Raw genomic sequence first — 60948 nt, forward strand, 5'->3', positions numbered from 1 at the left:
TAATATTTTAGCGAAAGAAATCTATGCGTTATTGTGAAATTATTCCATGGTAAATTTGTGAATTCTTGTCCTTAATTTCTGCTAACACGCTTGGTCTGTATACCATTTTGTGCTTCTTTGTTGCATGTTTGTTTGTTTGTTTGTTATATAGTGATTAAGATTATAACACAATGTTGACTGCTGTACCCCTATGTTTGACATTTTTACCTATTACACTGTATATGTCTGTTTGTTTTGTTCACACATCGTTGTCAATATAATGGAATAAGGTGCGACTGTCATACAAGTGAGAGGTTAAGTTGGCTTTAATCCACCATTTTCTACATCGCTTGGACTCAATACCCCAAAAAATTTACACCTTATCTAATATGGCGGCAAAAGGTCCCAGACTAGAATTATTTGTACCATCGGTTACGATGTATTTTTGTAAAATTATTATAAAAATCAAATTAAAAACTTTGAACTGGTTTAACTTTGTTTAAACACGAAATAAATTTTACTGCTTATAGAGCAGCACAATCCATCTCTGCTTTTTCTTTAAGGAGCCGTGAAATCATGCCAATGGTAAGAGTTGAATCTTGAATCTTGAATAAATGCCAATTAAGGCAAACTTCTTCCCTTCTTTACTCTGGTCAAATCACTACTTTCACTTTCAACACTAAATATTGCTCACATGTTTTACTGATTTGAATTTTCGATACATGCAATTTATAGGACAACTAAAATAATCAACTTTTAAAGGAAATCAGTATATAAAAAAAGAAGAAACACCCATATATATAACTTTGGAACAAATTGGCCTAATGGCCAAGGGAAACAGCTTGTTTAAACAAAAAGTGTACTTACAGCGGCAATACTCAAAATGTGATTGGTAAATATTTTCTATATGGCACATTAGATTTCAAAGACGACCGCAACCATAAGTCCATTATTATGGGAAGTGTGCAACATGTGCTATAAACTAAGGCGATCACGAGTCCCCGTTATCAACTTGAACTTAAAGCGTCATAGGCGGACCTCATAATCTCTTGTATCAAAAAACAGATAACTACTGAATCTTGTTTACTTAAAACTTTATATTGTTACCGATAACATGTAAAACTCAAGGTAATAAAGAATTTAAGAATTAGAATATCCTTCATTTTTTTTTATTAATAATCAGTATGTGAAATAAATAAAGCCATGTCTGCTATACCGGTATTTGTCGGAGCCTTGAACGGCTGACCATTCGGCACGGTTTTTACTCATTGTTGACTTGGACCTTACGGACGTCGCGTACGGTGTTGGTGTTTGTTTTGGTAACGTAAGTTTGACGTTATTGTTCATGCATTGTATAAATAACGTCGTATCTATAATACTTAAATTACGAGGTCCAATTTGTCAGCCGTCATCACGTAAATACGACGAATCAAAATATTCAACTTTATATACAACTAATATAGTACAAAGGTGTAGATTAAAAATTACACCACTCCAGGCCCTTTTGTTTTCCATGTAATTAATATCGCCAATAATTAGGAAGTTCAGGGTCGAGTCCGATACCGATACCAATAGTATAATCACCTGTTACCTATTACCTTATCTGTATGTTCCGCATCTGACAGGCGCACCACCAAACGGTGTATTCAGGATTAATATGCTATATAAACGGGTCATAATCACAGGGTTGACACTACTAAATTGTCAAATTGTTACCTATTGTAGTATTTTAATCCGTAAGACTTTCTAAGATAACAATACGAATACTAAAAATCTGGACTAAAAATAAGTTTCAATTTGTTAGCGGGCATGACGTAAAACAGCGAATCAAAGAATTCAACTTTATTTATAACTTATATAGGACAATGCTGTTGATTAAAAAATACTCCATTCCAGGACCTTTTGTTTTCCAAATACTTAATATTACCAATAATTGATAAGTTCCAGTTCGACGGGTTCAAACAGCAGAGAAAATTGTGTATCTTATAATCGGCATGACTTTATCAGATGACAGTACTAATACTAAGATAAGGCTTGCGCATAGTTATATACTTTAATTCAGTCACGGACCCGCGATATCACGGGTGTGTTCTAGTTTTTTTTTTTTTTTTCATTTCGTGCAGCTCAATCATACAGCATAATTTATATGAGCGATTTGCTTGACATCCTACGGATAGAACCGAAATGCAAAAGCGGCACATATTTTTTTAAGTACCGTAACAGTTAAATTAAAACAGAAAAATAATATTCATTTAAATTGGTATCCCCTTGGAGCAAAGATATTTTTTCTTTCTTTTAATTGAAACAGATTATTTAAAAAAACGTTTAAACCACTCTTTTCTGCTGTTTTCCCCTCAAGTTTAGTTTAAACATATTTATTTATAGTGGATTGGGAAACAAGTTATTACAACTTATATTAATCCTTTTCCACTTATAGGGTGCGAGTGCTTCCTTGTAGCCTTAGTCTGCTCTTTTCGAAATCTAAAAGGATGACTTTTACGTGCAAGAGATATTGCTCTCTCTTAAAACGGGTCAGTCATTTATCACCCCCTTCCGACGGACTATCATTGTTTCACAAGAATATCATACTCGCAAATGCAAGGATGAACTTAAGGATGTTTCATTAATCCTTGTATGTGCCCATCGAAATTGATAAAGAAGCATGCCAGGATTTTGAGGAAGGGGAAGCATTTTTTATCCTTGCATGTTCCTATGTCCCTAGAAAACCCACTATCCATTCTTTCTGATTTGAAAATGTGCAATATAAATTGATCTTTTTTCTATTATAATCGTTCGTTCTAAGACACCAGGTCCCATGTAATGAATAGAGAACGTTCAAACTAGTCCCCAAAACTGCCTCAAATAATCGAGATAAAAAGGGGAGGGAGAGAGTTTCAGAAACATTAGACCTGTTAAGAAAGTTTGGAATAAGCATTCAATGACATATTTGTCGCTGGACGTCAGATAAACAATGAATAAATACACAAAAAAATGCGCCAATTTGGGTAACGCAATGTTTCAATCAATCTCATTATTATAATTAAATCATACTATTGGCAGAGAAATTCACAATTTGTTATATCAAATTGATAATCTGTTATATCAAATTGGCAATTTGTTATACCAAATTGATAATCTGTAATATAAAATTGATAATTTGTTATATCAAATTCATAATTTGTTATATCAAATTCATAATTTGTTATATCAAATTCATAATCTGTTATATCAAATTCATAATCTGTTATATCAAATTCATAATTCGTTATATCAAATTGGAAAAAGTTCATTAGCATGGCACGTAAAGGCTTCCGTAATTTGCAAAGTTAGCCACTACATGTCAAGTTTTACAGACGTAACGTCAAATCAAGCAAAAAAGCATAGTGTGACATTATGACTAGACAAAAGTAGTCTCTGACTGTGTCGTTAATACTTCCGACATGTGATCGAAAATGGGTTCAAAAAATCCCTGAACAGTAGATTTTAATGTTATATAGTATTTTGTGCTATTATAATTTCAAATTCCCCCTCCAAAACTGTATGATATGACTTATATATCTTGTAACAAAAATGTAAAAAAAACGGCGTTTTGTGACATTTTGACTAGACAAAAACAAAAAGATCGCGTTTATTTTTTTTTTCAATATTTTCTCTTAAAACTTCGACACAAATTTTTTTCATACACTAAAATAAGTTTTCACGTTTGAATAAAATTTCATATCGTACAAAAGACTGCAACTGCCTATTACTTTTCATAAGACACAAATACGCCAAAACGTCAGAAAACGGCGAGTGTGACATTTCAACGGATTTAATAAAATAAACAATTTAGGACATAATTTAAACAATATTTACTAATTGAAAACATAGAAAGTTGTATATTTATTGTATAATTTTGACACAGGAAGGGTGGATATGTAAATTGTGTTTTGTATCTGCAGCATTCGTTCGAATTTTGAAGAGCTCCAAAAAATATGCGAGATTTGGGTTTTGTGACAGAAATACAAATTTCAAAACATCATTAATTCTGTCACGATCTTTTGAAATGTTGTAACAAAACTTTTTTTTTCCTTATTATAAACGGAATAATATACAATTACTGTCTTTTGATGAGGTAAATATTATACAATTACTGTCTTTTGATGAGGTAAATATGCAGTTTTATTGACTTTTGAAAAATGATATTCACTGAGGCCGACGGCCGAAGTGAATATCAGTTTTTCAAAAGTCAATTAAACCCCATATTTACCGAAACAAAAGACAGTAATTGTTTTATTCCATATTCCGAGAGAAGAAAATGTATTTGATGACAACTTCATGTACCAAAACAAATTGTACATGAAAATGTTTACCATAACGTTGCATGTAAAAGCGCGTGACGTTTAGCGCGGTGAATAACGTTTTCTCAGGTGAATATGCTTTTTTATTCAAAATCCCATTCATATAGAAAAACCTACTAAAATTTAATCAATATTAATAGTCGGCCTCAGTGAATATCATTTTTCAAAAGTCAATAAAACTGCATATTTACCTCATCAAAAGACAGTAATTGTATAATATTTACCTCATCAAAAGACAGTAATTGTATATTATTCCATATTGATAAAACTTTAGTAGGTTTTTCTATATGAATGGGATTTTGAATAAATAAGCATATTCACCTGCTGAAAAGGGATATTCACCGCGCATAACGTCGCGTGCTTTTACCTGCACTATTTTGGTAAAAAAACGATTGATGTACAATTGGTTTTGGTTAATAATTGCTAATACATACATTTCTCTCGGAATATGGAATAAAACAATTACTGTCTTTTGTTTCGGTAAATATGTGGTTTAATTGACTTTTGAAAAACTGATATTCACTTCGGCCGTTGGCCTCAGTGAATATCAGTTTTTCAAAAGTCAACAAAACTACACATTTACCTCATCAAAAGACAGTAATTGTATAATATCATTTTCGGCATAATTTATTTGAATAACCTTTTAAAATCACTCTTACCTTCACCCGCTATCCATATTTTTTTTCTATTTTCGGCTTGACCACAAAACAAAGTGAACTTTTCGTCCTGGTCAGACGCGTCTAGTTAACGATGACGTCATAAATAAAACATACACCATTAACACCAAAGACTACTCTTGCTAGGAGTACAACTTTTTTATAATAAGTTTAAAATATGACAAGAATAACTTCAAAGCAACGCTGATCATATGTAGCGGTGTTACTTGTCTACACGCTCAAAATCAGTGTAATTAGGGATCATTCGAGTAACAAAATGAATAAAAGTATTGATTTTAAGGCATATTCCATTTCTACTTTTAATTAGGCAAATTTTGATATATACATTTATATAGTCATCAATTCCGAAACTTCTAACAAATGCAATAAAGGCGAACTGGAAAGCAAAACCCGTATTATCACCAACACCGTACGCGACGTCACGGCAGTCTGATTAAAACCGGCTCCAAACGCAAATAGAAAGGGGCTTGTTTTAATCACAAACGCAAGTGGATGGTGAGGGCTGGTTTTAATCACAAACGCAAGTGGATAGTGAGGGCTGGTTTTAATCACAAACGCAAGTGGATAATGAGGGTTGATTTTAATCACAAACGCAAGTGGATAGTGAGGGCTGGTTTTAATCACAAACGCAGGTGGAAAGGGGGTGGTTTTAATCACAAATGCAAGTGGATAGTGAGGGCTGGTTTTAATCACAAACGTGTGACGAAGTCAGTAATAGGATAAATATATTTTATTACGTAATTACAAAGTCAAGAAAGATTCTAAAGTTCAAATGTTCGAATGTTCACAAACTGTCTTTAAAGTTAAATTGTTCGAATGTTCAATATCTCACACGGGCACGTGATCGTATAGTGTAACTGTTCATTCCTGTTAGAGTATTTCGGATATTAAGCACATTAGTTCCAGCCTACCCACGATGGGGAAGACCTTGGCGGAATCTCCGGTACCAATCTCTTGTACCAAGCTCCCCCTTCAAGTCCAAAGCTGGATCTTATATAGTCCAGTTGTCCATAAACATTGGCCCATAGCTAATGGCCGGTTACGTATTCGTCTGGATGTTAAATAATTCTAGTCTATGGTTAATTGTCAAACTGCAATTAACCCCTGAAGGATACATGTTATTTCACAGTAGACATGGTCATTTATTGGCTGCAGGGTATACATGGTATGTCTATAATATTTGAACAGATCATTATTTAAAAGTGTCCAAAGTGTACATGATTGTTATTGAATTATTTAATTCCTTTTTAATAAATTTCCTAATTAATACTCCTTGATAATTAATGATATGAAACACAATTGTGTTACAAACGCAAGTAGATAGTGAAGGATGGTTTTAATCACAAACACAAGTGGATAGTGATGGTTGGTTTTAATCACAAAGGCAAGTAGAAAGGAGCTGGTTTCAATCACAAACGCAAGTGGATAGTGAGGGCTGTTTTTAATCACAAACGCAAGTGGAAAGTGAGGGCTGGTTATAATCACAAACGCAAGTAGAAAACGGGACTGGTTTTAATCACAAACGCAAGTGGATAATGAATGCTGATTTTAATCACAAACGCAAGTATAGAATACGGGACTGGTTTTAATCACAAACGCAAGTGGATAATGAGGGCTGATTTTAATCACAAACGCAAGTATAGAATACGGGACTGGTTTTAATCACAAACGCAAGTGGATAGTGAGGGCTGGTTTTAATCACAAACGCAAGTAGAAAGGGAGCTGGTTTTAATCACAAACGCAAGTGGATAGTGGGGGCTGGTTTTAATCACAAACGCAAGTGGATAGTGGGGCTGGTTTTAATCACAAACGCAAGTGGATAGTGGGGGCTATTTTTAATCACAAACGCAAGTGGAAAGGGGGTTGGTTTTAATCACAAACGCAAGTGTATAGTGGGAGCTGGTTTTAATCAGACTGACCTTACGATTGCCCAACGTTGCTCGAGTGTTTCTTGAGCTAAAATTCACTTCATTTGAACTTTGGTGGATTTTTGTCTCATTACCAATCATATACTGCATTTTCTTATTTTCATACTGTTATAAAGATTCAATAATTATTACACCGTGCAATACTTATCCAAACTGAAGACTACAGTAACTGAAAACACGAACTCACCGGCCAAACGGTTATCTTGCAGCTAGCATGATCTTGCTCATCATGTTGCTTTATATGTTTAATTTTGAGTGCATGACTTGATATATGTTTTGTTTTACTTGCTGTTATGTCGGTTTTAAAAGCTCTTCAGAGATTATGTTTGTACTTGCAATGCTTATACCGACTCTAAATAAAGCTTTATGTCTTTATGACTTATTATGTGGCTCCCGTCGTGTTGCTCATGTTATCAGTGGCCGCCCCGGATCCAGAAATTTTCATAAAGGGGCCACTGACTGACCTTAGGGTGATCCGCTCCAGTCATGCTTCAGTGATTCCCTATATAACCATCCATTTTTTTTCCTGGATCCGCCTACATGGTTAGTACAATCCAGGTGATAATTTTAATTCGGTAAGTTCGTGGGAAAGGGGACGGGATTGAGTAATTGCGACAATAGGAAGATATCCGCCGTCATCTCAGACACGGTGAAACATATATTTAATATAAAGGGAGCAACCATTTAACTTCAGGGTTAGTATTATATAAAAATTATTGATTTAATTTGTCTGAGTCAGTAAAAGTGAAAACATTATTTTTTTCAGTTTATCGACGCTATAAATAAAAAAAATCTATAAAATCTAACACTATATGGGCGTTTTTCAATAAAAGAGTAACTTTCAGACCTAATAAAATGGAAAATCAACTTGTCTAAAATTTAATTTCAAGAGTTATTTTGAATACCTCTATTATAGACCTAAATAAGGCCGTTAGTTTTCTCGTTTGAATTGTTTTACATTGTCTTATCGGGGCCTTTTATAGCTGACTATGCGGTATGGGCTTTGCTCATTGCTGAAGGACGTACGGTGACCTATAGTTGTTAATGTTTGTGTCATTTTGGTATTTTGTAGATAGTTGTCTCATTGGCAATCATACCACATCTTCTTTTTTATACTGTTTGTAAACAAAAAGTGCAATCTTAAATACTCTTTAAAGGATATTATTTTCATAATTTGTGTACTGTTTCGTAGGGGACAAAAAAATGCTTCTAAACACACATATTTTGCAATTTAAAATGTTTCCTAAAGACAGTTTGTTTACTTTATATACTAGAAAAATTTCATTTTTTCTGAATTGGAGAACCATTTTTTTTCGATAAAGATTAGACAGTGGTACAACTCGTGTTACGTAGTGGACATTTTGATGCGTTTTGTAGTTGACAAATCCGTTTCGTAGTGGACAAAAAGTTTCGTAGTTGACATCAACCCTATTCTATGTTGATACAAACATAATATATAAAAATTACATGAAACTAACCCTTGTTATTTGTTTTGCACGAATATAATTGAAAAAAGAGTAAAACTTCAAAGACTCTATGGTAGTGGTAGTGTCCACTACGAAACGTTTTTCTCCCATACCATCATACTTGTTTCGAAGGTGACCGTTTCGTAGTGGACATATTCACATGTTTTATTTTTTTCCCACAATCCCTATATTGCAATAGCAACAAGACTGGTTGTATTCATCAAAGCATGTATTAAGCTGTACACTGATATTTTTTTCATAATTTTAAAACCAAATACTGAAGGAGATTTGACCCGTTTCGTAGTGGACATTAACAAAAATACGGTATCACTCTGGTCTATTTGATGTGCTCATTTGTTCTTACCAATAATTTAATTGCCGTTATAAAAGCATCACTTCTTTTTTAAGACCCTAATGTTTATATCTCTTGCAATCAAAAATTATATTGATTTTATAAAACTGTTAGCAAATTTTAATGACTTCGTTTCGTAGTCACGGGACATTTTTGTCAGGGACGCACCTTCTGAAATTAAAAATCCTATGTAAAAAGCTGTTTATTAAAATATGTTGGCTCTAAACATACTTTTGAATTATTAAAGAATTTATATTAAGTAAAATAACATTTATTTCTACATTTTTTTACGATATTTTAGAGAATGAATGTTGAACAGGCGGTCTAGGGACATGCCATTTTGGTTGTTTTGGACCATTCAGGAATCAATATCTTATCAATCCCTTTAAAAAATTAACTGTTTCTTTGCTTACAAATGTTAAATCTAATTCAATGTACTGACTGCACAAAAAATTACTTTCAAATATCAAACACATTTTTTTAAAAGTGGTTAGGACAAGAAAGTACGTTTTTATTGAAAAACGCCCATATATGAGGCATTTTCCGGCTTGGCGGAAATCTGAATTCAGAATAATTTTTTAGTCATCTGCTTGACCACCATATTTTTTTTAATTAAATAAGGGATCAAATAGTTGTTAATATTATATATAATATTAACAACTATTTGATCCCTTATTTAATTATATGTCACATAGAAAAATAGAAAGATGATAGAAGAAATCCGGATATTATTTGATACCACTTCCGTTATGAGCAGTGTTTTAGTATTGGTAAATCCTATGACCAAACATCACAGATGATACAAAACAAGAAGCCAAGGTGAATAACTATAAAATATCAATTTAATATGTAAGAATGTCTAACCACAGGAGTTTGAAGTCTTATCAATGAGGGGGTAAAAATATACCAAAGTCGACTATCACAGTAGAGCTTAATCTATCAATGTATATTTACGAGTAAACAGCCTAATCTATGTACAAAAAAATGTATGAAAAACAAATATGTAACACATCAACAAACAACAACCACTGAATTATAAGCTCCTTACTTGGGACAGACACATACATACAGAATATGGCCTGGCGGAGTTAAACATGTTAGGGGTATTCCAACCCTCCCATAACCTTGGACAGTGGTGTAACAGTACAACATACTGTGTGATGTGTTTTAAGATTCATCACTCAACAACTTCCTGTTTACCGAATACTTGCATATTTTTACACTATTAAAATTATCCACTTGCGGCGGGGGTATCATCAGTGAGCAGTAGCTCACAGTTTCACTTGTTTTATCTAAAGAAACTTTATACCACAAAAAGAAGAATACATTCTTAATTATTTTTATTAAATTTGAGATTCTTTACCTTGACATGTTCAAAAATTCAATAAATGGTTAACTAATGAATTACGAAATCTAGATTATAGCTTGATAAAATATATGAAAACACCTTTAGAGGTTGCAATTTGTAAATACAACTGTTTCTGAAAACATGCCTCTTTTGTGGAGAAATTGAATATTCATAGAAAATTAATTTTGTTTACATTCTGGTTCCTAGTTATGCTCTCTGTGTTCCATATCGAAGAGACAGAACTTGGGAATGTTACCAGTAAATAAACACGTGTATATTGTTTATACTGAAATTTTTGGTAACCTTTCATTCAAGGTAGGGGTAGTTAAGAAAATTAGTGTAAGTTTAAAGTCTGAGAAGTTCAGGGCATATAAACGTTGAAAATATGCCGCACAGCCCTATATTTTGACCTTTGAAAAAAATTGTGGTGCAAATGAACTTTCAATTCTAGAATGACATTTTTTTCAAAACTTCATAGTAAAAGTGGTACAGTTTTAGCCGTAAAAGGAGTTCCTATGGGAAATTGCATTGTCAATATTTACAGAGATGCAACCTAGAGTTGTTTGTTATACTCTAAAGACCACTAAAAAATCAAGAATCAATACATTCTGATGAATAGAAGCGGTAAAATTATAATTTTGTATCAATTTATATTGATATTTCTGCCTTTTTTGCAAGAGTTATCTCCCTTTTCAATGCAAATCTCCATAGGAATTTTAAATGGTGATTTTTGTAGTCTTCCTCAAGTTAGATTTTATGGGACTTTTTTCTGTGTATATATATATATTTGGGGTATAATGCTAAAGATTAAAACTTTTAAATCTTCTGTGGCAATTACTTTTGGGTTAGGGTCAAATTTATGCTAGATTGACTGGATTATGAATTTAGCAGATTCTTCCTAGAAAAGTCATGAAAGTTGCTTGTTTATATATACACGCTATCTCTGGAGTAAATTTTACAAAGACACTTTGTAAAGTCCCCTTTATTGTGTTTTAACCACATAAATTCAAATTCAAATATGATACAAGAAGATACTTAAAATATTTGACAGACGTCATCAACCAGCAACATCTGAGTTACTCCATGTTTGTATATTTTTAATTAAGATTTAATTATTTAATCCTCCTTTTTGATTTGCAGTTTAGTGACTCATTGGATGTGAATATTTTATTTATTTTCAGAATGCCACTGAAACCTATAACCATGATATGATAACACTATGAACTAAAAAGTCTATTTAAATTTTATTTATTTTCAGAATGTCACTTAAAACTATATCAGCTGTGAACTCTATGAGTTATGAAGATTTCATTTCTACATTTGGTAATGTGATAGAGCACTGCTCCTTATGTGCTGCAGCAGTATGGAGAGATCGTCCCTTCTCTGACGTCAACAGTCTTCACAAGTCTTTCTGTCAGTTTGCTGATCAACTTCCTATTGGGGGTATGTGTTACCTGTAAAAGGAGGGCAAAAGATACCAGAGGGACATTCAAACTTATAGATCGAAAAATAAAATGACAATACCATGGATATTTAAAAAAAGGAAAAGAAAAACAGACAAATAATAGTACACAAGACAACATCATGAAGACTAAGCAACACGAACCCCACCAGAAACTGGGGTAATCTCAGGTGCTCCGGAAGGGTAAGCAGATCCTCTCCACATGTGGCACCTGTCATGTTGCTCATGTTATTATGTGGGAATATCAAGTGTCCAATTGGAGGGTATGTTAATCCTGTAAATCTCATGATCATTAATAAATATTTACCTGATTATCTCCTTTATTTACCTGATTATCTGCCTTTATTTACCTGATTATCTCCTTTATTTACCTGATTATCTCCTTTATTTACTAATAATGCCTGCTCTCCTCTCAGACTTGTTATGTCTACAGGGCGACTGAACAGGGTGATATAGGCATAGGGAAGGACAATGAAACTAGTTATCTCCCTTAGCATAATATAGCATTATACATGAATGCACCCAAACCAAAGATAATATTTGTTATCGCTATTTTGTGCATTTTTCCTTTGATCTTTTTTAGTATGATAATTTTTCATATCATGCTACTCGCTTGAGATGGAAAATTATCACTATAAACTAAGGAGGCATGTGGCCTTGCTAATGAAATTGACATGAAATTGACAAGGTCATCATAAGTAAAATAGCGATAAACAGATTATCATTGGTCATCTCAACTTGATTGCGTTTCTCGCTTTTGTCGTACCGGCTCAGTCAAGAAAATCAATCTTGTTCAGATGATCAACGATAATCTATAAATAAAAGTGATTTTTACTATGTTGTATTTTGTATACTGTTGTTTGTCTTATGGTCTTTTTCTTTTTTTTATGCCATGGCATTGCCAGTTTATTTTTCACATGAGTTTGAATGTCCTTTTGGTATCTTTAAAGACTGCAGGTGATTGTGTTTCACGAGACATCAAGGAATGTAGCCTAACCAAACAAGCTGCATACTTTTAATGCAAATATTTAGGCTAAATGATTCAGTATCTATACTATTAAAAAAGCAAGTTCTAATTTTGAGCAGAATGATGAAAAAACAATGAATTAACTTTATATGTAATCATGGTAATTATTAATAATCAATAGGACAATGGTGTTGTTTAAAAAAATACACCATGCTAAGCCCTTTTGTTTTCCACATAGTCGATATTACCAGAAGTCCATTTCTAGTCTAGTCTTGTAATGGACTTCTGATATTACCAATAATTAACAAGTTCCAGGTGGAATCTGATACCAATTTCATACATGTACATGATGCAGCAATAAGTTCTGTACAAACTGGTTATAAGGGCTTTAATACCATCTCATTTCTTCTCAGAATTAAGTGACAGATATTTCATTGCTATTTAACAATATCAAAGTTTTTAATTCTAAATATTTTTTTTCTTCAGGAAAAGAAGGCATTTTAAGACTACATCCTGACTTGGCAGGAAGACTGGCTATGTCGGGTGGACTGACCAATGAATCCACCAAGGAACAACGAAGTGCAGGTCTAAATACACTTACTGACCAAGAAAAACAAAACATGCATCATTTAAATCAACAATATAAACAAAAGTTTGGCTTCCCTTTTGTCATATGTGCTCGAGAGAACAAGAAGGAAGCCATTTTGACTGGGCTTGAGAGGAGATTGAATAATTCGGGAGAAACTGAGGCAGTAACAGGGGTCGAGGAAGTTAAAAAGATCTGTCGACTGAGACTATTAGATATTGTGGACTCTTCTTCAAAGCTGTGATATATATAATGTATTGAGACAAAGACGTGTTATAAGATAAGATAAGATAATTTTATTTACCAATCATGGTGCCCAAAATTTGAGCTATACAATCAAATGAATTACAAAATAAAGCACAGAAAATGATTAGAATGATTAAAGTACATTTAAACAAAAATAAAAACACATGAATACACATTTACACTAATTAACCTGATATAAACCAAGTAATTGACAACATAGTTGTTATGGGTGCCACTGTGACCTGGAGAAATTACATAAATCTTTATAGTTCTAGGTGTATGGGAGACAACTCCTGATCAATTTTATTTCCTATATATATATATCTATATATATTTTTCTTCTATTTTTTTTTTATTTCAAACAACAATATTTTCTATAATTTCTTTCGTTCTTCAAAAAGGGAGTGCAATAAATTAGATAAGTTTGAAGTAACAAACAAATCTTCAGATGAAAGAATCCAAACAAATTTCATTTCATCAGATAATCTTGAAAAATTTTGAATTTTGAATTTAAATTAGATAGATGTTGAGATCGAGTATCTTTTAGAACAGGACATTTTAAAAGAAAATGTAGTTCGTCTTCAACTGCGTTCTTACATAGCTTACACTTTCTGTCTTCAGCTTTAATTCCAATATACCTCCCTCTTTCGATTTCAAGATCATGACAGCTTGTTCTAAATCTTGTGATTATTTGCCTATCTTTTTTTGAATTCATTTTTAAATATGGTTCAAACATAAAAATATTTTTAAATTTTCTGTAAGTTCTTAATTTATTGCCAGATTGTAAATTAGTACACTTCCCAGAATTGTTTTCTAAACTAGCTAACCAGCTTTCTTTAAATTTAATAGTTAAAGATGTTTTTACTTTTTTTAGAATATGGTTTTGTTTAAAGTTTGACTGGTTAACAAATAGATATTCTAAGTCTAGAAATTTAAATATATGTTTAATGCTTCCTATCCAAGATTCCTGGTTATGTTTGTCCATAGAATGAGATAGATTTATGGCTTCCCTTAGAATAATATTTGAATGTTCAATATCTTTCATAAGATGGATCCAATATTTTACCATATTCATTATTACATAATACAGTGTAGGGAGTGAACCTAGTTCTCCTCTACATGCCATATTTGATGTTTTTATATTTACTCCAAGTGAAAATTTACAAAGCTTAGTATGAATTTTCTCTAGTACAAGATAATCAGTTTCTTTTGATATAAAGTTATCCAAATGTATTTGTTTCTTATGTGGTATATAACCCCAAATTTCAGATCCATACAACAAGATTGGTCGGATTGTATGGTTATAGATGTGTAATAAGTACTAGGTTTTGGGCTTTCCACTGAAAAGGTCTTCCTTAATTTGAAATATGCTTTCATTCCTTTGTTATAAAGTTCTTTCTTTGCTATTTGGAAACTCCCAGATGATGAAAAATTTATACCTAAGTATGTGTAGTTCTGTACACATTCTAAAGTCTGGTTTCCTAATGATATTTTAATATTTTTAAGTCTTCCTGATTTGTTAAATACAAGAACCTTGGTCTTTTTTGTGTTAACTGTCATTTTATAATCAACTGTAAATTTATTTAATTTGTTAACACAATTTTGAAGTCCTTGCTCTGATGATGATAAAAGAACTACATCATCAGCATACATTAAAATATTTAAGGGATGTGTATTTAATGGGATTGGGTCACATGTTTGGTCAAAATAGGTTGGCAAATCATTTAAATATATATTAAAGAGACAGGGACTGAGATTATCCCCTTGTCTTACTCCTATATTTGATTTAAAAAGGTTTGTCCTGTGTTGGTCTATTTTTACACAAGTTTCTGTGTTTTCATAGATATAGGAAGATGTGGTGTGAGTGCCAATGAGACAACTCTCCATACAAATAACAATTTAAAAAGTAAACCATTATAGGTTAAAGTACGGCCTTCAACACGGAGCCTTAGCTCACACCGAACAACAAGCTATAAAGGGCCCCAAAATTACTAGTGTAAAACCATTCAAACGGGAAAACCAACGGTCTAATCTATATAAACAAAACGAGAAACGAGAAACACGTATATATTACATAAACAAACGACAACTACTGTACATCAGATTCCTGACTTAGGACAGGTGCAAACATTTGCAGCGGGATTAAACGTTTTAATGGATCCAAACCTTCTCCCTTTTTCTGAAACAATAGCATAACATCACAACAAAGAAAAACATACGATAAAATATCAATTGGCAGACTTAACTCAATCAAAAAACGTATGATTAAACAATGAACGAATAAATTTGATCTGCGATATCTGAATACAAATGCACAGTTAATTAAATATTAGAGACAAACATTCATGACCAAAAAGCTAACAAACAAATTCAAAAACAGGACATGACTGAGAAATATTTAACCAATCAATGTTCACTTTAGAAAAAAACCGGTTTTTTTATAATCTTGAAGTTTATACAAATGTTGTAAGAATAAGTGAAAAATTGAAGATATTACAAATAATCAAAGCTGGTGTACAGACAAGATCCATATAAATAAAAATAACAAAAAAGCATTATAAACAGTATCAACAGGTCGAATTAACAAGAAAATACATACATTTTATAATGTCATAAAATTTTGTTCCAACACCTATACATTTAAGTTTATAAAAAAGGTGGAGATGTGAAACTGAATCAAATGCACGCTTAAAATCTACAAAGCATGCATACAGAGGCTTCGAATTATTTTTCACAAATTTTTGAATGATGGTATTTAACACATACATATGGTCTGTTGTGCGACATCCTTTAGTAAAACCAATTTGCTCACTTCTAATTATATTTCTAGTTTTTAAAAATTTTGTCAACCTGTTATTTAGAATTGAATTAAATAACTTGCCTATGTTATCTGCAATAGTAATGCCCCTGTAGTTTGATGGATCATGATTAGATCCAGACTTGTGAAGGGGGGTGATAAAGCCTTGACCCCATAATTTTGGGTAAATACTACTTGAAAATACTAAATTAAAGAGTTTTTGTATTAGAGGGATACAAACGGTTTGACTATACTTTATCATTTCATTCGATATCATGCTGAATCCACTCGATTTAGAATTCTTAAGACTTTTTATTGCTTTTTCTATTTCCTCAGGTGTTATTAAGTAGTCAAGTTCATTAAAAACAGGGCTTTCAATAGAAGGCGGTAGGCGACGATTTTCGTCGTCTACTTGAAGGAAATCCGCCACCTACTTTGCTCAAAATTGTAAAATTAAAAAATCAATAAAAATGACTGAAGGGTAAATTTACGCTGTTGACACAACCAGGGGATTTCCGATAAAGTGTGGTTGATATTTATAACCTTTCCCTATCTACGTGAAGTGACCCGAGTAGTCACGAACGCCTAGGCTGGGATCGCTATCAGAGTAAGGCGAAAACTACTGAAAGTAGAAACCAGCAGAAGGCACCCGAACACCGTCTGTAAACAGACTCCTGATTGGTCAATTTACAACCGGTTTTCTTAAACGACCTACGATTGGTGTAATTAATAGGCGTGTACGAAAATGAGTAAACGAAAACAAAGTGACATCAGTCAATGGATTAGAAAAATACAAAAACAAGGTGCTTTATAAATATTGAATGGAAATACAACTTATTCAAAGGAGAACACTGTATATTTTCACAATGTTAAAATAAAATTAAAAACAAACAAACGCCAATACAAACAACGTACAGCCACTGACCCACGTCATGCACGTGTTCGCAAGGACACCGATCCCACGTTTGTTTTAGATTCAAATCCTATTACATAGAGTGAACTACATGGACATGTTCCTTTATAACTATGTTGGCTTTGTATTAAAAATTAAATAAATTGGTGTCGCAATCTTCTTTTTTTGTATCTGTAAAGCATCACTGTCAAATTTGGGGCCACTTTAGGGTCTTCTGACTTCAATGCACAATACAACGATGTACTCGCACTCAATGCCCTTGTCAAGGATCATATAATTTATTATCCTGTAAAGGATTTGTCTGTCTCTGCTGTATCTACTGAACTGAATGTTAATGTCCCATTGAATTTATATTCTATTTTCCCTGAACTCATAGAATTTTAATCTAATGACTATTTTTTTCAATTGTTTTTCAAAGAGCACAATAATCACAAAATTATTAAGGGGCAAATAATAATATTTTTTTCAAAATAAAATTTTTAAATGTTTTTTTCAGAAAATCAATATTTTTAGAGGGGTGTGAATCATCAGACGGGTCAGTAAGCGAACAGCAAACACATATATTTGTAATTTAGGCCAGCCTCCTGATAGTATTAATTCATAAAGCGCATTGACTAATTTCCTATATTATAAAAAGGGATTTTAATAGTGCTATAATTGTACCAAAATATAGTGGTCCCCTCTTCTATTTCAGAACTTCTTGAGTTCAAGTATAATAAAATTTTATTAATGAGGGCCCTCATGGGGTTTTTGATTATGTGATTACTTGGCCGTTTTTTTAATGATTATTTGATTATTAAGCCAAATATTTCATGATTATTTGATTACCTAGGACTGTATTTTTAGTTTATGATTATTTGATTACTAAAGATAAGCAAATATTTAATGATTATGTGATTATATTGGCAAAAAAATGGTGATTATGTGATTACTAGGACCCCCCCATGAAGGGCCTCATTAATGAATAAATAAGATTGGATGTGGATCCAGTGGCGGATCCAGAAATTTTCATAAGTGGGGGCCCACTGACTGACCTAAGAGGGGGCCCGCTCCAGTCACGCTTCAGTGATTCCCTATATAAGCAACCAAATTTTTTCCCAAAAAGGGGGGCCCGGGCCCCCTGGGCCCCCCCCCTAAATCCGCCTATGGGATCTTTCCCTATATTATCACCATGTCATTGCTATTCTCAAACAACTTCAAATACAAGCTTTAAGTTGAAGTCTGGATCAAATGCATATATAAATGTAATCAATATTTACAGAAAATCCAACCATGCTACAAATTTTAATCAAACATTTACATTATCTTCATTAAAAAAATGATGTTTTGAGAGGACTGAAACAGGGTCCAGGAGACTCCCAGAATGCAGGATTTTGCACCATTTTAAAAAAAAATTTTGGGGCCCTTGAGCGGGCCCCAGACCCCACGCCGTAGGTTCGACGAGGGACGGCGAACCGCAGACGGCTTTGCCGTCCGCAATGATGGGACTCCTATTTTTTGGTTTTATCCTTCTCCTCCTAAACTTATTGAAAGCCCCGAAAAACATTTTCATTATGGAATGATTCAAGTTTTTTCTTAATCAAATCATCACTATATTGTTCATTCTTATTTAATTTTTGAAAGTATTCTTGCCATTCAGATGAGTCGATAGTATTCTCAGATTTGTTTTGACTATTATTTGAGATATTTTTAATTTTATCTAGTAGTTGCCAATAGGCTTTGGGATTTTGATCATATAAATTATCGAGTTTATTCATGATGTCTTGTTTGAATTTTCTTATTTTTGCTCTTCTTTGTTTTCGATACGATTTCAGGCATTTAAAAAAGGACCCTCGTACATAAGGATCTGTGTTGTGATTTTGCATTAATTTGTATTTTCGATATAAGTTTTGTTTTAAATTTATTATATCTTGATCTTGCCATTCTCTATTCTTTTTAATTTTCTTCTTCTTGCTTTTTTTTGGTTTTCTAATAATTTTCTTTAGTGATAAATCTGCGGCTTTTAGAAAAATCTTATTTAAATCTTCTGCGGCATTATTTATTGAATCTTGATCATAAATTTTATCTTTATACTGTCTAATAAAATTTTTGATTTCATTTGAATTTATGGCATCTTGAAATGCTGAGACTGAGTTATCATCCCATATATATTTATCTGGCATTAAAGCTAGATTTAAGTTTCTTTCATAAATTTTTGTGTTGCATTTTAACATGCATGAGATCTGACAATGATCTGAGAGATCAGGTAAAAAATTATGAGTGTGAAAATATGTGAAATTTGGTAAGAGTTCCTCAGATGCTAAAAAATAATCGACAACACTACTTCCTAAAGGTTGGAAGCAAGTGTGTGCACCCATTAAATCACCCATTGTTCTGCCATTAAGGATACGCAATGATGAAGATATACATAGAGATAGGAGTTGTCTGCCCCTAGTGTTAATAGAACTATCTTTACTTTTTCTTTGAATTAGACTAGAATCACATTTGTAATTGTCAAATAATGGAATATGTTTGTCTGAATCCATTTGAATATGATCAATTTCACAAGCAGTTCTTGCATTTAAATCTCCTGCTATCATGATTTTTCCTGATTGGGAATATTTTACTATATCATTTTCAATCATTTCAAGAATATTATAATTCAATTTTCTATAGTAGGAAGAATTTTCAGGTGGATTGTATACAAAACAAATGTATAAATCTTCCTGAAACCCGAAGAATGTTCTGTCTAACTTTAACCATATAAAATCATTTGTGGCATGTTCTAAAAATTTAACACCCGGTCTTATTGTATTAAGTATATATACTGACAAGCCACCATGTCTTTTCCCACTAGGTTTGGTTCTAGGTCTTATAAGATGAACCGGTCTTTGAAAATTTGGAAGTTTTAAACAATTATCCAGATCACAGTGGGTTTCTTGCAAGCAAAAAATGTCTTGCTGTAAAAGATTGTCAACAAAAATATCATCTTCAAATTTGTTAAATCCCTTACTAATATAACCATTGATATTCCATGTTGAAATTTTCAAGTTTTTTTTTGTATAAATCATTTGTGCTTACAATGATCAATAAAATAAGCATACACTAAAACCAGTAAATATAAGTTATAAAAATATGAGTTGCATGTAACTGTGTACTACAAAGATTTGTGATGTATAAAATAAAGTACATATACATTTGTTTATATTCATAAAATTGTACATTTTCTTAGGAAATGTAGACATATATCAGTTGTTGCGTGTGTGTACATACATGTATTTATATAATTTATAGATTCGCACAATATTTATGTCTGAAGATACAGACTCTCTCTGTAGCGGAGAAGAGTTAATAATAAAAATCAAAAATTGTTACTTATGATATACATTTATAATATAATTATTTTTTCTTTTTTTCTTTAAAATCTAGTTCTCATTCATGTATCTTTTAACATGTTTTACAAATAAAAAGTCAGTGTCATGATGGTCTTTTTAAATAACTTTATCTGTCCTGATTTTAATATTATTAACTTTTGTATTACCACATATCATTTGCACCAGTGTTTTGAGTCTTTAATCTCACATTAAAAAATTAAATAAATAATAATCCATATACAGATCATAAAAACAGTGACCATGGTACTTAAATTCTTAACTAGAGAAGTACATGTATATGTAGGAAACTATAAGTATATAAACATCTATAATAATGCAAAAATAATAAACAATTTAAAGTCTTGTTACATTTTTACATATATATGTGCCTATTCAATCATATTATCTAAAGTATGGATAATTCCAGTCATAATTGTTTTGATCTGATATCCAACTACCTTGAGTGTTTCTATTTCTCTTAATATTAAGTGCTTTATATAATGCATATTTGAGGTTTGTGACAAACACTTTGGTTCCTTCAAAGTTGAGGTGTACCTTGTCAAAATTTAGAAATCTATAGTTTGCATTGCCTCTGTACCCCAAGGAAGAATTATCACAAAGGTGTATGTACTTTTTATGCATGAATATGTGCTGCAAGATTATATTGCATTCTTGTATTTTTTGGTTCAAGATATAAGAGTCTCCTCGACATATTCCCAATGAGACTACTATAGAAGCAGATGGCCATTTTATATGTATGCTATCAACTAGTGAAGCGAATTCTCCACAGGCGTTCTCCATGTTTTCTTTGTTTCTTACATCATTTGTGAAGAGGTGCAAGGCTATACAATCAAATACCTCAGTACAAGATTTAATATATGATTTGGTTTTTTCAATTGTGTAACATAACTGCTTTCTTACTGAGTAGCCTCTAATAAACTCATTTGTTCTAATTGGTCTTAGGTGAGAGTTTCCTAACAATAAAATCTTTTTTTGTGTGTTTTGTTTGTTGATGCTACCTCTTTTATTGGTTTGTTTATCTATACTCTGCCTTGTGTGATCAGGGTTTTTTGTTGTTTGACTACTTTGGCCTGAAATTCTGTTTTGTGTGTTGCCCTTTGGTGAATTACCTACAGAATTTTTATTTTGTGTGTTGCCCTTTGGCGAATTTACTACTGGTGTAAATGTATCATTGTGCTCATTTTTTTCATTAAAATTGGTACAAAGATTTTCATCACTATTACATATTTTATCAGATACCTTTTCAACATCAATATTTGTACATAATTTTTCGTTTTCTAACAATTCAAATTTGTTTTGAACTTTGCATGCATAGATTGGTTTAGTTGTATTTTATGATAACGCGTGCATGGTATCATTTATATCTTCAAGCTTGCTCTGATGTTCTTCAGATGACGTTTTGATTTGATTGCCTAATTTTTGAACTTGTTGTACGACTCCGTCCATTTTCTTCCTATCTTTTGGTAAGTCTTGTGTTGCATTCTTAATTATAGGGATCATCATACAGCTTTTTTCTACTAGCTCGTAGAGTGATGGCTCTTGTAGTGAATTAAGTACTTTAATGTCTTTTTGAATTTGATCTAGCTTCACAGAAGTTTGTTTTACTTTTTTACCCATTTCTAATAATGAAGCATCACTTTGTGCTCTTTCTTCATTTGAGTGACTTAACATTGTTATGATTGTTGCAAGTTTTTCTTTTAGAATTTGCTCTATGTTGTTTACTTTCTCTATGGTTGCTGTCAAGTCACTTTCACGATTAGGCAAGTCTCTATTTAATGTATTGATTGATGTTACTAATGATTCTTGAAATCTGCTAGCTACACTGTCTAGATATGAACCATCCGGTTGATTGTCAATGGATGTCTGACATGAAGCGTTGGTGGTCGATGTATTTTTGTTGTTTTCCAACTTTTGAATAAAATCTTCAGGTATAACAACACATTTTCGGCACGTGTATTTTCTTTGTGTTGAGCTTAAAGTAAAAAGGAAATAAGGTGGTAAGTTTGTACATGAGTAATGAGTCCAATTGTTACAAGAATTACAGGTTATCATGCTCGAGTTGTCTTGGGTATGGCATATACAGCATGTCTTGGCAAGCTGAAATACTCTTTTAAGCTCTGTTTGCTGTGACTGAAGGTCATCATGCTGTTTTAGTAGAGCTGTGTTATTGTTATTGTCAGTGTTGATTGAGATAACGGTGTTATCGAGGTCATCCTGACATTCCAGTTCTGATATGTTGGAATCTGTGTCAGAATCTATAAGCTCAGATGTTGAATTACTCGTTATAACAGAGTTAATATTATGATTTCTTGAATTTTCTGATTGATCATTTACGATTTCTGTTGACAATGATGTATCACAATTACAGCATGTATGTTGGTATTCTTTGACATTTTTCCTTTTCCCAAGGTCGTCATACACTGGTGTTGTTGTGCATTTGAAGGAGTAAGGCTCGGGGGGCCACTTGCTATATAATTAGTGGTAGGGATGAGCCGCTGGAATAGGTCACTTTTTCATGCTCTATGATATATGAAAAGGGTGAGAAATTCAGATGAAATATATCAATAGGTTGATATTATCACTTGCTTGATTATATCATAAGTATCTGAAACTAATCAGATGTCCGTATTTATTCTTGATGCGGTTAAACCACAGTCGTAAATGCATCAGTTACGTGTCAAACCTTTTAAACTCTATTTATTCTGATGTTGTATTTCCACTGATGCCAGTGATAGATGCAATTAATCCTACTATTTTGACATTTGCACCTAATTATCATTCAAGGGTTTGTATACATAAAACATGATAACAAATATTTGAAGAAATTCCATTGTGACAGCGTCCTTTACGAGGGAACGGCAATGCAACTTTTTATCAGTTTTTAATTAATATTTAAACATGTTAAAGTCAGTGCAAGTGTGATATTACATTTATCTGACCATAGATGTAATACCATCTATGATCTGACCAAACGTCTTTTATATGTATTGTATTTTGGATATCTTCATAATGAAAGATGAAAAATGGGCAATAAGAAAACAGTGTTCAAGATATGACGAATTTATTGGAAAAGAAGGTGATTTTATTGCGACTATTTGCTTCTTAGCAAGAACGTGATGATGAGCGGTGAAAATATTGAAATATATCTATAGGTCTGTTTTTTTGATAATTAATATATAACAAGGTATATATTTTTGATTAACAAAATATATGAAAAGGGTGGGGTACTTGACGTCTCAGCTGCTCACCCCTACCAAAAAAAGTTTGATGTGGCCCCTCCGAGAGTAAGGTGACAGGAAGTCAAGGGCACTATTGATGTCAGGGAAGCCTTTATATATTTGTCCCTGGAATTTATCTACACTTCTACTACACAGGCTCCAGGAGGTGAAAATGCCCGTAGTATGGCCTTTGGCAACAGCGTAAAAGTTTTTTCTCACTCGACTAGATTTTTTTATTTCTGAATTCGCACTTTTATATTACAGTGGACAGGACCACGAATCACGATACAAAGTTTATGGTGTCGATAATGGTGATGTGCTTTCCTGATGCACTTCGTACGTGTTATTTCTTACAAACCCTTTACATATATGTAGCTGAATGTTTGTATGTTGATTTGGTTCATGTTTAAACCTAATTTGGCTGGTTCTTTGTGTATTTTTGGCTTATTAAATGCTCATTTTTAAAGATATTTTGTTGGAGCTAAAAAAAATGCCGGGGGCCGCCATTAGCCTCGGTTTGTTATATATAATAGGTAGAGAGAGAGAGAAATATCATGTACTTTTTTAAATGAGATAATTAATTTTACCAATTAGCAATGGAAATAGTGATTATAAAAAGATTAAAAACACAATTTAATTTGTCAATATTGTCATTTATCGGTATTTAAATTGTAATAGAAGAATTTAGACGAAGCCCACTTCTTTTTCACAACATGCACAATAAAATCTGTGTCTAAATTCCAAAAAATTGTTTGTAATCAGACTAAAAAAATTGAAAAATTTCAAATAAACAAGAACCAAGACTAAAAATATGCTATTTTGATTTTGATTTTATTTTAATTGCAAAAAGCCACTTTAAACGCTCTTGGCCATATCATGGCGGTCAGCTTTTATTGGTGGATTGAAAGCCAGAGTACCAGGAGAGAACCACTGATCTTTGGCAAGAAAACTGGCAATTAAGATTGAAGTCGAGAGACCCTGCCAAATACAAGTTTTGACCTCACAACCTCATTGTTATCAGGCTAGTGATACAGAAGGTCAACGTGGCCACTAAGAAGTTTGAAACCTTTATATAAATATGTAAGACAAAATTCAAAAATAATATAATTAGAAATAGGAATCGAAATGGGGAATGTGTCAAAGAAGAGACAACAACTTGACCATAGAGCAGACAACAGCCAAAGGCCACCAATGGGTCTTCAATGCAGCGAGAAACTATTTCTGTCATACTGATATCTTATACAATAGATAGATGTTACCTGGTAGATTTTTAAAGCTTTTAGATTTTGTCGAGCATGCAACTGTTGTTGCAGAAAGCTCAACATAGGGATAGTGATCTGGCGGCAGCAGCAGCCTTAACTAACTTCTTAAAAGTTTATATTTTAGAAGGTAGAAGACCTGGATGCTTCATACTTTGTATACAGATGCCTTATGTTATGGAGTTTCTATCTGTCACATGTCCATTGTCCTTGACCTCATTTTCATGGTTCAGTGACTTAATGAAAAAAGTTAAGATTTTTTGAAATGTTAATTTGTCACAGTAGTAGGATAACTAAATTTTGAATGTGTGTACCTTGACAGGTCCTCATGCCTGCATGTCAGACAGTTTTTACTTGACATCAACCTCATTTCATGGATCAGTGAACAATGTTAAGTTTTGAAGGTCAAGTCCATATCTCAGATACTATAAGCAATATGTCTAGTATAGTTGGTGTTTGAAAGAATAGTAAGGTGTGCATGTCCAACTGGCAGGTGACATCTGACCTTGACCTCAGTTTCATGGTTCAGTGGTCATAGTTGAGTTTTTAAGTTTTTTTTTTTGTTTTTTACCTCCTCCTTTTAATACAGTTACTATATGCAATAGATCAACTATATTTGGTGTATGGAAATATTGTATGATTTGCATGTCAGTCTCGCAGTTTTATATGACCTTGACTTCATTTTCATCATTCATTGCTCAGCATTATTTTTTTGTGTTTTGGTCTTTTTCTTGAATACTAGAACTGAATTAAAGTATATAACTTGTGTATTATCTGATAAAGTCATGCCGATTATAAGATGCACAGTTTTCTCTGCTTTCAAAATCTTTCTGTTTGAACCTGTCGGCCTGGAACTTATCAATTATTGGTCATATTGATTATTTGGAAAACAAAAGAACCTGGAATGGAGTATTTTTTAATTAACAGCATTGTCCTATATTAGTTATAAATAAAGTTGGAATTCTTTGATTCACTGTTTTACGTCATGCCGGCTATTAAATTGAAAACTGTAATTATACGCCTTAATCTAAGTCCAGATTTTTAGTATTCGTATTGTCATCTTAGAAAGTCATACTGATTAAAATACTACAATAGGGAACAATGAATTTAGTAGTGTCAACCCTGTGGTTATGACCCATGTATATAGCAAAATCCCAAATACGCTGTATGGTGGTGTGCCTGTCATGCAGATGCAGAACGTACAGATAAGGTAATAGGTAACAGATGAATATACTATTGGATTCAACCCAGATCTTGTAAATTATTGGCAATATTAATTGTGGACAACAAAAGGGTCTGGAGTGGTGTAATCAATTTTTTATACATAAAGGAAGGATACATTAACTTGAAAACAACTGTAAAGTGGAAAATTAATCAACACCATTGTCCTATAATGATATTAGCTATATATAAAGTTGTCGTTTTTACCCCATGACGCCTGACAAATTGGACCTCGTTATTTTAATTAGTACTATAGATAAGCAATAGATCAACTATATTTGTTGTATGGAAGGAATGTAAGCTGTAAATGTCTGCCTGGCATGGTTCATCTGACTTGACCTCATTTTCGTGGTTCAGTGGTTAAAGTTAAGTTTTTGTATTTTGGTCTGTTTTTCTTATACTGTATGCAATAGGTCTACTTTATTTGGTGTATGGAATGATTGTTAGGTTTAAATGTCCAACTGGCAGGTGTCATCTGACCTTAACCTCATTTTCATGGTTCAGTGGTCATAGTAGAGTTTTTGAGTTGTTTTTTCTTTCTCGAATACTACATGTCAAGTAACCCAGGTTTTATATGACCTTGACCTCATTTTCACAGTTCATTGCTCAGCGTTAAATTTTTTGTGTATTGGTCTGTTTTTCTTGAACTATAAGCAATAGGTCAACTATATTTGTTGTATGGAAGGATTGTAAGCTATACATGTCTGCCTGGCATGGCTCATCTAACCTTGACCTCATTTTTATGGTTCATTGGTTAATGTTTGGGTTTCTTGTTTATAAAATTCAGAATGGAAATGGGGTATGTGTCAAAGCGACAACAACCCAACCATAGAGCAGACAATGTCTGTTTCTTAGGAGCTATAAGCAAAATATTAACCTTATTTAGTGTATTGAATGATTGTGAGGTGTACATGTATTTCTTGTTTGGTTTATATGACCTTGACCTCATTTTCTTGGATCATATCAAGTTTATGTGATAAATGTAGTAAAGTTTTATATTTAGGACTATCAAGATAATATCAATGGTAAGTAAAGAAGGCGAGGCATTTCAGCGTGTGCACTCTTCTTCAAAATATAGGGCAACAAGAATGTGTCCAAAGTACACGGATGCCCCACTCGCACTATCATTTTCCATGTTCAATGGACCGTGAAATTGGAAAAAAAATATAATTAGGCATTAAAATTAGAAAGATAATATCATAGGGAACATGTGTACTAAGTTTCAAGTTGATTGGACTTCAACTTCATCAAAAACTACCTTGACCAAAAACTTTAACCTGAAACATGCACTTTCATTTTCTATGTTCAGTGGACCGTGAAATTGGGGTCAAAAGTTTAATTTGGCTTTAAAATTAGAAAGATCATATCATAAGGAACATGTGTACTAAGTTTCAAGTTGATTGGACTTCAACTTCATCAAAAACTACCTTGACCAAAAACTTTAACCTGAAGCGGGACAGACGGACGAACAGACAGACGGACGAACGGACGAACGGACGCACAGACCAGAAAACATAATGCCCCTCTACTATCGTAGGTGGGGCATAAAAAAGTGACCTTATCATACCTTCTCTCGTACCATAATACACTAAAAAAAAGAACAAAACAAGATAGAACCTTGAAAACTATGGGTAGTTCAGATTACATGTTCACATAAATGTCTCTATACACCAAATATAGCTAACCTTTTACTTATAGACCTAATCTGAAAGATTTAACATTGACCAATTATTGATCAAAATGATTTTAAGGTACACTCGAAGGGACATGTAACCTGTTGAAACCATAGTCTGTCTATTTAACCAAACAAACTGATCAATGACTTTATATTGAACCTTATTATCACCATAAAAAGTCCTTATAAATACCAGGATTAAAATTTTGTAAGCCAAAAGTGAGTTTTGTCCACAAAAGACTCATCAGTGACACTAGAATAAAAAAAGTTACGGTAAGAAGGCTAAAAACAACAGGAATTAAGTTGAAGAGCATTGAGAAACCAAAATCCCCACAACTTTAATATTGATCACAGGAATCAAGGTCAAGGTTGGGTAATCTCTGTCTAACAGTCATGAATACCTTGCAATCTAAATACCAAATACAGTTGTCCTATTACTCATAAATGAAAAATGTTGGATGATCAGAAAATAAGTCACTCGTATTCTAAATATTAAATTTTCCAATTCATGAAAGAACTATATGACTATATATCAAGGGCTTATATATTAATGCTGCCACCAGTTTAGCCTACTATTAATATAGGGAAATGCCTGTAACCAAGTCAGGACTATGACAGTTGTTTTACATTTATTCTGTTGGTTGATCATGGTGATATAGTCAAACATTTGATTTTGTCAGTTTTAATGGATTTTTGTTAATACTAATTACTTTCTTCACAGACTAACACAAAAAAACATGAATGAAACACAAATAATTTATTATCACAGAAACACAGCAAACATTATTTTGATTTTTTCTTTTTTTGTCGATCAGCTTCCATTTCTGTTCGTTTCTTGTCCATCTTCTTTTGTAATAATGCTTTCTGTTTAGCGTCTGGCAATTTACTTGGTACACCACTGCCCCTGTATAACACCCCTTCTTTGATAATGGTAGCTCTGGCATGTGCTTTAACAGCATCACCACACCCATGAACCTCTGCCATGGAATGATTTAGACAGAATCGTCTCTGACAGAATTCACATGTATGACCCAAGGTCAAGGTCTTAACCTTACATTTGGTAAAGTTACATTTACTATCGAGTTCCTTTGTTGAGGCAATAAGTGCATCAAAGTCATCTGGATCGACATTTTGTAATTTAGCAATCACTTCTTTCTCAGCATTTGTTTTCATATTTTTTGTTGAGGTTGGTGGCTTTTTTTGATTTTCTGGTCTATTTTTAGCACTTTCTTTTCTATTTTTAACACTACTAGCAGATTGTGAAGCCTCTTTCTGACGTCTAGCACAATGGATTTCATGAAGGCTATAATTAGCTCTGATGACATCCTTACTACAATGCTGACATATTAACTTGTCATTATTAGTAGGAGTTGCTTCCCTTTGTGATTTAATTTCACCAAGATGGGTTGAGGTTGGTATTTCCTCCTGTTCCTTAGTTTGTTGTTTTTCAGATAAATCTTTTTCCTCAACAAATTTTATGCCTGGTTTGGAAACAACAAGATGTCTCTCTTTGTCAATACCCCTGCTGACATGAACAAGTCCTAATTTCTCCGACAACTAAAATAAAAAAGGAATGTTTACTTTTTACAAAATACATTAAAAAGTTGACAGGAACAGCATAATACTGGAAGTTTATTTTGGCATCAGGTTGTGTCTGCAGTATTTCTCTTGGTATGACATTTAAGTCTTTTTTTAAGGTTTAATGGTGCTTTTTAATGGCCTCTTATAAAGCATTTATATGGTTTCATGAGCGTGCAATGCATTTATTTGGCATGTTGACCTTTTGTGGCTAAATTCTATGTTCTTTGGTTTCTGGTTGAATGCTGTTTCATTGGCCATCATACCACATCCTCTTATATTTGTGTAAGGTAATTGTAAAGTTTTCCAGTTAAATGTCTAGCACAAATATAGCTTCAAATTATACACATGGAAAATAACCTGATATAGGGAATATTATCAGTTACATAGTGTGCTAGTGACCTAACAAGGTATATAAGGGGTAAGTAAATTCAATATGGGGTGAAAAGCTTTTTAAGTGACAAGAATACATGATGAATATAAAAATAAGATATTTGTTATGATTAACACATTTTGTATGTCCAAAGTCCGCAGCCTGTAATTCAGTGGTTGTTTTTTTCTTTATTCATAAATCAGGTTGTTGGATTTCTCATTTGCATTGTTTCACATGTTTTTATGTCAGAGCAATTTTTAAATAGCTCACTTTAATAGGTGTTGCTCATTGTTAAAGGTAATGTATTGACCTATAGCTGCTGACATCCACTTCCTCTTGTTTCACGTTACTAATCATATCACATCTTCTTATATTTATTATAAGACATCTATCTAACATGTATCCACTAAATAATGCGTGTATATACCATACCTCGTGTATTATAAGTCGATCATATGAGTTTAATGATGCAGGAAACTCCATTATTTCTTGACTTGGATCTTTCACAAACTTGTCTAAATGTTCCTGATATTCCTGGGTTTTCTTCAATAATATGGCCTCATCCCTGTCAAAATCAAATCTTGTTATTTTTTGAAAGAAAAAAGTGCTAATATTAAATGTCTGAAAAAATCTAGAGAGAATCACTCCCCCACCTGATTTTCCATGGCTTATATCTTGAAAACAAGCTCATGGACCTTTCATTTTTTTCTGCTTTTTTAGTTGCTTTACTGATGTACTTTCAATTTATAGCAGTCTTTTAAAAAGCTTATAAATTTGCAACAGAGTAGCGAACATCCTTAAATAAGTTCAAAGGGGATATTTTTATGATTTCATTTGCATCAGGAAATAAGGGAAAATATTTCCCAAGAGAAACTCCTCATACATATAGTATTATGCTCTTATATTTTCAAATTGATTATAATTAGTGTTTCCTTTACTAATTATCATCAAATTGTTTTGTTCTGTTACACTAATGTCCCAACATAAAAAGGATTAGAGCATTCACAAATCTAAAAAATATAAGACCATAATGCTATGAATAAAAAAAAAGGTTATATCACAGCTATATATTTTTAATGTAATAGTGTATTATTTTTTAGATTAAATATGCTCTAGATTTCTCTTACGAATATTAAATATTGTCTCTATCCATATCTTGACATTTTTTTTAATGAATTAAAAATGTTTAGCTATATTGTTATGAACACTTATGGTCCTACATCCTGTCAATAATTATATTTTGGCTTTAAACAGATTTTGCTTTTCTCTGCTGTTTTTGGAGTACATTTGTATTTACACTAAATTAGTTTGATGTCTTCTGGTTGATATTAAAAGTCTTAGAAAACATGCTTTATTTGTTAGTTGAAATTGTCTGTGATTCCTGGTTGACAATCTGATGAGTCAAACTCTTCTCAACTGATATTTACAGTTTGTTCTTGTTTTGTTCTGTTACACTAAGGTTACACTGAGGTTACACTGAGGTTACACTAAGGTTACACTGAGGTTACACTGAGGTTATACTGAGGTTACACTGAGGTTACACTGATGTTACACTGATGTTACACTGATGTTACACTGATGTTACACTAATGTTACACTAATGTTACACTAATGTTACACTAATGTTACACTAATGTTACATTAATGTTCTAACATAAAGAGGATTATAGCATTCACTAACACTTTAAAACTTTGGTTCAGATGTAGTTTTTGGTTCTTGTCTGTTCCTAGTGAGGAGTCTTTAGTTCAGATGTAGTTTTTGGTTCTTGTCTGTTCCTAGTGAGGAGTCTTTAGTTCAGATGTAGTTTTTGGTTCTTGTCTGTCATTTGTATTTTAGTTCATTGTTTTGTTATAAATTAGGCCATTAGTTTTCTGGATTAAACTCTTTCTTATTTCTCATGTCTTGGCCTTTTATAGTGAACTATACGGTATAGGTTTTTCTCATTGTGTAAGGCTGTACAAGAGCCTAAAATTGCTTACATCCACTTCATTAGAACTCTGGTGAATAGTTGTCTCATTGGCAATCGTATCACATCTCCTTGTTTCTATATTCAATTGAAAAAGAAAAAACCTCTCAACAGTTCTTTTTGACACATCATTATCTCCATGACCTTTCAGTTGACCTCTAGGTGCTGGTTTCTCATTCTGTTTTGGTTTCTGTTTCTGTTTTGGTTTTGCCCCTTGGTCTTTCTGACCTTTCTGAGTGGTTATCTTCACAGACAGGAGGTCACTCAAATGATCAGGCCTTAATAGTTTGGCATTAACTACTCCCTCTGAAATGAAAATTAAAAATGGGATTGATCTTGAGTTAATTAAAGTCAGTTTAACCTTTTATAATCTTCGGGTTTGGTTTCTATTTATTTAATTACGTCATAAACAAATACTATAAAAACAAAACAAGATACTTCACTGTGAGGGGTCCTATATTTCTGTATTCAGTAATTTTTTAGGTATTTTTTTTCTATTTCTTTTTTTTCTCCATATTTTCTCTATTCTTAATTCTTTTGTCTATTCTTAATTTCTAAACCCATATTTGTGTAGATTTCTTAGGATACTGTTACATCACTTTAAACAGGAAGTGAATGAGGAATGGATGTGAAAACTACTTCACACCAAACACATACTCACATGCACAGTATGAATTGATATTAATTTCAACACATAGTTCTTTTTTTTTATACATATATATGATTATAGAAAGTCAGCCAAAGATTAACTTTTAAATACCTTCTATATACTGATGTGCCGTCTGTACTTCTCCATTACACGTCATATACTCCACTACTGACTTGAGGAACTTGTCATGTCCGACTGTCTCACTATTACACACTACCATTAGATGTCTCCTGGCGCGGGTAATGGCTACATTAATTCTCCTCTTCTCTGCAAGGAATCCAACTTCACCTGTGGAGACGAAAAAAAATGTAAATGTAAAGTTTTCATGCAATAGTATTTCAACATGTAAATATTCATGTAAAACTTTTTATAAAACTATTCATGTAATATATTCAATAACAATCCATGTAAAATATTCAATAAAATAACTTTCCATGTTAAATATTCAATAAAATAACTTTCCATGTTAAATATTCAATAAAATAACTTTCCATGTTAAATATTCAATAAAATAACTTTCCATGTTAAATATTCAGTTGAAGTATTTGTGTCAGCACAGAGCTTAGATATCAGTTGGTCAAGTTAATTCAAGTGACATAAGTTCAGAAATAAGCTATTTAAAGTGTATACCAAAGTATTCACTTAAATAATAAAATCACATCTGACGTTTAATTGTATGTCACAGGGGGTCAAAAGTGATTTCAGTTTAAATGTCCAGATTTTTTTTGCATTTACAAATGGGTTCCACTTTGGAAGTTAAAGGCCAGGTATACAAAAAAATTAAGAAAAAGAATGGAAGGCTAGGTATTTTTTTTTTATTGTCTATGTGAATGTTTGAGAGGTTCTTATTTATATAGTCTTTAATAAAGTATAATAAATCTAAGTACCCGGCCACGTCCACTTGTATTTTATGTCCATCTGATGTGTTAAGCCTTTTTCAACTGATTTCTATAGTTCGTTCTTATGTTGTACTGTTATACCACTGTCCCAGGCTAGGGGAGGGTTGGGATCCCGCTAACATGTTTAACCCCGCCACATTATTTATGTATGTGCCTGTCCCAAGTCAGGAGCCTGTAATTCAGTGGTTGTCGTTTGTTTATGTGCTACATTTATGTACACATTTGTTTTTCTTTCATTTTTTTACATAAATAAGGCCGTTAGTTTTCTCGTTTGATTTGTTTCACATTGTCTTATCAGGGCCTTTTATAGCTGACTATGCCGTATGGGCTTTGCTCATTGTTGAAGGCTGTACGGTGACCTATAGTTGTTAATGTTTGTGTCATTTTGGTCTTTTGTGGATATTATTTGTCTGTTTGTCTTTTTATTTCTAGCGATGACGTTGTCATTTTATTTTCAATCTATGAGTTTTACTTTGGTAACCTTTCAACGACTATTTTAAATAACTTGTTGTTTGATTGCTGTATTTCTGTTATTTATCACACATTTACTTTACATATTGATTGATTGATTGATGCTGTTAAACACCACTTTCAACACTATAAGCTGTACCCTTGATGCAAGTTTTTATTGATGGATGAAGCAAGACTGCCTGGATAAAACCTGACCTTTGGCTTGAAAACTGGCAATCCTAGTCAATTAAGTTGGAGGTAAAAGCACCTGCCACATGCATGGTTGGAACACAACCTTGATGACAGGCTAGTGCTACAGTAGATGACCACTCAGACCATTTGACCATTGAGGCCCTTACTTGTATAAATTATTAATACAGACACTCAATACAGTATTAAAGTGGTTTATTTTCAGAGAATAAATCACAATATAAACCTGTTTGACATTTTTTTTTGCATTTTTCTGATTACTTCTAACAACTGATATCTTACCTTTAGGATTACTTCTAACAAGTGATATAACTACTGCTTCCTTTTCTCTGCCCTGGAATCCATCCACTGATTTAACTTCTACTTTAGGGTAATTAGAAGACAATCTCAGTCTTAAAAGCTCAACCTGTAAAACATATATAAGTTTTGTTAAAGAATTGTCTGCGTCATACAGAAGCTTCCCAATAATCAGAACAAATATAGTCCTATAACAAGAATGTGTCCTCAGTACACGAATGCCCCTCTCGCACTATCATTTTCCATGTTCAGTGGACCGTGAAATTTGGGTAAAAACTCTAATTTGGCATTAAAATTAGAAAGATCATATCATAGGGAACATGTGTACTAAGTTTAAAGTCGATTGGACTTCAACTTCATCAAAAACTACCTTGACCAAAAACTTTAACCTGAAGCGGGACAGACGGACGGACGAACGAACAGACGGACAGACGGACGGACGGACGGACGAACGAACAGACGAACGGACGCACAGACCAGAAAACATAATGCCCCTCTACTATCGTAGGTGGGGCATAAAAAGGTATTGCCTCTGTATACACTCTACATGACAAAGGTAATATTGTTCTATGTACCCTATAAAATGTAAGGTCCAAATTAATGAATCAACAAATCCTTACTGTAGTGTTTTTATAATTAATTTTCTTCAATCAATATATACCTGTGAAGACACTTATAAACAGGTCAACCTCTCCCGAAGGTAACAACGAAATAATGAACTCGGCTCTTAGATTGATTAAAATATAAAATATTCCCATTCTTGCTGCTAAAAGGAGCAAGTGCAAGATAAACACATCCTGACAATTTAAGGGGCAATAACTGCTAAATCTTTCTGAAGATGTCTATATAAATATATTACCTGTTGATTGTAAGGGGCCATACCTACTATATATAAAGAGCAGGTTAATACCACTACAAGGCAGCACTCACACCCACAAAGTGGAAAGGGATTAATATAAGTTGCAAAACTTGTTTCCCAATCCACTATAAGAAAATATGTTTAAACTAAACTGCTATATCTTTCTAAAGATGTGTTTATATAGATCTTACTTATAGGTTGTAAAAGGGCAATAACTGCTATATCTTTCTGAATGTGTCTATATAAAGATCTTACTTGTAGATTCTAAGGGGCAATAACTGCTATATCTTTCTGAGGGTGTCTATATTTAGATCTTACTTGTATATTCTAAGGGGCAATAACTGTTATATCTTTCTGAAGGTGTGTATAATAAGATCTTACTTGTAGAATGTAAGGGGAAATAACTACTATATCTTTCTGAAGGTGTGTATAATAAGATCTTACTTGTAGATTGTAAGGGGCAATAACTGCTATATCATCCTGCTTCAGTCCATAAGATATTAGTTTTTCAACATGAGTAGCCACAATATCAGCTTCACCTGTTAAAAATTTAATTAATATTGTAGTTAACCCTTTTCCTCTGCAAATTTTAGAAACAGATAGGTGGACGTGGGTTTTTTTTACACCAGGAATCAATATAATTGATATTATTCCACTGCATGTTGATTTTGATGGTGAAATAAACATTTGATTGGTTGAAACTATCAGCGTGACGTCGAACAAAACTTCATATTCCCCTCTCAGTATCATATTCCCCTCTGAACATCATACTCCCCTCTGTAGATCGGGACTTTGTAGCATGACGTTACCCGTGGTTAATGTGCATACTATTTTGAAGGTGGTTTTATTGAAATAGCGTTAGATAAGTCATTACCGTTAAAATAAAAAGACTATTAATCTATTTTTAATCCGTACTGTTTATCAATGTTTATGCCGTGTTTAGCTATTTAAACAAGCAGATAAGAAAACAAACATATATAAATTGATATATTATATTCAAGTAAATGAAGCATAGGCAGTGGAATAAAACATTCATTTCCCTTAGCTTCTAGAGATATGATTGATTGTTGGTTGCTTTACGCCTCATTAGCACAAAAAGGCTATATCGCGGCGATCGAGTGATATGAAGATTTTTCACCCTTGAAAAATCATATTTCCCTCGGACATAGCCCTCGTGAAATATGAATATTCTTGGGTGAAGAAATCTTCATATCTCCCTCAGGCATGGGAAATAAATGTATCGTATTGCCTGCATATCAGTTTACCTAGCACAAATAATATGTCCCTCAAAACTTGTTAACAAAAATTAAGTTCATTAAAAATTTGTGTACCAAACTTTACACACACACAAAAAATGAAAACACAAAAAAAGGACTCTGTACTTGTTCCATTTCCTCCTTAAGCTGAAAATGTGGAAATCAGTAAAATTAATTTTTGGCTTTCTTAACCATGTAAAAAAAAATTAAAAAAAATATGTGGAACCCTTCTTTTTCAAAGAGGAAACCAAAGAAACTGTATAATATTTCTTGCTGAATGCTTTATAATGAGTTCTTTGTATTTAAGCCAAACCTTCATTTCCCTTAGATATTTCTTCTGGTAGATCTAATTCATACATTTCACATCCTGCTGTATCTATCAGTAACAGAGGCTCGGATGTTTCCTCATTATCTGTTATACCTGGGATATCCCTAAAATATAAATATAAACATTGATATGACAGTATAATATTTTACTTTGATATGCTTCATGTTAAAATGCCAGATTTTGATTGATGAGGGAGATAATTTACTCTATCCCATGGCTAAGTAGGAGACAATTTTTTTAATGGCATCCTGTCATGCAGACCAATCAAATAATTAAAGAAAATACTCAATTTCTACATTTTGGCTCAGAACTTTTGCACAGACTATAAATAAAAGAAAACTTGCTTACTTCTGTTGATTTTTCTATTACCAGTAACGTTGTTATAAGTGACATCATAGTAAGATACTTTAAATTTCATATTCATTAAATAAAAAGTAATCCCATTGTTGTCAATTGTTAACAATGGCAATTATAATATACATTTCTGCATTCTCAGTATTAAAATATTTGTTTGCCTGGTTGTGTTCAAAGTTTGGGCATTAGGAAGGCAATTAAATCTTTGCTGTATTCATATTTGGTGCTTCACAGCCTAGTGCAATGCATTCCAATTGACCCTGAAAGGATTGCATATAGTAAATTTCATGAGAAATACTGAAATAATGAGATACTTTTCTGTCAAATAAATTTAATCATTTATAAGTAGCTAAGGATGCCTACATAGCCTTCAACTCTATAATATAGAAATGCTACTTCACAATGTAGGGAAAATAATAGGAGAGGATGGCCTACCCAGTGCATTAGGATTAATAATTTTATTTATTTATTTTTTGTGTTTTAACACCTCTTTTAAGAAACGCTTTTGGGATATTTCTTGGCTGCCAGTTTTGGTGGAGGAAGCTGGAGTGCCAGAGAAAACAACTGACCATTTTGTCATGAAAACTGACAATCCTAGTCAATTGAAATTGGAGTTGAGTGCACCAACATGTTCAGGGTTCGAAACTCACAACCTCAGTGTTGACTGGCTAGTGATTATAGTAGTAACTGCTTAAATCACTAGGTCTTGGGGGCCCCTCATTAGGATTAACATGATACCTTAGCAGATGATCTGAGACTGAAGGGTGAGCCACCAGTTTACCATCATATAACTGATCTGATGACCACTGCATGATGACCCGATTCATTCTGTATTGTGTTGTCAACATCCTCATTATCTGGTTGTCATAGAGACCAAGGACACGTTCCATCAAGGTCATCTCCAATCCACTCTTAGCAGCCCTGTGGTACAGAAAGTAGAAAAATGAAGCATGAACAACTCATAAAACAATGATATTGTATTTAGTTTAGGATAACTTCAGAGTAGACATCTACAGTTTCAACACACTGGGGGACCAGAAAAAAATGTTGGATTAAGCAGGGTGTTGGAATACTCAGGTTTTTTCTGCAAGGATTGGCATATTTTGGGACCATTAAAATATGTCGGTTAAAGCAGGATGTTGGAATACTCAGGTGTCAGATTAGGCAAGTTTAGGGAAAATCTTGGCTCTGAGAGCAGTTTGCTTTTGATATAACATCCTGGAGAGCTGGCTTATAAGACAAATACAGAGGAATAATTATTATTAATGGAGTACCAGATTTTATGGATTTCATGCTTAGATTTTCATGACTTACTCGTTACTCAGTATAGTAGGAGGTAACTGTAGATGATCACCCGCCAGTATACATCTGGGTACTTTCAACAGTGGAATCCAACAGGCTGCTTCTATTGCCTGAAAAATAGAAGAACAAAAGAACCATTAGTGCATAAGGCTGCTTCTATTGTCTGGTAAATAGAAGAACAAAAGAACCATTGGTGCATAAGGCTGCTTTTATTGCCTGGTAACTAGAAGAACAAAAGAACCATTAGTGCATAAGGCTGCTTCTATTGCCTGGTAAATAGAAGAACAAAAGAACCATTAGTACATAAGGCTGCTTCTATTGCCTGGTAAATAGAAGAACAAAAGAACCATTAGTGTATAAGCCAAGTTGTTTATTGTAGATTCAATTATTTTCGTTGCTACCAATTTTCATGGATTGAGGAAAGTTTACATGGATATTTGATTTCCAGGTTTAGTCAAAGTCAACATACATTTCTATATAACATTTGTAATTCATAGAATTTGAAATTTGTGGTTCCGAGGTAATCACAAAATCGACAAAAAATGGTATCCAAGGAATAATTATGAATCCACAGTATGTATTTTTAGGAGAAAGATTTGTTTGTATCAGAATCTGTTTTTTTTGTAGTGTTTGTTTTTGTGATGTTAAATGAAGATAACTGCTGACATTGAGATTAGGGACAAACCACAATATAAATAATTTTGATAGAAAAAAGAATTCATAATTTGTATATATATATATATTATGTATACTGTAAATTCAAAAATTATTGTGAGGTTTTAACTAATGCAAATATTGCGACTTGGTAAGTATCGCAATAGTAAGAACTCACACTTTAATGTTTGTGTTGTTTATTCTTTTCTATGTTGTGTCATTTGTACTATTGTTTGTCTGTTTGTCCTTTTCATTTTTAGCCATGGCTTTGTCAGTTTACTTTCGATTTATGAGTTTGACTGTCCCTCTGGTATCTTTCATCCCTCTTTTAATATCTGACACATATATATTGATAAAGCATATTATGCATTAAATAGTCTAGCATTCTTGTACATTCTTCCAAAATCACAATAATAAATGCACACAATGATTTGTATATTTACAGTGTGATTGACTAGGTTTCATATGAAGAAAAGTTCCAACAATTTCCTTAAAACCCAAATTTTAGCCAAATGTCAGTGTATTTAAACAGCTGTGACATGCATGTATACATTCTACTTATTGACCTCAAATTCAATTGCAGTCTTTTCTCCTAAAGAAGAGTTATCCATGCAAGTTTGGTAAAGATGTAGGTTTTTTTACCTCAAAATCATTCAGGGTTTTTATCATCGCCATGCATATTATACACCAAAGATTAGTAAAGATCTAAATTGTGCATGACTAAACAAATATCATCAAGAAACGAAACTTCTCCCAAAAGTTTGTCGATTTATAGTTATGGTAACCTTAACTTTCGACCTACTGACTCAAAAAACAATAGCAGTTTTGCTATATTCTATGGAGCATTTTCAAGCAAAGTTTGGTAAAGTTTGGACATATAGTTCAAATATACCATTCAGAAACCAGAAGTTTACCTTAATTTCAGTCTCTTAATATGGGAACAGATTTAAATGATATTAAACCTTCATCAAGTAAACATGGGATCAAAAGTATGAAATGCCAATAATATAGCACATCTTTATATGTTCCCTTCCGATGGTATAAGGATCTATTTTGGTCATATGACTCTTGTGCCGAAAGACCTTTAATAACATGGGGGCAAAAACATGGCGAAAGATAAATATCATAAAGGAGCTGTATATGAGAAGAATATAATTTCCTAGGAATTTGTATGCTGTAAATTCAGAAATCTTTGCGTGCATTTATTATTGTGATTTTGTCATTTTAGACTAAAATGCGATTTTAATTTTTGCAACATTGAGAAAAATCCTGTTTAAATAACATAAAAAATTTCAAAATGTGAGTAATAATTGCCAATGTATCGCTATTTTGCTAATAATTTCTGAATTTACAGTATCGAATCTAAAAGTATGGTGATAAATAAAACCAAATGGGTTACCCTTGTTTCACTTTCAATGTTGACATTCTTTTCCTTTTAATAGCTGAACAAGTGTACTCAATATCTAGCTAAAAGGTTAAATTGAAGGTCGCATGAATAAGATTCAATGAGGCCAAATTATTGACTTGTAAGTCAATAATTCTTAAGCGATCTTTTTTATCTTTTGGCAAAGGGTCAAACTGTCTGCTTATAATGAAATTCTGCTTTTATCAATCATGTCAACACTTCAAACAAAAAGAATGGTATTTAAGATGTTTGTTTCAATCGTAGCTTATATATTATTTCCAATAGACCAAGTTATAGATTTTATTAGACAGAAAGCAATATACTGACATTACAGTACATTTCCCAACCAACCTGTGAACATTCATCAATGACCCCAAGGTCAAAGTGTTTATCATCTAACAGCTTCAGTGGCCCATCAGCAGATGCCCCAGTCATGGTTGCCAAGACAACATCAGCTTTCTTCAGGATCTGTTTAATGGCCGTCTGCTCTCTCTGGACAAGTTCTTTTCTAAGAGATTTCATATCTTGTCTTAACCTCTGTCTCTCCCCTTTGTCTCTTGTTTTCTTCAGTTTGGACTAATATAATATGAATTATACATCACATGAATTTATATAAAATAAAAGAATGATTATTAAAAAGAAAATGGTTAAAGACATTTACTTTTTTGTGGAGACTTGATAATATTGAAGAAGTTCTCATCTATTTTTTTTGTAGTTGTGTCAAATTTCATGCAAGATGTATTTGAATAGACCAGATGTTAACACAGGTGTAAATTGAGCTTCCTCTAAAATGCATTACTTTCCTTATTATAGAAGTGCTAAAGATTTGATTGACATATTAATGAATCATAATAATGATTGTCACATAAACTGCTGAGAAGAACATACTTTAAAAGTTCTGAGCATCCTCCAAGCATGCTCGGAACTTCCTTGTAAGAATAAATCTATGATCCCTGGTCTCTGTTGAAATGAGATACATGTGTATTACCGGTACTAGAAATTAGTAATGAGAACACTTCAATCTTCACTTCACAGACAATTTGTATGGAATCTGGTTTTCTGGTGTACCGAAAAACAACCTTAATTAGTTATCTCTAAATATAGTCAAACGAAGTAAATAATGTCTAAAATCTGGCAATCAAAATTTTGCCCCTTACCATGGCTTTATCCATATCACTTCTGACATCCTCGACCAGCCTTGTATCATCACTGGTAGATAATATGGCGTCCAGTGAATACTTACCATAGCTTTATCCATATCACTTCTAACATCCTCGACCAGCCTTGTATCATCACTTGTAGATAATATGGCGTCCAGTGAATACTTACCATAGCTTTATCCATATCACTTCTAACATCCTCGACCAGCCTTGTATCATCACTGGTAGATAATATGGCGTCCAGTGAATACTTACCATAGCTTTATCCATATCACTTCTGACATCCTCAACCAGCCTTGTATCATCACTTGTAGATAATATGGCGTCCAGTGAATACTTACCATAGCTTTATCCATATCACTTCTGACATCCTCAACCAGCCTTGTATCATCACTTGTAGATAATATGGCGTCCAGTGAATACTTACCATAGCTTTATCCATATCACTTCTGACATCCTCAACCAGCCTTGTATCATCACTTGTAGATAATATGGCGTCCAGTGAATACTTACCATAGCTTTATCCATATCACTTCTGACATCCTCAACCAGCCTTGTATCATCACTTGTAGATAATATGGCGTCCAGTGAATACTTACCATAGCTTTATCCATATCACTTCTGACATCCTCGACCAGCCTTGTATCATCACTGGTAGATAATATGGCGTCCAGTGAATACTTCTGTATATGTTTTAATACTCTGGCAGGGTGACCAAGTCTAACAATCTTCTGTTTATTAGCTGCTAATCTTTCTACTAAGTTATCTACTGCTATGTTGGAAGGAGCACAGGCTAAAATCTGTTAAAATGAAATCACTATTACAATATTACTGACAGCATCTTCCTTCTGGATACTGTAAAATGAGAAATTTTCGCTAACAATTTATGTCTGCTAATTTCGCCATTAACAAAAATATGTAAAAACTTCCCCACACAAGTTTTTGTTCTTCATGCAATGAGAAGAAAAAATTGTTGACCCAGAGATATGTCTCGCCTTTATGTATTTTTGATAGTATAATGCAAATGTTGAAGTTGTATTAGCAATACTTTGACATGTTATCTATGCAAAACATCCAAAGTCAATGAACTATGACTAAAGGTGCCATCCCAAAATAACCTCCAAGGAAATGAGAAATGTCAATGACCTATGACTAAAGGTGCCGGACCAAAATAACCTCCAAGGAAATGAGAAATGTCAATGAACTATGACTAAAGGTGCCGGCCCTAAAATAACCTCCAAGGAAATGAGAAATGTCAATGACCTATGACTAAAGGTGCCGGCCCAAAATAACCTCCAAGGAAAGTCAAAGTCAATGACCTATGACTACAGGTGCTGGCCCAAAATAACCTCCAAGGAAATGAGAAATGTCAATGCAGACCTGCCAACTTTTGAAAATCTCCATGGGGGATTTAGCGCGCGACTAGATTTTTAAGGGTTACAATTTTAGCGACTTTTCTGTGTGCATTGTTTTTTACTCCTAAAATAGTCTAAGTTCTCTTCTTTTTTCTTTAGGTATATTACTGATGAGCTTGTAGGCTTTGATTTCTTTTATTTGCATGATTCTTGTGCTATTAATTTATAAAATTGACAAAATAACTGAAGAATAGAGAAAAATGGTATTAAAAATAAAGGATTCAAAGTAGAGACCCCCCTTTTCTGCCTCCAAAGACCTTTTTATCTATGAACCTTGACTCAAAAGACCTAAAACTACATGTCCTAAAGTTAGAAGGATGAAGACAGATTTTGATTTAATCTTACTTATGGTCTTATCAGTGTCAATGAGAAAATGGATAAAATTTGAGTTATCTTTCTTTGTATTCAGAGGTGCTCTTACTGGCGGAGGCTTATACAGTAACACAGTAGTGAATACAAAATGGCGTCCATTTAAATCAACAGACACACGATGTCTGGTTTCAAAAATTAAACAGATTTCAAGATACGATGTTTTCTTGAGAGTTCATTACAGTTCTCATCTTTCAATTAATTATGATTTTGTTGTGGAACTACGGCAAATGTTGCAAATTGTGCTTGTATGATAAATTGATTAAAAATGAAAGGCTGTTTGACCAAATTTGTGTATACAAATTAATTTTGAGGACTGTTACGACCCATTAGGTAATCTGATTACATACAACCAATAATTATGACACCTGGCCCCAGCGCCATAAAACTTTTTTTTTCTGAGTAAAAAAATATTCTCAGAATTAATTATTTTACTCAGCTAAGAATGAGAACTTTTTTATCCGCCATACAAAATATATGAAAAAGACGACGTTAACCGAACAAAAATTTTGGACTGAATAAATATGTGTATGCTCTTTTTGGATACAACTTGGTTTGTGTAGAATAGTGACGTTCTTCAAAATTTAAAAATATTATTAACAATTGTAATTTTATATTAAATACCCTAAATAGCAACATTTAAGATTTTTTTTTATACTTAAGTATGCTCTTGGCCATACTCAAATATTTAAGAATATTCTTAACTTTGAGTAAAAAAAATCTGAGAATTTTTTTATGGCGGTGCATTTTGCTGAGAATAAAAAAATTGAGAAAATTCTCAGGCTGAGTAAAAAAACTTTACTCAAATAGTTTTATGGCGCCGGGGCCTGTTGTGACTGTTGATTAGCGTAGGGTCGTTAACTTGTCATAATATGTCCCCAGGTAAAATTATAGATTTTTTAAAATTGATCAGAAAAACTTCAAAATCGGTAAACAATAATTTTTTCGGGTATATTTGGTGAAAATCGGGATTTTGACTAGTTTTACGATCCCGATATCGGGATTCGGGTTGAGGGATAAAAATCGGGATGATACCGCGAAAATCGGGATAGTTGGCAGGTCTGTCAATGACCTATGACTAAAGGTGCCGGACCAAAATAACCTCCAAGGAAATGAGAAATGTCAATGACCTATGACTAAAGTTGCCATCCCAAAATAACCTCCAAGGAAATGAGAAATGTCAATGACCTATGACTTAAGGTGCCATCCCAAAATAACCTCCAAGGAAATGAGAAATGTCAATGAACTATGACTGAAGGTGCCGGACCAAAATAACCTCCAAGGAAATGAGAAATGTCAATGAACTATGACTAAAGGTGCCGGCCCAAAATAACCTCCAAGGAAAGTCAAAGTCAATGACCTATGACTAAAGGTGCCGGCCCAAAATAACCTCCAAGGAAAGTCAAAGTCAATGACCTATGACTACAGGTGCTGGCCCAAAATAACCTCCAAGGAAATGAGAAATGTCAATGAACTATGACTAAAGGTGCCGGACCAAAATAACCTCCAAGGAAATGAGAAATGTCAATGACCTATGACTAAAGGTGCCATCCCAAAATAACCTCCAAGGAAATGTGAAATGTCAATGAACTATGACTTAAGGTGCCATCCCAAAATAACCTCTAAGGAAATGTGAAATGTCAATGAACTATGACTTAAGGTGCCGGACCAAAATAACCTCCAAGGAAATGTGAAATGTCAATGAACTATGACTTAAGGTGCCATCCCAAAATAACCTCCAAGGAAATGTGAGGTCAATGACCTATGACTTAAGGTGCCATCCCAAAATAACCTTCAAGGAAATGTGAGGTCAATGAACTATACCTAAAGGTGCCATCCCAAAATAACCTCCAAGGAAATGAGAAATGTCAATGAACTATGACTTAAGGTGCCATCCCAAAATAACCTCCAAGGAAATGAGAAATGTCAATGAACTATGACTTAAGGTGCTGGCACAAAATAACCTCCAAGGAAATGAGAAATGTCAATGAACTATGACTTAAGGTGCCATCCTAAAATAACCTCCAAGGAAATGAGAAATGTCAATTAACTATGACTTAAGGTGCTGGCCCAAAATAACCTCCAAGGAAATGAGAAATGTCAATGAACTATGACTTAAGGTGCCATCCCAAAACAACCTCCAAGGAAATGTGAAATGTCAATGAACTATGACTTAAGGTGCCATCCCAAAATAACCTCCAAGGAAATGTGAAATGTCAATGAACTATGACTTAAGGTGCCATCCCAAAATAACCTCCAAGGAAATGAGAAATGTCAATGAACTATGACTTAAGGTGCCATCCCAAAACAACCTCCAAGGAAATGAGAAATGTCAATGAACTATGACTTAAGGTGCCATCCCAAAATAACCTCCAAGGAAATGAGAAATGTCAATGAACTATGACTTAAGGTGCCATCCCAAAATAACCTCCAAGGAAATGTGAAATGTCAATGAACTATGACTTAAGGTGCCATCCCAAAATAACCTCCAAGGAAATGAGAAATGTCAATGAACTATGACTTAAGGTGCCATCCCAAAATAACCTCCAAGGAAATGAGAAATGTCAATGAACTATGACTTAAGGTGCCGGCCCAAAATAACCCCCAGGGAAATGTGAAATGTCAATGAACTATGACTTAAGGTGCCATCCCAAAATAACCTCCAAGGAAATGTGAAATGTCAATGAACTATGACTTAAGGTGCCATCCCAAAATAACCTCCAAGGAAATGTGAAATGTCAATGAACTATGACTTAAGGTGCCATCCCAAAATAACCTCCAAGGAAATGTGAAATGTCAATGAACTATGACTTAAGGTGCCATCCCAAAATAACCTCCAAGGAAATGTGAAATGTCAATGAACTATACCTAAAGGTGCCATCCCAAAATAACCTCCAAGGAAATGAGAAATGTCAATGAACTATCACTAAAGGTGTCGGCCCAAAATAACCTCCAAGGAAATGAGAAATGTCAATGAACTATGACTTAAGGTGCCGGCCCAAAATAACCCCCAGGGAAATGTGAAATGTCAATGAACTATGACTTAAGGTAGATAGGGTGTCTTCCTCCATCTTGGATTTTGAAATACTAGAAAACAAGGTCTAGATCTTTGATGAAATGTGCAAATTTTTATAGTAGTAGGTAATTCATGTGTAAGAATTTTCATAATAATATAGAAAATGCCATGTTTGATCATATTTATGATTGTATTTTACAAAAAAAAGAATTCTTTTGTTTGATTCATTTTTTTCCAACTTTGTCAAATAAGGGGAGGCAACTCAAATGCAAAGGCAGATAATTCAGATAGTGTTACTTTTACAATAGAATGTGTTAGGAATTTACCCATTTTTACATATAGCAAGAAAACGAGTCCGGTGACCCCTTTTTTTCTTTTTCTTATCTGAAAGCATAATATTGGAGCTATCTTCTCATATTTTATCTCAAAATTCTATGGTGTGGTTTGCGTTTTATGGCGGAAAATTGGGTTTTCCATGCATAATCTATACAAAATCTTGACAATTTTGCACAACCTGTAGTGTGAAAATAAGTCCGGTGACCCATTCTTTTTATTAATGTTTTTAAACAAGTGGGATATGAACTACATTTTGGCAAATTATTAAAAGATTCTATGGATTATAATTTAGACACCCCATCTACCTTAAGGTGCCATCCCAAAATAACCTCCAAGGAAATGTGAAATGTCAATGAACTATGACTTAAGGTGCCATCCCAAAAAAACCTTCAAGGAAATGTGAAATGTCAATGAACTATGACTTAAGGTGCCATCCCAAAATAACCTCCAAGGAAATGAGAAATGTCAATGAACTATGACTTAAGGTGCCATCCCAAAATAACCTCCAAGGAAATGTGAAATGTCAATGAACTATGACTTAAGGTGCCATCCCAAAATAACCTCCAAGGAAATGTGAAATGTCAATGAACTATGACTTAAGGTGCCATCCCAAAATAACCTCCAAGGAAATGTGAAATGTCAATGAACTATGACTTAAGGTGCCATCCCAAAATAACCTCCAAGGAAATGTGAAATGTCAATGAACTATGACTTAAGGTGCCATCCCAAAATAACCTCCAAGGAAATGTGAAATGTCAATGAACTATGACTTAAGGTGCCATCCCAAAATAACCTTCAAGGAAATGTGAGGTCAATGAACTATACCTAAAGGTGCCATCCCAAAATAACCTCCAAGGAAATGTGAAATGTCAATGAACTATGACTTAAGGTGCTGGCACAAAATAACCTCCAAGGAAATGTGAAATGTCACTAACGGTGTCGGACCAAAATAACCTCCAAGGAAATGAGAAATGTCAATGAACTATGACTGAAGGTGCCGGACCAAAATAACCTCCAAGGAAATGAGAAATGTCAATGAACTATGACTTAAGGTGCTGGCCCAAAATAACCTCCAAGGAAATGTGAAATGTCAATGAACTATGACTTAAGGTGCCATCCCAAAATAACCTCCAAGGAAATGAGAAATGTCAATGAACTATCACTAAAGGTGTCGGCCCAAAATAACCTCCAAGGAAATGTGAAATGTCAATGAACTATGACTTAAGGTGCCATCCCAAAATAACCTCCAAGGAAATGTGAAATGTCAATGAACTATGACTTAAGGTGCCATCCCAAAATAACCTTCAAGGAAATGTGAGGTCAATGAACTATACCTAAAGGTGCCATCCCAAAATAACCTCCAAGGAAATGTGAAATGTCAATGAACTATGACTTAAGGTGCTGGCACAAAATAACCTCCAAGGAAATGTGAAATGTCACTAACGGTGTCGGACCAAAATAACCTCCAAGGAAATGAGAAATGTCAATGAACTATGACTGAAGGTGCCGGACCAAAATAACCTCCAAGGAAATGAGAAATGTCAATGAACTATGACTTAAGGTGCCGGACCAAAATAACCTCCAAGGAAATGAGAAATGTCAATGAACTATGACTGAAGGTGCCGGACCAAAATAACCTCCAAGGAAATGAGAAATGTCAATGAACTATGACTAAAGGTGCCGGACCAAAATAACCTCCAAGGAAATGAGAAATGTCAATGAACTATGACTGAAGGTGCCGGACCAAAATAACCTCCAAGGAAATGAGAAATGTCAATGAACTATGACTTAAGGTGCCATCCCAAAATAACCTCCAAGGAAATGTGAGGTCAATGACATATGACTTAAGGTGCCATCCCAAAATAACCTCCAAGGAAATGAGAAATGTCAATGAACTATGACTTAAGGTGCTGGCCCAAAATAACCTCCAAGGAAATGTGAAATGTCAATGAACTATGACTTAAGGTGCTGGCCCAAAATAACCTCCAAGGAAATGTGAAATGTCAATGACCTATGACTTAAGGTGCCATCCCAAAATAACCTCCAAGGAAATGTGAAATGTCAATGAACTATGACTAAAGGTGCCGGACCAAAATAACCTCCAAGGAAATGAGAGGTGTCAATGAACTATGACTGAAGGTGCCGGACCAAAATAACCTCCAAGGAAATGAGAAATGTCAATGACCTATGACTAAAGGTGCCGGACCAAAATAACCTCCAAGGAAATGAGAAATGTCAATGACCTATGACTAAAGGTGCCGGACCAAAATAACCTCCAAGGAAATGAGAAATGTCAATGAACTATGACTGAAGGTGCCGGACCAAAATAACCTCCAAGGAAATGAGAAATGTGAATGCTAATAAAACTGCATACCTTATACCATTGACTTATCAATAATATCAGTGGTTTCCATTTAAATGACCTAAATTCAAAATTACCTTGTAAACTATGCAAATGTTTCAAAGTCAACCAACAATAATTAGGGGGTGGGACATACAAATGCTGATACAACTGCATACCAAATATTATTGACTCACCATTAGTGGTTCATCTTATATTCCAATTTGGAGAATAAAATAAGTTTAATGTTTATACTGACCTAATCACAAACTTAATAAATGTTAACTTAGCAAAAGTCAAGAGCCCATGACTGAAGGGGAGGGGCCAAATAATCGCCATGGGAATGAGATGTGCCAATTCTAATACAACTGCATTATAATTATAATTGACCTACCACTAGTGGTTCCCCTTAAACTGACCTAATCACAAACTAACATGACTAATGAGATGCCCAATGCTTTTTAAGACACTGATCCACTTTTAGCATCAGCACCACTGTTTGAACAGCTTGAGTGGATGACAATAGAGAACAGAATCTTAAATTTTTTAGATTAAACACACAGGAAAATCACCAATATTGTTTGAGGAATAGGTCACGTACTATCGAAGTTGGTGTCTAAAAACTAATCAACACTGTACTTTGACAGATCCAGGATAGAGCATATAGGGCATACCTTTTGATTGCAAAAACAAAATCCACAATTTATATGATCTTTGAGCATCCAAAAGAAAATGTCTGATCAGTTTTTTTTCTAATTACAAATTTTCAAAAATCCTGGTGCCTTACCTTTTTACCTTGTTTGACTGCCTGGATTATGATTTCTATGATAGTTGTAGTTTTGCCAGTACCTGGAGGTCCGTGGACGACAGCAATCTCTGGCTGACTTAAAGCAAATCTTACAGCCTCTTTCTGAGATTCATCTAAATTACTATTTATATAATATATCTCTAAAAAGTAATGAAAAAAGGTATTTTCTAAATGGAAATCTATTACAAATTTATATAAGAAGTTATTTAATTTAACGATACAACATAGTTTTTGTTAATATTCTAACAACAAGAGTCACCAGCAAAGTGAACCATATCTTTTACAAAGTGGTCTGCTTGCCAAAAAGGTCCATATTGTGACTTGCAGCTGATATTTTAAACTATAAATCATTTTGTATTGAAATAAATTGCTTCTCTGAGCACAGCTGGATTCAACCGCAGAGGTCCAGTCCTTAACAGTTGGGGCAAAAATGGACACAATATCTGTGCTTGATACAGATCTGAATTAGGATTGTAATTAAATATTTGACGCATAATAAGTTTCTGACACAGAATACTGTAGCCAAAGAACTTAGAATAAGTTATAGAATTAGAATTTATATTCAATGTTTTGCTTTCGTGCAATACACTATACTGTTGGGAATTGACCCCCCCCCCCCCTTCCCTCCCAAAAAGATTATAATATTTATCCCCTTTTTTTCTTGCTCTTTTGATTTTGTGCAATAATATTTGAAGAAATTTTCATTTTTATTTTTGAAATCTGAATTGAGAAAAAATCCACCCCCCCCCCCCGCAAATTTTTTTTTACTTCCCCTCCCATAACTTTTTTTTCACCTCCCCTCATCCTTTTTCAAGAAAAAAAATCTTTCCCTCAAGATATGGTCATTATCCAGAAACCATATGTCTTCAGACGACAACAACGACGACGTTATACCAATATACAACTGCAAATTTTTTGATGTCGGAGAGGGGGGGTTGTGGATAAATATATAGTCACATAAAATCTCAATTAAAAAACTTTCATGTAAAGAGAAAACTGTTACCTTTGCTTTCTAAAGGAGAAGATAACTCTGATTCCTGGAATAAGACAGATGCTAGGTGGCTGCATGGCTGAGAATGACCTTGGCTTAGTCGGTTCAAAGCACTAAAGATAAAACACAAACAAATTTTATCTTAAGGAAGCTCGCTTGTCATGTTTTGGAATTTTGGTCAGATTTTCGGAATCCTTCTGTTTTATCCATTTGAATGCCTTAACAAAATTTGCCTGCTGACCCCAATTTTTCTTTTTATAATTCTTTTACATGTATAATGATAAGCTGTCTGTTAAAGTCTTATAAAATTTTAATTACTTTTTAATAGTTTTTAGGGACTTGTCAATGATAAAGCTAAGAAAAGTCAAGAGAGAACATTTTCCCGCCAAAATTTCAATGGCTAATATCTTGAAAACAAGCACGGTGACCTATATTTTTTTTTTGGCTCTTTTGATTCCTTTATTAATCCCCTATCAATATATGCTAGTTTTTTTAAAAGTTAATTTAGTTATAACATGATTAATATTGCCACATCATGTACCTGTACCAAAGAAATTGTAAATGTTTTTACAATGGATTTTAGATGAAGCAAATTTATGAATGAGATTGAAGACTTTTTAAAAGTCATTTCTTTCTGATTTGAACTCTGCACTTTCTTGGCCATGACATTTGAGAGATGACTATCAATGAAACATTTACCCAACAACAAAATTATTTGAAACAAAAATCTTTTTTCATTGGCAAACTCCAATACATATTACAAGTTCTAAATGTCCAACAGTCTTGGCTTTATTGTAACAGATTTCAACCATAACAAAATATCTGACATCAAAGCTAAATAGCCCCAAAAAAGATTGAAAAAAATGTGTAAAACTTACCTTATGAAGTTATGTAACTTTTTAATAAAATGTATATAATAAATCCTAAGAGTGCCGATTTCCACATGTACAAAAAAGTGTGCTCAATGCCAGGCATAGGGTAATCATAATCACTAATTGTAATCAGCTGTAATCGACTACATTTTGTAGTGTAATCCTTTGTAATCAGTAATCATGCCATTTTTGATTACAAGTAATCGTAAAGTAATCGATTACATTGCAAAAAACAGGTGTAATCATGATTACTTTTAGATTACTTAAAACTACATTCATATGATTACTTGCTGATTACAAATCTTGTATATAAAAGAAAATAGTTTTTGATAGACAATATGAAAATAAGAAAATGTAAAGCATGAATGAAAAATCATGCAGCTAGTATTCACTATGAATATGATGGGACTTTGTTTAATGTGATAAATTGTATCATCTATATAACAAGTTTTGTATAACCAAGTGTTTTATTTTGTTAACAGTTTACTAAAGGAATTTGCCCTTCCAACGTTTCGTTGTGAGATTGAGCTCTTAGGATACAAGAATATAACTTGAAAGCATTTTTTGTTCCTTAATTGAACACTTTTGATATTAACTCCAATTTCATACAAGTTTGCCCAATAATTTGATAAATCTACATTGAAAGTCAAAAGCAGATAACATTAAGTTCCAATTTGACTTTGATGGTCGACATAAATGCATGAGCCCACTTAATTCAAAATGGAATTTAAAACCAGATTTCTTTTTTTGACAATTTGAATAAATTTTGTTTTCCATGAATATTTTGGTACACTACTTCTTTCTTTCTTTTCTTCGTATGAGCTTCCTATTATAAGGAACACCCCTTATCAGGTAATATTAAAATATTAAAAAAAGGGGGAAGAAACAGGGATAAGATATATTACATCAAGGTAAAATCCAATGGTGGTGCGCTATACATAGACAGTGAATTGTAGAAAAAAAAGAATCATAGCAGATGAAATATAAAATTATGTACATAAAAATGATAAACCAATCTACATTTACAGAAGGTCATATAACTCAAATAATTAGTCAATCATTTAACCAGCAAATAGCTTTCTTAGAGTTTTATAACAATAAATATATGTGTTACAGAATATAGGGATCTATATATACAGTAACATTCATGATAGTTTAAAAATTTATCTACTATTTCACTTTTTCATTGTCTATGTTTCAGCATCCATATCTTAATGATAACTGTCAGCTGTCTAACTTTTTCAGAAGAGATAATCTTTTGTAATGAAGCTTGAAACAGAAGTGTCTTGTAAGTGTTTCCAGTTTAAGAATTAACTCTTTTTTGAATCCAAGTTGTTTGATATATTTTGTACAGTCCAGTACAAGTTGCGTAACTGCTAGTGTATTATTAAACAGCAGTTCCCAAGTTCCAGGAGGAGAGTTTTCAGTCACAAGTTGTTTAATAGGAGTGAAGTATTCTTTTCTCTCATTGCATAGAACAGGAGACTGTCCAATAATCTCATTGCATAGAACTACATGTATGTGCTTTCTAATTACATTAAGTCTTTAATTTAAGTATTAAAAAAAAATCAAACAAATAATAACAATTAACCCCTTATAACTTTATTAAGACAATACAATTTTAATACCCAAGCTCAACTATTGTTTGTTAAAAAAATGGAAGTAGTGATTAACACCTGTAAAAACATTTATGGGTGTGTCAATTATGTCCCTACAGACAATAAAACTATACTTAATTAATTAGTTTTTCATTATTTGTTCAGGTTTTTTGTTAATTGGGCAGTTGGTTAAAAATTGTAGAAAAAAGTTATATCTTTTACATAGAGAAAGGATACATGTCTATAGCTATATTATCAAATTACACATTTTATTGTAGTTATAAGAAATTCTTTAATAGTGCAATATACAGTCAATGTAATTAGAAGTAATCCAAAGTAATCATGATTACTTTAGGAAAAATATCTAATGTAATCAATTACATTTGAAATAAGGTGTAATTGTAATGTAATCGATTACATTTTATCAGCAAAGTAATTGTAATGTAATCGATTACATTTTATCAGTAAAGTAATTGTAATTTAATCAATTACATTTTAAAGTAATCGACCCCATCCCTGCTCAATGCCAATCTGATTCAAATACAGACCATACAATGTATATGTCAACATGGATCTTAAAAAATATTTGAACCAATGTCATAAAACATCAAACCGTCTAAATTTATTTTTGGTCCAATCCTTTACTTACTTTTTGATTCTTTTATATGTCACATCATTGGCTAATTTAGTCAGCTTGTACAGAGAATCATCATCCAATGAAAACAAGTCCTGGCTGTCATCAAATGCCACATTGATCTCTGTCTGACTAACTCTTGTAATGATTCCAGACCCAGCACTGTCTGTCTGTTGATCACTTGATGACGGACACAATCCTACTATATCACCTGAAATTTGAGAAATAAATAAAAGGATGATTTTGTATTTTGCAATATGTGCTCTCAACTCTAAATTCAAACTTTACTGCCCATTTGACTGGACATGGCTGGGTATTCATACATATTGTACTTTCAAACAGATGTCACCAAAGCATGGGTTTAACTGCCCACAGGAGAAGACCAAGTGACCATATTACTATACTCATTAGACTTTTGGGATTCCTAAATTATTTGGAAAATACACATAATATCAATGATTAAATTAGACATCAATGTAATCTTCCTCTAATTTTAAGGAAAAAAAACTTTCCCTGCAACTTTAAAAAAAAAGTCTGAAATCTATACTCCACTGATTAATACATTTATGACTATAGATGTGAATCCAGGATTTTAAAAAGGGGGAGGCAACATTTAGGGTGGGCATGTAAAATTTGTATGTCTTAACCTATATGTAGCTACATAAGGGGGCTGAACCCCCTGCTCCCCGTTAATCCGCCTCATATTATAAATTTCATTAATCTAACTGGTACTGAGCCTTATGAGGATAAAATTGCTTTCAACTGCATTATAAATTTAAAATTTACCACTGCATTGTATTAAGCCTATCTAGACAATATTGTGAGTTATTTCCCTTTGTCCATAGAAAGAATGTTCATGTAGACCAAATAAGATTCATACACCATGTACTTCTCCCTGTGACTTGTGTAAATTTAATTAAACATGTTTTCTATAAAAAAAGTTTTTTTCATTAAATGTTAATCTTAAATTTATCCTTTGGATTATTTTACATTTTGTTTGAGGGGCATTAAAATAAACATGACAAGCAGTATCAAATTAAGAACTTAAGTATTCTGACATAGAGTACCGTATAGTGGGTAATTTTCACTGGGTGTTTATTTTTCGTTTATTTTGGCTGATTAAAGAAAATCGCGAAAAATTAATTCCGTGAAAAATTAATGCATTTTATAGTAGTTTCTAATAGCTAAAGCGTCGGTGGTAGGTCAATAACAGTATAGGTAAGTTTTATCAACAAAAACAACAAGGGCATTGAACATGTTGAACATGGATGTATTTTATACCAGAGTGCACACGCTGAAATGTCTCACCTTCTTTACTAATCATTGATAATATGTTGATAGTCCTTAATATAAGTCTTTATTACAACTGTCACATAAACTTAACATAAAACAAGAAAATTAAACATTGACCAATGAACCATGAAAATGAGGTCAAGGTCAGATGAATCATGCCAGACAGGCATGTACAGCTAACAATTCTTCCATACAACAAATACAGTTGACCTATTGCAAACAGTATAAGAAAAAACAGAACTTAACACTGAGCAATGAACCTTGAAAAAGAGGTCAAGGTCAAATAAAACCTGCGGGACTCATATATATATCGTAAAATATTTCCATACACCAAATATAGTTGACTTATTGAATATAGTGTTCGAAAAAAAAGACCAAAACTCAAAAACTTAACTTTGACCACTGAACCATGAAAATAAGGTCAAGTTCAGATGACACCTGCCAGCTAGACATGTACACCTTACAATCATTCCATACACCAAATATTGTAGATCTATTGCATACAGTATAAGAATAACAGACCAAAACACAAAAACTTAACTCTAACCACTGAACCATGAAAATGAGGTCAAGGTCACATGACACCTGCCAGTTGGACATGTACACCTTACAGTCCTTCCATACACCAAATATACAAGACCTATTGCTTATAGCATGTATAGTATCTGAAATATGGACTTGACCACCAAAACTTAACCTTGTTCACCATTGTTCACTGATCCATAAAATGAGGTCAAGGTCAAGTGAAAACTGTCTGACGGGCATGAGGACCTTGCAAGGTACGCACATACTAAATATAGTTATCCTATTACTTATAATAAGAGAAAATTTAACATTACAAAAAATCTTAACTTTTTTTTCAAGTAGTCACTGAACCATGAAAATGAGGCCAAGGACATTTGACATGTGACTGACGGAAACTTTGTAACATGAGGCATCCATATACAAAGTATGAAGCATCCAGGTCTTCCACCTGCTAAAATATAAAGCTTTTAAGAAGTTAGCTGACGCCGCCGCAGCCACCAATACCAGATCACTATCCCTATGTCGAGCTTTCTTCAACAAAAGTCGCAGGCTCGACAAAATGACTGTATAGTGTGTATATCAATTAGTGTCAAATAGATTATGAGAGTAGGGTACTCAATCAGGTAATTAACCTTATTAATTAGTGTTAAACTACATAAAAATTGTAAACCAGATTGAAAAATCCACCAAAATAAAAACCACCAAAATTTTTCATATACTCTGTGGCCCTTCAATTACCAAATTTTACACCCGCAAAAATAACCTGCTATACGGTATTTATTTTGCAAGTACCTGAAGTAATATTATGGGATGGAAATTCCTTTATACCACCAGAAGCCTCAAAAGATAAGATAGTTCTCCCATACAATCCTGTTTTACGTCCACTAATTCTAAGCTTTAACAGACAAACACCCCTTCTTTGCAATTCCTTGGGTGGTAACTTTTCTGTCAAAATTCTGAAATAAAACAAATTAACAAATTTTAGCATGTTGATATTAACTCAAATCCGGATCCTTGCTCAAATATAAGTCAAATTTCTTTATCTTTCACAAAGCAAAGCATCAGCATAGTGATAGTCAGAAATTAGAATGATACGTTATGAATCAGCAGATTTTTCATGTTTCATCGATCATCATTTGTAAGTTCAACCACAAGTTATAATTATATTTTACTTAGTTTAGTGGCTAAAATAACATTTATCTTGTCATTATTCGCTCAGTGTTCATCATGAAAACGATCACATTGATTTCAAATAATTTTAAGAAAGCACTGTGAGATGGGAGGCAGTTAATGTAACACTGACTTTTATTTTCTGAACAAGCTCATTTTTTGACAACTTCATAATTATTTCAAACGTTTTAATAGACGTCACTTAACTTTTAGCTTATAATTCTTGCTTTTTTCAAAGTCATGTTCATTTATTTTCAACACGGACCAGAAATATGAAACTTGGAATTTAAGCCCTGCAGTTACCTTTAATTTCAGAAGCGATTTAAGGGGTCACAGTTACCCCTTATAAAGGCTTTAATTCTGGTCAATGCAGGGGGTCTCATTGGGGGGTTCTGACAAGTCTGATTCCGGATCCCGCTTACCAGTTTGTCAGATTCCCGTATCCCGCTTACACTATGTCATGTATGTACGTAAGCAATTCTGATTTTTTTGTAAATTGCCATGTCCCACTAGACCTCATTTCCCTTTTCACGGCACAATCATTTTACTTTCACGTGCCATGCTTACAAAAAGTCAGCACCCGCGTCACGCTCAGACCCCAATGAGACCAACAATGCAGACTTATAGTTTGGTGTCCCCAGTTACCCCCTTTTTAAAATTTATCCTAGATTCGCATTTGAATATGTTCACTTTTTTTATCGTTGTTCTATAAATATCTGTCTTTATATGGACAATGAAATCACATCTTTTAAAATTGTATATGATGGTCCCACAAAAAAGTCGAAAATACGTAAATTTCATTTTTTTTCCAGCTTCTCTCATGCGATAGCGGTACCTTTTTAGTCACTATTTATGTGTTGCGTTTAAGTATGAATTGTAACACTTTATAGTGACTGAACAGGTAAAACAAATACTTCTCAACAAACAGAAAAACAAAACTACTTGGAACAGCACCGTGCTATGTATTGGTATTGTATGAACAAAAACTCAGATTGGAACAGCATGGACAATATGTTAGTTGTACATCCTTGTGAATTTTTTTTACATTTTCACAACAATCATTCAAAAAGGCTAAACTAACTTTGTGAAAGTTTCAAACAAAGTCAAGTTTTTCATTCGCCAAAAATCTCGAGCGTTTCTGCGAAAAAAAATCCACACAATTTTGTGAATGAAAGAGGAAAGTAGATCCTTATGCGTTGCATTCGCACATGTCATTTGCGTACTGACCCAATAATTTTTATATCACGGTCAGTCCACTGATACTGACATTATCAGCGAGTACACATCAAAGGAAATATGTACAAATTACCGATAAACAATATATACATGTATTTTCTGAATAGGGAGAACTGACCCTCAGCAAACAGACCCAGGTCAAAACCATGATAGTTCCTGTCACAATTAATATATGTGGTAACCTGTTTAGATCAAACGGTTGCTATGAATTATATTAAACAAAACAAGGCCAGTCTTTACTAGTATAGTGTCCCTGATCATAAATAAACTTCTCTAAGGTTTTTTTAGTGCTGGTGGATTGCTGTACCGTTAACATAAAGCAAATCTTCATTGTCCTCAAATTATGTGGCAACTGTCAATACTGCCATTACTGGCAATATATCAAATCATAAAATGTCTGATATTGACAAGTGTTTTAACCTTGTTTCTTCTATTTCAGTTTCTCTTTCTAAATCTAACAGTTTAAGATGAGTCTCAATGAATTTTTCCATCTCTATTTTACATATATTTGATAAAAACTAAAAAGATGAAAAGTTCCAATCGTTGGTCCAAATATTGGATAGGGAGAGAAACTTGCTTTCCGATACTGTTGCTGTTACTGTTACTGGTAGGTTCCTCCTATCTAAGGAGCACTCCCGAAGGATACGAATATGAATATTTACATGTATATGAATATATATGATATTAGAATTTTAAAATAAAATCATGTCAATGTCGGATACTTTCAAACAAGGTTTTGTACTATACATAATATAAAAAGCTTCGCTGAGTGTAGCCTGATACGACCGCAGAGATCGAACCCTGAATAGTTGGGACAAGTTTGAACACAATATTCAAGCTCGCTACTGTAAATATTCTTATACATGTTTATCATTCGGGAGTGCTCCTTAGATACAGTAACAGTAACTGGCTGAATTTGGATTGTGGTCAAATTTTTGACACAAACAATGTTGGTTTCTGACACAAAATAAATGTGGTCGAAGATCATACAAATTTGTATTGTCTGATAGGCCTTTAATCAATGTAAAATTGAAAACAAAATTTTTAAAAAAATTGCCCACCCCCCAATTTTTTTTTATTATTTGTGTTTTAAATTTGAAATTTTGTACACAAAAAACAAAAAGAAACAATATGACCCAATTAAAATTCGAAAAAAATCTTGAACGTTTTGGACAATCACCTCCAAAATCAATCCAAGCCTTCCTTTTGAGATATGAAACCATTTGGTAATTTCAGAGATCTATACACTTACACCAGAGACATATATATCCGCTTACACACGTTATTGTAAGGAAACTACAAAAAAGCTTATTTTGGCCCCTTTTGTTCCCCTTATTCATAAACTGTTGGTACCATTACCCCCATTATCAATCCCAATTTTCTGTTTGTGGTATTGAACCTTATGATAAAATTTCATAGATTAAAATTAAGTTATTGCTCGGAAACTGAATTTATTGTCGGACGGATATGTTCCAATTGTCTGGTAGCCACAATACTGGCCTCTGTTCCACGATTGTGGCATCGATCCCCGAATTTGTAAATGCCATGAACAACACGACGGATGCCACATGTGCAGCAGGATCTGATCATAATCCGGAGCACCCGAAATCATCCTAGGTTTTGTGTTGCTTAGTTTTTGGGTGGCTATGTAGTATTCAGTTGAATTGTTTGTCTTCTCGTTTTATCCATGGTGTTTTTTTCTCTTCAACTTATAATTTTGGTGTCTTCTGCGTATTTTCCCATTTTTATACTTTTATCGTTACTCTTGTGTATCTCATGTGAATACCAAAAAATTGCATAAGAAGATGAGATAATATAAAACATAAAATTGACTTTGTCAAATAGATAGGAGTTGATGATGTTTAAATGTCGTCAAAAGAATGCTTCGCCACTGGTATGATTTATTTCACTCGTTCCTAATAATAAACTTATAAACTATTTCAAAGACCAGTCTGTACCAATAATTTCTTATACCTATACCAAACCTATTGCAACTAAAATTTTCAATTACAAACGCGTTTTGCAGGATCTCGATATTGACGACTTCAAGTCTAAACCTCCTGATTGCACTTGTGCTAGTTCCAAATTCACATATAATCCTGCTGGCCACGTTATTACCGGTGACCTTAACATTGTTAATAACACTTCTCTACGAAATGTGTTATCGAAAGGTCCCAAATATCGTGAGCCTAAATCCATCAATTGGAAATACAACTTTAAAATTTTGATGGATTCAGTCGAGGATTATGCCAGGCAATGGGCTAAGCGCGAGAAGGAAGACGTAGACACTCTTTCCGAATGGATTAAGGCAGTGAGGTCGTTGATACAAATCAGAATTAAGAAACTGAATGGGTCCATCAATGCCCATGCTACGTCAATCTTTAAAGACCCAAATGTTGCAAAACACCTATCCGACCTCCATGACAAATATGTTGTTGTCCCCGCAGATAAAGCCCCAAATAACATCGTTTTTGTGTGTAAAAGTCACTACATCAACTGCTTGATAAACGAATTAGGTATTGACAATTCACTTGGAAACTCAACATATACCCTAACGACACTTACCAAAGAGGAAATCCTGGATAATCATAGGTCTGTTCTATGTTCCTTTGGAATTTCAACCAAAGATGAAGAACTGGATCTTCCATCACTGTATTGGATACATAAACTACATAAGTGTCCTTACAAACAACGGTATATTGCTGGGTCTTCCAAGTGCTCCACGAAACCTCTTTCTAAATTATTAACATCTATTTTATCAGCAATCAAAGACGGGCTTCAAAGTTATTGTGAAA

General features: G+C 33.3%; 2 protein-coding genes across 2 annotated transcripts; one reads left to right on the plus strand and one right to left on the minus strand.

The window, feature by feature from the left end:
• The first annotated feature begins 9499 nt into the window (after window positions 1–9499).
• Window positions 9500–13399, plus strand: LOC143042884 (2-oxo-4-hydroxy-4-carboxy-5-ureidoimidazoline decarboxylase-like). The gene is made up of 3 exons (XM_076215381.1): window positions 9500–9561; window positions 11349–11533; window positions 13006–13399. Exons 1-3 carry the CDS (start codon window positions 9539–9541, stop codon window positions 13347–13349), a joined length of 552 nt encoding a protein of 183 aa, XP_076071496.1. The 5' UTR covers window positions 9500–9538; the 3' UTR covers window positions 13350–13399.
• A 15151-nt stretch (window positions 13400–28550) lies between these two features.
• On the minus strand, window positions 28551–58730 carry LOC143042885 (DNA-binding protein SMUBP-2-like). Its single transcript, XM_076215382.1, has 16 exons — window positions 58574–58730; window positions 56540–56703; window positions 53945–54140; window positions 50838–50938; window positions 49814–49974; window positions 42149–42349; window positions 40741–40965; window positions 38343–38440; window positions 37767–37949; window positions 36660–36778; window positions 35535–35629; window positions 34217–34340; window positions 32487–32663; window positions 31831–32032; window positions 30192–30324; window positions 28551–29365 (listed from the first exon to the last, which is right to left on the minus strand). Exons 1-16 carry the CDS (start codon window positions 58642–58644, stop codon window positions 28592–28594), a joined length of 3024 nt encoding a protein of 1007 aa, XP_076071497.1. The 5' UTR covers window positions 58645–58730; the 3' UTR covers window positions 28551–28591.
• Window positions 58731–60948: the final 2218 nt, after the last annotated feature.

Source organism: Mytilus galloprovincialis, chromosome 8, assembly GCF_965363235.1.
Source record: "Mytilus galloprovincialis chromosome 8, xbMytGall1.hap1.1, whole genome shotgun sequence".
NCBI classification, from domain to species: domain Eukaryota; kingdom Metazoa; phylum Mollusca; class Bivalvia; order Mytilida; family Mytilidae; genus Mytilus; species Mytilus galloprovincialis.

What these genes read in the sequence shown, in the direction of transcription:
- LOC143042884 (XM_076215381.1), top strand. Translation starts at nt 9,539, where the DNA reads ATGATACAAAACAAGAAGCCAAG. An exon ending in ATACAAAACAAGAAGCCAAG is followed by an intron (nt 9,562 to 11,348) that starts GTGAATAACTAT and finishes ATTTATTTTCAG; the next exon opens with AATGTCACTTAAAACTATAT. An exon ending in TGATCAACTTCCTATTGGGG is followed by an intron (nt 11,534 to 13,005) that starts GTATGTGTTACC and finishes TTTTTTCTTCAG; the next exon opens with GAAAAGAAGGCATTTTAAGA.
- LOC143042885 (XM_076215382.1), bottom strand. Translation starts at nt 58,644, where the DNA reads ATGGAAAAATTCATTGAGACTCATCTTAAACTGTTAGATTTAGAAAGA. An exon ending in GTGATATGGATAAAGCTATG is followed by an intron (nt 40,966 to 42,148) that starts GTAAGTATTCAC and finishes ATATTATATTAG; the next exon opens with TCCAAACTGAAGAAAACAAG. An exon ending in TCAAAAAGAACTGTTGAGAG is followed by an intron (nt 30,325 to 31,830) that starts GTTTTTTCTTTT and finishes TGATTTTGACAG; the next exon opens with GGATGAGGCCATATTATTGA.